Raw genomic sequence first — 72,089 nt, forward strand, 5'->3', positions numbered from 1 at the left:
CTTTATGGCTAAGGTGAATGATCTTGTCCTAGGTATCAGATGTGCTGGTGGAACCCTTAAAGAAGATGAAATTATTGCTAAGGTGCTAAGATCTTTGTCTCCTACTTATAAACATAAGGTGGCTTCTATTGATGAGATTTAGAGTGTGACAACAGTGAAAAGAGATATGTTGGTTGGAAAGATTACTGCATTTGAGTTGAGCAAATTTGGTGAATCACATGGTAAGTTTGAGATGACATTTAGAGCATTTGTATCTGAAAAGTAGAAGTATGATCCTGAAGAATGCAGGATATCCAAATATGAAAGAGAAAGGAAAGAGATGGAAGAGCAAGAAAAAAAATTGGATGAGCTTGAATCATTGATTACCCAAAGATTTCCTAAAGGAGCTGATAAGTATGATGGAAAATTTCGTTTGAAATGTTTCTCTTGCAATAAGGTAGGACATTTTGCTTCTAGGTGCCTAGAGAGAATGGCTAAGTAGGATAGGCATGATAAATTTGATAAGCATGATAAAAATGATAGATATGAGAAGCATGAGAAGCCTTACAAATCTAACCGGAAGTGTAATAATCCAAAGAACTGTTATTATGTTACTGATGAATAATCAGAAGGAGATGCTGTTGTGTTTGTTGCCATTAAAGAAGATGGACCGATACTTGTTGATTTCACTAGCTACACTATTGAGGAGAAAGCTTTGGCTGCTAAAGTTGAAGAAAAAAATGAATGGGTGATTGACAGTGGTTGTTCACATCATATGACTGGTGATAAAAGCAAATTTGTGAGTATGGAAAGGTATGATGAAGGAATAGTGATATTTGGAGATGACAAAGCCTATGTGATCCATGGTAGAGGTTCTATTTCCTTTGATGGTAAGCATAATACTAATGATGTTTTGTATGTTGAAGGTTTGAAGCATAATATTTTGAGTGTTGGATAGATGGTTGACAAAGGTTTTGATTTATGGTAAATACAAGATCCTAAATTCCTTTGGTATAGAGATTAGATATGGAACTAAGATTGAAAGGTAACATTTTTCATTTGAATGCTGGTGAAAAAAATTGCTTGATTGCTCAAATTTAAGAAATTTGGTTGTGGCATAGGATAATGTGTCATGTTAACTTTGATTCAATGATTAAGATCAATTCTACACAAGCTGTTAGAGATTTGCCTAAGATTGTTAAGCCTGCTAATCCGGTTTGTAAGGAATGTCAATTGGGTAAACAAACAACAATTTCTTTCAAGAGAAAACAATATACATTTGATGAATTGCTAGATCTTATGCATACTGACCTATGTGGACCTAAAAATGGTAGAACTATGTAGGGAGATAGACATTTTATGTTGCTAATTGATGATTATTCCAAGATGACGTGGGTTGTCATTTTGAAGGAGAAATATGAAGCATTAGATAAATTCAAGATATTCAAAGTAAAGGTTGAGACTGAGTCAGAATTGAAGGTGAAATGTCTAAGATCTGACATAGGAGGTGAATTTTGTTCTGGTGAGTTTGATTCATTCTATGAGAAGCATGGGATTAGAAGACAATTATCTACTCCTATAACCCCTCAGTAGAATGGAGTTGTTGAAAGGAAGATCAAGACTATCTTGGATGTTGCAAGGACTATGCTTATTGAAGGGAATGTTTTGAAGATCTATTGGAGAGAAGCTATTAGCACTGTTGTTTACACATTCAACCAAGTTAATATTAAAGGTGATACCAGTAAGACTCCTTATGAGATATGGTTTGGTCATGTTCCTACTGTGAGATATTTTAGAATATTTAGTAGTTAATGTTATGTCAAGAGAGATGACTGTAGTGTCATAAAATTGTGACCCTAGAAATTTTTGACTAGATTAGGGTCCTCACGCATGCAAATTCAAATCCTCTAACTTGATCGGAGGCTGAAGATTGCCCAGCTTGCGGAAATAACTTCTTCCTTGGCCTCTACATTACCCCATCCGCACTCTTCCCTAGAGAAAAGGGTAGGATAGAGGTGTGGAACCACTATCCCCCCTTGGACAGGGGTGTGACACCCTTGTCCTCCTAGGACAGGGTAGTGGTGCCTCTGTCCCTACCCTATTTTGGGCCAGAACCCTTCCTAGGGTTGCATTGTTGGTTGTGCATCGACCCGTGATGAAATTCAAATCCACCAACATGTATTTAAGGGCCATTTGTCCTCTCATTTGCAAAAAAGGTGGAAATTTGATGAGTTTGATAGGTCTCAGTTGGAGATATTCAAGTTGCATAAGCGATCAAGCATTCTTTTCCAGCATTGAGCATTCTCAAGTCTCCCTTCAAGGCTAGGTGTTGCATTCAAGTCAAGGATTCAACCAAAGAAGAGGAGGTTGATTTCAAAATTCAATTCCACACAAGAATTTGTATCAACATTGCTATTACAACCTCCCTTGAGGTGATTTACAATTCAGTCTTTCATACATCCACTTGCAGGTACTTTCTTTCATTACTTGGTTAATTCCAAAATTAGGGTTTGACCTAAAGGTAAACCCCCAATCCCAACCCATTTTCCTCTCTTTTTTGTGTGTAGGTTGTAGGTGCGTAGCTATACTTTTGGATTTGGGCTTCATTTGCAAAGGCGGAAAAACCCTTTTTGTTTCACAAATTTTTCGGAGGACTGTGTACATTCCCACCATGCTCTGGACAACTTTTCCTCAAATTCGCAGGGTGACTTCGTCTCGACATTTTATTGCTAGATCTAGATGCACAACTTCATCCCATATTCCGATCTCAGGTTATAATCAGTTCTTTGTCACATTTGCACTACATAATTCAATCAATTTCCTTTCCAAATCAAACAAGAAAGAGGGGATCAACTTAGCATTCACAATTCATTCAGAATTCAATCTACCATCTTTGTGTGGAGAGGTTGAATCAATTGAATTATCCTCTCCTTTTTCTAATGTAACATGATGAAAAGTGCTTAAATGGTAATCAATAGCGAAACTCTCATCTCTCTTTGAGGGAAAGGGTAGTTTCCTTCTTGATCTATCATTCACCATTTTTCCACCATTACATTTTGGTGAGCCCAACATCTTGCATGCTTTCCTTTGAACAACATTGCATATTTTTCATTTACAAATTTCAACTTTCTCCAAACTTAGTGGTTAATTCATTAAAAACCCTAGTTTTTAAAATTAAAATTGAACTTGTGATTTGCAAAAAGTTGCTTGTGGTTATCTCAGATCTAAAAATTGTTTTGATTGTCAAATTGAATTTCCTCATTGTCTTGTTCAATTTACAAATAAAATTTTCAAAATTAAGAGGTTACTTGTTAAAACCCAAAAATCATCTTGAACTTGTGCAAAAATTGGATTTCCATTTAATTTTCAAATTTTTGATTGTTTTCAGATTTGTCTTCAATCCTACGATTCAAATTTTCAATTTCCCCCCTTTTTCCCAAAATTCAAATTTCAAAAGTGGTTAGGTCATCAAACCCTAAATTTTAAAATTAATTGGATTTTGTGTGAATTTAAAATTAATTTCATTTACATTCAGATTTCTAAACATTTTTCAAGGTGTCCCTATCCATTAGGTTTGACCATTTTCAAAATTGTAATTCAATTCCTCTTTTTTTCAAAACCCCAATAGGGTCCTATTTTCACATTTGCGCCTTCATTTCGCCCATCCACAAATCATAAAACATGCCAATTTTTTGGGGTTAGCTTTAAAATCATCATAATACCCATCCCTAAAAATTTTGAAAAAAGTTGGTCAAACCATGTGCGTTCCTGTCACGGTCCTCGGTTTTTTTCCCTAAAATTTGGGAGACTGTTATGACTATATTTAATAGCCTAAATCCAAAAGATTGGCTGATTTTATTAATTTTTGATCCCTATAGAATTGGAAATACCTTCAAAATTCAACATTTCACATTTCAAGAAAAATTTTAAAATTAAGAGGTTAATTATAGTCTACCCTAATTTTAAAAATTATGATTTTAAGATTAAGTGGTATTCCCTTAGCCCTAATTTTAAAATTCCAATTTCCTTTCATTTTTGGAAATTGTGTCATCCCCTTCCTCCAACAAACTTCAAATTGTGTAACCATTATTTCCTTCCATTTTGCATTACCCAATTTTGTAAGCTTTTTTTCACAATTCAAAATTCAAATTTCCCTCTAGTGCATGAGTTTTAGTACTATTAGTCCTACCTATCCTATCCTTGTTAGACGAAGCATTAGAATTAAGGCTTCCCAAAGTTTAATTACCGAGGAGATGGAGCTTAATTTGGGTGACTTCTTTAATAAGGATCATGTTAATTCTTCCCATCCTAATCATGTGCCTATTCACCCCATTGATGGATCCCATGATGAAGAAGAAGCTTTGACTAGTGTTTCTTCAGATCAACTTTCTACATTGGACAATCAGTTTGATAGCTTTCAACAATGGATGTCCCAAGAATACCCTAATAGTGAAGCTCTTCCATTAATTGAAGGTCTTAAATGCATGCTTCAAAGTGATAAGAATGAAATTGATATATTGTGTGGCATTGCACATATTGTTTATTTTAATGTCATGCCTATCAAGAGTTGTTCTGAAACCCTAGGTTACTCACAACCTTCAACACAAGTCAATTCTTCTATTCCTTTGACTAATCCTATGACTAGTATTTCTACTTTCACATCTAACATCATGGCCACTTCAACTCAAAATGTCATTCATATAACCGTGGGTCATGGGGGCAATGCCTCTTCTTCATTTAATCCTCCATTGTTACCTATGTCTTCCATGAATATTCCTATTATTCCTCAACCAATTAGTGTGACACAAGGAGGAATTCCTTCAACAATTTTGTTCCTCCTTTAAGTGTCCCTTTTCCTACCCAATCATCACCCATGTTTACTTATCATAATGTCCCACCACCTTATTCTCAGTCCATGCCTTCTTTCAATAATATAACACCACCTTCCCAATCACCTATGTCTAATATCAAATCTTCTACCGAAATGACAATGAACAATCTTGCTCAAATTGTGTCTTCCTTATAACAACAATTTGCTTCTATGAGTCAATCCAAGTTTAGTGTGCCCACCTTTGATGTTGCAAGCCCACTTTCTCTTGACATTGTTAAAGCCATGCCACCTAAACATGTGGAGATCCCTCGATTGGAACTCTATAATGAAAAAGGTGATCCTCTTACGCAAGTCAAAACATTTCAAACCTTGTGTATTGATTTTTCTTATTATCGATGATTGCTTGCAAAATTGTTTACAAGAACACTAAGAGATAAGTCTTTACAATGGTATTGCTCTTTGCCTTCTTATTCCATCACTTCTTTTCAACAACTAGCAAATGCTTTCATCCAACAATTTCAAAACAATATTGGTCCTAAAATCACTTTGACTGATTTAATGCATTGTAAACAAGGTGTTAAAGAAAAAGAGTTTGATTTCATTGGTAGATATAAACATTTGTTTGCTCAAATTTCTTTTCATATATTTGATAATGATATTCAAATAATTTTAATTTCTGATTTACAAAAAGATATCAAGGAAAAGCTTCTTTTGTCTGAGAGTACTTCCTTTTGGTAGTTGTGCGCAACACTCCACAATTATCAACTGGTTGTGAGTCAAATGGAGCAATCCACTCCTATGGCTCTGAGTGATAAGGGGGAGAGTGTACAAAAACCATTTATGAAGTTCAAACCAACAAAAAATTTCATCAAGTTCAATGATCCAATCAACAACAACCATGTGAATGCTACAACAGGTGTGCCTTCTATTTCTAAACTTTTCTGAAGAGAAAGACAATTTACTCCTTTGAATGAATCTTTACATAGTATTATGTCTCAATTGTTGCACAAAAATGTTATCAAACTTCCTCCTATAAAAAAATTGATCCTTCCAAACTTGTGTCCCCTTATTTTGATAACAATTCCTTTTGCCAATTTCATCGTCAACCTGGTCATGATATTGAGAAATGTTTTTTATTGAAAAATAAGGTTCAAGACTTGATTGATAATAATACTATATCTGTGGCGGGTGTGAATGATAAAGGGAATAAATTAGTTGTTCTTGTAGACACTTAAAAATAATTATTTTTAATTCCTCACATAATTAATTAATTAATTATGTTAATTCAAATTCTCCTCAATATTAATTAAATATAATTGATATTGTCACTATAGTATGTGACTGATTTATTTAATAAATTAATCGCTTTCTTTATTCTTCTAAAAATTGAATTCTCACAAATCTCCCTCTTAGCTAATTAATTTTAATTAATTAGTTAACCCACATGATTCCTACAAACCATCTTCTTAATTAATCATTAACCTAATAAAGTTTTCTAGAAACTTCCTAAACTCACTTAACCTCATTCTTCTAATTTTTAATTCCCTCCACTCATTCTCTCTCCTAGTCAAATCCTCCTACAAATCCTAATCCCACCTAACATTTCCTCTAATCCCCCTCCTAATGAGTTGCTAATGGCTAATCATCATGATTAGCCACGAAGTCAACTCCTTGTCCCTTCCATCCAACCACTAGATTTTAATGCTCTTTTCCTAGGTGAATGTGATCTTTTCAAAATCTCACAATCCTCTAGACATCTCCTCTCCCAAGGAATTTTTAATTCCTTCTTATTCCTCCAATCCCCATGATTATACCTTTTTGGAGAATTTTAAATTCTAAGGAATGTCACATCCCTTGCTCCTCTCAAGGCACATTGGGAGGTCTTCCCAATGCACTTTGCTCTTCTCAAGGTACCTTGGGAAGTCTTCCCAATGTACCTTGAGGAGTGTGGAGGCAATAAATTCCTTTAAGGCATATCTCTTGGTCTCCACACCCTCTCTTGGGCTTTGTGGGAGCTCACAAGCAATCCTAGCCCTTCATCTTGAATCCATCCTAGCCATCCATATTTTCTCTCCTCTTCCTATAAATTGAGGATGCCATCCCTTCATTTTTCATCTCCAAGTTCAGTAATCTTATGCTGCCCTTTTGAGCCTAGGAAAATCATTTTAGTATCCTTATCATGTTCAAATCATATCTCATCCACACTTGATCATCTCATTTCCATCCTCCTCCAAGATCCATCTCATTTGTACACAACATTGGAGAGCCATTCACATCAAGAAAGCAAGAGGAGCACATCAAGTGGAGCATCATCCAAGGGTGCCTTCACTTCATCAAGCTCCATCTGAAGGAGAAGGTATAAGGTTTGTGAGGTATATGCATTCTTATTCTTATTTTAAGCATTTCAAATTGTGTCTTTCAATTTCGTATGATTATATGTTTGATTTGTATGCTTATTAACTAATCCACCTCACAGGTCTTTTTCCCCTCTTCAGTTCTTCCTAATAAAAATCTTAAGACTTTCACTGATCCCTTGCCATCTCATACCTCTAACATTATTGAGATTGTGCCTAATTTTGTCTCTTCTAAAGAATTCACCTCTATGGCTCCAAACTTGGTTAATATGATAGAAACACAAGATTTTCCTAAGGATTCTTGTATTAAATTTGACCCTAGTGAGACCATTAGAGCACCCGATGGCCATTTATACATAGTTGCAAAGGTTAAGTATATTCCTTGTCGTGGTGCCTTGATTGATCCCTCTTGCATGGTGATGCAGAGATTTTTGGACTAGATCCAAATTACCTAGTTGTCTTTGTTTCTCTCACCAACCGTCTAACTCATCAAGCCCATCCAATGGTACTTGGTAAGGGTTATGTTAGTTAGACCTTCAAGGCCTAATCCACTTTGTCTTTCCTTTAAGGTATAGCCACTGATCTTTAACAATAAACACTTCCTATTGAGGATTCCACCTCAATACCTAGCCCCACTTCCAAGTGCTCCAACAACCTCTGCAAGGATCTTAACTCTCAAACTTGTTCCATGAGGTTAACATGAATTGACATAGTGTCTTCTAATGGTTGATGGTATGATGAAAGAATACGTATCAGGTAGAATATTGAGAGGGGGGGTGAATCAGTATATTGAAAAAATTATGCAAAGTTCCCAAACTCAAACTTAGTCAAACAAAGTAAACATATCTCAGTTAAGACCAATATTCATAAGAATGCTTGACATCAACCGGTTTAACTATTATGACAACTTTAACAGTAAACAATTTCAATCTTGTAAACATCAACAATGCTTAATCATAACTCAACATATTCATCTCTCAATGCTTCTACATAACATGCCTTATAAAAAATTAACCACATCAACAAATAAGATCACAACCACAAAAGCATTCACCACTTGACATAAATGTTTATACATGGAAAACCCAAATAGGTAAAAACCATGGTGAGATGAGACTCATAAGGATAGCTATTTGAACTCTTCTGAAGTTTTCCATGTTAGGAGCCAAGCCTATTAAATCTTTACAATAAGTCCTGTTAAGAACTAATTCTACTTAGGAATCACCCTGTTAAGGGATTTACAAATATGTCTTGATTAAAAGCACAATACGCTGTTAGGAGTAACCTCGATGGAGGATTTAAAAATCCAAGCTAATGGACCACCCTGTTAGAGGATTTAATGAGTAACCAAGCTTGTTAGAGGTTACCCGGTTAAGGGATTTTACTTCTATTGTAATTGTTAGAAAACAACAAGTTTTCTTGACCTGTCTGAGTAGCACTACATTTGCTTGATCAGATCCTTCTATGCTTCAATCTGCCTTCACTCAAAGTGCAGATCCATTCATTGGCAGGACAACTACACACTCAACAGGTTTTCCACCAATCTTGCCAACCACCTTTACAACAAATTCATCAACCTTAATTAGGAATCAATTACGTCGGTAACATAGCAAAAACCTAATTCTCATCATCGAGATTACAAACAAGCCAGTTCAATCTTGACCATTAGAAATCATGACAATCTCTTCACATTCTTCAAGAAAATTCCAACCGCTCCATGATCACCGCTCCATTGGACTTTGTAACTCATCACACACTGTGTATTAGATGCAATCCACTTTTTTCTCCTTCCCTAGACAATAACAAACATGCCAAAACAATTTGAACATAGCCTCATTCAATGATCACACATGTCTCCATCATTACCACTTATCAAATAATAAACCAACAAACTTGATCAGTTAGGGTTTAACGGCTGACAGGGTTTACTGGTTGCATTGCATAGAAAGGTTTAACCCTTTACACCTTTACACTGGTTAAACTCACAAAATTTACATTAAGGTTTACAACATCTTCCACAAAGCTCTTCTTACTGGTTACTAGCCAATATAAAAAATAACAATATCAATAATAACATGAATACCATTACCAGTTCAATTGACATCAATGATAACATATCATTAATGCAATCTGTATGAAAAATACCAACAATCTCCCCCTTTGGCATTGATGGTAATACAAATATCAACACCTCAGATTGGTGAATAGGAATCCTGGTTTACATTACCAAGTATTCACCTTGCTTTGTCTATCTTCAGCATGTTGTTGGTTCAACTAATCAGACATATAATTCTTCTCCTCAATCACATAATTCTTCTCCCCCTTTGACAACAATGCCAAAATGAAAGTAAAACATGTAATTCAGCTCTCACTATGACGTTGATGCTCCCCCTTTAGAATACATCCACTTCTTCATCAATCCATGTAAAATTATACAAATAATTCAGGGACCGACGCAATCAATATCATGCTCAGCTAACTTCATGAAGAAGGACAACCCCCAATTAAATTCTAAGATACTCAAAAGTGGTCTTAGGTAGAGGTTTGGTAAAAATATCTGCAAGCTGCTCCTTGGTAGAAACATGCTCCAAGATAACATCTTTACTTTGAACTTTTTCCCTCAAGAAGTGATATTTCAATTTAATGTGCTTAGTCCTTGTTTGCAAAACGAGATTTCTAGAAATGTTTATTGCACTTGTATTATCACACAAAATCTTTATTGGTTCTAATATTTTCATCTTCAAACCTTCCAAAATGTGCCTCATCCACATAGCTTGCCTGCAATTCATATAAGATTCTACATACTCATCTTCAGCAATAGATTGTGAAGTGCAACTGTGCTTTTTGCTACTTCGAGAGACTAGCCTTCCTCCTAGAAAGAATGCTCCACTGGTAGTACTCTTCCGGTCATCAATATTTCCTACCCAATTAGCATCTGTGTATGCTTTCAAGTCAAAATTTCCACCATATGGATACCATAACCCATAGTCAATAGTACCTTTCAGATATCTAAAAGTTATCTTGGTTGCCATCAAATGTGCCTCATTTGGATTCTTCTAAAATCTAGGAAGAATACCAACTACATGGGCAATATCTGGTCAACTGTTAACAACATAGTGTAATTTTCCAATCATTGACCTGTATTCCTTTTCATTTACAGACTTAGATGCATCTTCCTTGGACAATTTAAAAGCTATAACCATTGGGGTTCCAACTGGTTTACAGTCACTCATACCGAAATTCTTCAAAGCCTCTTTCACATACTTAGATTGAGTAAGGAAAATACCATTCTTCATCTGTTGTATTTGTAAGCCTATGAATTTTTTTATTTCCCCTACTAATGACATCTCAAATTCATTCTTCATTTCATTTGCAAAATAGTTACTCATGTCATCATTACCTCCAAATATAATGTCATCTACAAATACTTCACTGACCAGTATATCATCTCCTTCAGACTTGAGATAAATGTTGTTGTCATCACTAGTTCTAGTAAAGCCTATCTTCATCAGATGAGTATGAAGTCATTCATACCATGCTCTGCATGCCTGCTTTAATCCATACAAGGCTTTATGCAATTTGCATACCATGTCTTCCTTATCTGTCAATGCATAACCATCAGGCTTCTCTATATAAACCTCTTCTTCTAGTATTCCATTAAAGAATGCAGACTTAACATCCATCTGGTATACCTTGAACTTCTTATGAGCTACAAATGCAAGCAATGTTTTGACACCTTCTAGTCTTGCTACTGGTGCAAAAGTTTCTCCATAATCCTCTCCTTCTTGTGCATAACCTTTGCATACTAATCTTTCCTTATTGCAAATTACAACACCACCTCCATTTAACTTATTTCTGAACACGCATTTAGTACCTATAACATTCTTGTTTGTCGGTCGGGATACCAAGGTCCAAGTGTTCTTCTTCACAATTTGATCCAACTCCTCCTGCATAGCTTTCACCCAATGATAATCACCAAATGCCTCCTTAGAACTTCTAGGTTGAAAGGTGGAGATCATGAAAGAGTTATCTTATTCTCCTTCTAGTTAGTACACCGACATCCTTATCCCCAATTATCTGTTTAGGATTGTGATTTAGTCTCACATACCTTGGATATTATGATCATTTTCTTTAGGTTCATCTTCTTCATTATCATCTTCCTTTGAATTTATTTATTCCAATTGAACAAGTACATCAGGATTTGCTTTACATAATTTTGATTTAATAGTTTTAGGTTTCAAAAGAAAAATGCAAGGATCTTCATCCTTCTTCTCAGAACTAGTTCCTTCTGAATTTTCAGGACATTCATCTACACAAACATCAACACTTTCAACAATTTTTTGTGTCCGGTTGTTGAAGCATTTATAAGCCTTACTCTTGGTGGAATAGCCAAGAAATATGCCCTCATCACTCTTAGCTTCAAACTTGCTTATGTAATCACTTCTTTTATTAAAACATTTACATCCAAATATCTTAAAATAGCTAACATCAGGTGATCTCCCATACCAATATTCATATGGGGTCTTTTCCTTACAACTTTTTACCAAAACTCAGTTCATTGTGTAAACAACTGTACTTACAGCTTCTTTCCAAAATGTTTTTGATACATCTCCTTGTATCAACATAGTTCTGGCCACTTCAATCACTGACCGGTTGTTTCTCTCTGCTATACCATTCTGTTGTGGTGTCCTTCGTGCAGAAAGCTACCGCTTGATACCATTATCATCACAATATTTAGTGAACTCTATAGAAGTGAACTCACCGCCTTGATTTGTTCTTAGACATTTTATCTTTTTTCCACTCTCTTTCTCAACTAAGGCTCTGAATGCTTTGAATTTACCAAAAGCTTCATTCTTATCCTTCAAGAATGTGACCCACATCATCCTTGAAAAATCATCAGTGAAGATCATGAAGTATCTGTCATCTTGAATGCTTCTTGTTCTTATTGGTCCACATAGATCTATATGAACCAAATCTAACAAGTGCTCTGTTGAGAAGGACTTGCTCTTAAAAGTTGAAGAAGTCATTTTTCCTAGTTGACATTCTTTACAAAGAGCATTAACTGATTTGTCTAGCTAAGGCATACCTTTTACTGTCTTAGACTTGCTTACTTCAACAATATTGTCGAAATTTATATGACAAAATCTTCTATGCCAAAGCCAGCTAACATCTATTTTTGCAATCAAACAGTTGCTAACTATAAGATTGAGATGAAATAGATTACCTCTAGTCTGTTTCCCGATTGCAATCAATTCACCTTTTTGTCAAAGATTTTTCTTTAGACCTTCAACCCAATAGAAATCATCAGCACTACTCTTCCCATTAAGAGAAATAACTCCCTTACCTTTAACCATACAGGGTGAGTCATTTCCAGATCTGACAACATCGCCATCAAATTATTTCAGGGAAATAAATTTGCTTCGATCACCGGTCATGTGATGTGAAAAACCACTATCAATGATCCAATCATCAGAGTTATCCATTCTGGATACTAGTGCCTTCCGATATCATATTTCTTCTTTAATAGCTACAAACACAATATCTTCACTAGCATCATCATTAGATTCTTCATGAGTAATACCACTATCAATAGCTACAAGACAATCTCTCTTGCCTTTACCCTTGTATTTCTTAAATTTGTCTTTCTTGTATTCATTTTCACCATTAGGGAAATTTGTTTCTATATGACCAATCTTGTTGCATGCAAAATATTTTAAAGGTAGCTTACCTCTATATTTACCAGTGCCTCTAGGCACTCGTTTTGCCAATAATGCTTCAAGTTTCACTAAGTTCTCCTCATCTTCAACATCTCTGTTGGATCTAGATTCATAGTTATGGCTGCTATCTCTACTTCTTCTCACAAATGGGTTAGAGACAGAAGCTCTAAATGCAGATTTTGATTTCTCTACACTACCATCATAGCCATTTAGTTCAAAAGTAGTAAGTTTGCCAATAATAGAGTCAAGAGCTACCTTTGTCTTGTCAATGGATTTTAGCTCCTGAATAGCTGCAACTTGGATATCATAGACCAGTAGCAGGGTTCTCAATACCTTACTGATTGCTATGGCATCTTCCACTTTCCCTCTTGCACTCTTTATCTCTCCAACTATCTCTTTAATCCTTTGACCACACTGCTGGATATTCTCACCTTTAGACATTCTCATATTGTCAAACTTTCCTCTTAAACTCTCCTCTTTGGCAATCTTAACATGTTCATCACCGCTATAAATCTCTTCTAATTTCTTCTATAGTTCATATGCAGTTTCAAGACCATGAACATCTACATATTCAACATCAGACAGGGAACTGATAATAGCTTCTAATGCCTGGTGATTTTCTTGTTTTTCTTTCTTCTGATAATCAGTCAGGGGTCCAGTAGGTGTAGTATACTTATTTTCTATATGATCCCAATACTGACTACCAAGACTCTTAATGTAAATATTCATTCTGTCACTCCATATTCTATAGTTATCTTTGTTGAACTTCAGACCTTCTTTCTTCATCATGATCTACAAGATATTTTCCTCAAGTTGTTAGGATTTTAGATTAAGAGGACCTGAGTCGCTCTTATACTAATTGATGGTATGATGAAAGAATAAGTATTTGGTAGAATATTGAGAGGGGGGGTGAATTAGTATATTGAAAAATTGATACAAAGTTCCCAAACTCAAACTCAGTCAAACAAAGTAAACATATCTCAGTTAAGATCAATATTCATAAGAATGCTTAACATCAACTGGTTTAACTATTATGACAACTTTAATAGTAAACAAATTCAATCTTGTAAACATAAAAAATGCTTAATCATAACTCAATATATCCATCTCTCAATGCTTCTACATAAAATGTCTTATATGAAATTAACCACATCACTAAATAAGATCACAACCACACAAGTATTCACCACTTGACACAAATATTTATACGTGGAAAACCCAAATAGGTAAAAATCACGGTGAGATGAGACTCACAAGGATAGCTATCTGAACTCTTTTGAAGTTCACCCTGTTAGGAGCCAAGCCTGTTAAAGCTTTACAATAAGTCCTGTTAAGAACTAATTCCAGATACAAATCACCCGGTTAAGGGATTTACAAATATGCCTTGATTAAAAGCATAATACCCTGTTAGGAGTAACCTCGCTAGAGGATTTAAGAATCCAAGCTAATGGACCACCTTGTTAGAGGATTTAATTAGTAACCAAGCTTGTTAGAGCTACCCGGTTAAGAGATTTTACTTCTACTATAATTGTTAGAAAACAACATGTTTTCTTGATCTATCTGAGTAGCACTACATTTGCTTGATCAGATACTTCTATGCTTCAATCTACCTTCACTCAAAGTGCAGAGCCATTCACTGGTTGGGGAACTACACACTCAACAGGTTTTCTACCAATCTTGCCAACCACCTTTACAAGAACTTCATCGACCTTAAATAAAAATCAATTAGGTCGGTAACATAGGAAAAACCAAATTCTCATCATCGAGATTACAAACAAGTTGGTACAATCTTGACCGTTAGAAATCATGACAATATCTTCACATTCTTCAAGAAAATTCCAAATGCTCCATGATCACCACTCCATTGGACTTTGTAACTCATCACATGTTGTGTATTAGATGCAATCCACTTTTCTCCTTCCCTAGACAATAACAAATGCACCAAAACAATTTGAACATATCCTCATTCAATGATCACACATGTCTCCATCATTACCGCTTATCAAATAATAAACCAACAAACTTGATTGGTTAGGGTTTAACAACTGATAGGTTTTATCGGTTACATTACATAGAAAGGTTTAACCCTTTACACCTTTACACCAGTTCAACTCACAAAATTTACATATAGGTTTACAACATCTTCTACAAATCTCTTCTTACCGGTTACTAGCCAATATCAAAAACAATATCAACAATAACATAAATACCATTACTGGTTCAATTGACATCAATGACAACATATTATTAATGCAATCTCTATGCAAAATAACAACAAACTCAAAATACCAACAATGGTTTGGCCACCTTTAAAACCTTCATCAAGCCTTTCCAAGGTCACCTTGGCTATATCGGCTCCAAATAGGCCTAATGCAATTAGCCCTCCTATTACAGTTTTCAGGGCCTAGTTTCAAATATTCCCATACAAGGCCACAAATAAATTATATTTATGAGTATCATTTTCAGAGTTATAGATAATACTACAAAATGGTATCTGAATTCTCCATGCACATGGGGTATCTCAAACTGTCCTATTTTGAAAGGTTTTAGGCTTACCTAGGTGACTCACAAACTTGGTCTTAGAAGGATTCGCCAGTTAAAGCATCTATGAAAAACAATCAAGGATTATTTAAGGGAATTCAAAGGGGTCTCCAACCATGTGTCAACTTTGGCTCTACCATTCTAGGTGTGCTCTAAAAGCACACATCTTCTATTGTCTTAGTCTCACCAACTCCTAGCTATGAGCCTAGGGTATCATTGTAAAATCACCACAAATTTCTGTAAAGATACAAAACTCACACTAAAATTATTTAAAAACCCTAACCTACCATTACACATGATTTCAACCGGTTCCATCAGTGGATGCTTAGGTTAGAGCGATTTCTTGCTTAAACCCTAGCTTAGAAGGGTTTTGCACCTAGTCATAGAGAATGGATTGAATCTCTGCAACCAGACACAATCAAAATTTCTAATATACCTTGTTGTAAATTAGACTTACCAAGATCTCATACCCTGCAATCAAATTCTTCTAACAAGTCCTTACTAGACCATACAACACAACAAAAACAAAGAAAACAGTAAAAAATGGTGTCAAACAAGATTTTTCCTTACAACTGAAACTTGCTTTGCATTCCAAGATCTTCCAACCTATACAATGATATTGTCTTTGGATTTTAACAAAATAATTTAGCTGGTTAGAACCAACTTCTTCACTGCTAACAACGTAAAGTGCAACTTTTTGCAATGTTGCAAAAGTTGCTTAGCATTTTTACATCTTCTTCATTCTTAGGATTCGTCCTTGCACTCAAGCACACTCCAAGGCTCAAAAATACCCTCTATGCATCCTAGGAGACCTAAAAAATTCATTACACCCTTATTACATGATGACTCTATTTTAGAGTAGTGCACCTGAGAACAACATCATCATTACATCTTTTTAGGATATCAACATCCTGAACACAACAAAAGCTTGGACAACTGAATCATAACTTCATGGAGTCCCAAATGGTTGGTCCACTTATTAAAACATGAAAGAAAACATAAAAGACTTGAACCAAACCAAAATTCTAAATGGAGTGATAGGTGCCCTGCACCATACTCCCCTGGGAAAAATAACTCAAGTCCCTTGAGTTAAGAGGACTGCAATTTCCACACCATGTTGAAGTATATCTGATTCTGACATCCACATAGCATCTAATTTAGGTAACCCTACCCACTTTACAAGATAATGTTTGTATACCCCTTTCCTTGTCTTCTTTACTACCTTGGTGTCCAAGATACTTTCCAACTTGACCGGTTGGCTTGGTGGAAAATCTCTCACCCAACCTTCCATACCTTGTGATGAGGTATACAATTGATGTGTTTGTGATTCTCACTTATATGGATAGAGATCACATACATTAAAGATAGGAGAAATACCCAAGGTGGGAGGGAGTTCAACTTCATATGCATTCTGACCATATTTATGCACCACCTTGAGAGGCCCAATATTCTTCATCAATAGCTTAGTAGGCTACCCTTTTGGAAGTCTCCCCTTCCTTAGGTATGCTAGGACCAAATCTCCAATCTTAAATTGCACATTCCTTCTTATTCTATTAGTATTCATATTATATTGCACAGACTTTTGTTGTAAGGTATGTCTTACCTTATCATGCGCTTCTTTGATTCCTTCTGCAAAATTCTCACCTTGTGCACTCTTAGGTGTCATAGAACTGAGATCCCTGAGTTCTAGTACACCCCTAGGATGAAAACCATACACTATTTCAAAGGGACTTTTACCTATACTTTGGTTAACTGATTCATTGTATGCATATTCTTCCTATCCGATTACCAAATCTCAAGTCTGCCCATGTTGTTTGGTGAGACATCTCAGTAGATTACTCAAAGATCTATTGACTACTTCTATCTGACCATCTAATTGAGGATGGTAGGTAGATGAAAAAGATAATTTTGTGCCCAACTTTCTCCAAAGTGTCCTCCAAAAGTGGCTTAAGAACTTTACATCCCTATCATTGACTATGCTGATTGGAAGGCTATGAATTCTAACTATCTCTTTGAAGAAGAGTCCTGCAATATAGGTGGCATCATTGGTGCTCTTGCAAGGTATAAAATGTGCCATTTTTTTGAACCTATCAACCACTACATACACACTATCAAATCCCCTTCGAGTACTTGGTAAGCCTAACACAAAATCCATTCTTAAACATTCCCAAGGTCTCTGAGGTATGACCAAAGGTTAGTACAGACCTGCATTACTTAATGAGCCTTTTTCTCTTTTGGAGATTGCACATTGTTCTACAAACCTTCTCACTTCTTACTACAACTTGTGCCAATGGTAAAACCTACTAACTTTCTCCATAGTTTTATCTATGCCAAAATGACCTCCTAGACCTCCTTGGTGCTTTTCTTGTATAATGTTTTGTCTCATAGAACATTGGGGAATGCAAAGAAGGTGTCCCTTGAACAAAAAAGCCTCTTGTATCATATACCCTGAATAAGAAACATGTGAGGTGTTAGAAAAATGAGAACAAACAACATATATCTCGGTAAACTCTTTATCATCCTTATAGAGGTCTTTTAACTCAGTCAATCCCACACTTTGAAATTGTATCTCCTACATAGTCATGACTCTCCTACTTAATGCATCAACTACCTTGTTTGTAGTTCCCTTTGTGTGCTTGATAGTGAAGGTGTAGGATTGTAAGTATTCAACCCACTTTAGATGTCTTTGATTTAATTTCTCTTTTCGATTAAGGAAACTAAGGGCATGATTGTCAGTGTAAACTACAAACTCTTTGGGTAGCAAGAAATGGCGTCACTTCTTCAATGCTTGCACCATGGAATACAACTCTGAATCATATGTGGAGTATCTTTTCTTGGCTTCATTTAATTTCTCTACAAAGAATGCTATAAGATGACCTTCTTGACTCAAAATGGCCCCTATTGCCCTTTGGTTAGCATCACACTCTACTATAAACAACTGACTGGAATAAGGCAATCTAAGGGTTGGCAACTCTTCTATCTTAGCTTTGAACAATTCAAACCCCTTATTGGCTTCCTCTGTCCACTTGAATTGACATTTAATCCCTCCTTTAATCGTCTTGAGTATAGGAGCACAAACATGGCTAAAGTTTCTCACAAACTTCCTATAAAAAGATTCCATTCCATGAAAAATTCTAACATCACTTATGCCCCTAGGTATAGGCCAATTAATTATTGTTTCTACTTTACTTGGATCCATCTTTAAACAACCTTGTGAAATGACAAAACCAAGGTAAACTAATTCTATTTTCAAGAACTCACATTTTTCAAGGTTGATTTTGAGTTGAGCCTCCTTCAACTTCTTCAAGACCATCTCCACATGCTTGAAGTGTTCTTCCTTGGACCCGTTGAAGACCAAAATGTCATCAAGATACACAATAAAAAATTTGCTAATAAACTCTACTAAGACTTCATTCCTGAGCCTTTGAAAGGTACTAGGTGCATTGGTGAGGCCAAAAGGCATCACCAACCACTCATATAGGCCTACATTGGTTCCAAATATTGTCTTCCATTCATCACCAGGTCTGATTCTTATCTGATGATAACCAAATTTCAAGTCCACCTTTGTGAAGTAGCATGCTCCACCTAAGTTGTCCAATAGGTCCTCTATCCTTGGCATGGGAAACCAGTATCTTATAATGATCTTATTAATTTCTCTTGAGTCAATGCACATCCTCCATTTTCCTCCTTTTTTAGGCATTAGAACATTGGGAACAACACAAGGAATCAAACTCTTTTTAATAAGCCCTTTATCTAAGAGTTCTTGCACTTGTTTGGCGATCTCTTCATTTTGGCTAGGTGTCATTTTATAAGCAGTTTTGTTAGGAAGATTTGCTCCTGGTATCAAGTCTATTTGATGATTTGCATCCCTCATTGGAGGAAAATAATTAGGCATATCATTTCCTATAACTTCTGCATATTGCTTTAATAAAACTTGCACTTCTTGAGGCACTTCACTCATTGGATCTGCCTTAGCTTCATCATTAGGCTTTAGCACTATAGCTTGACCCTGATTACCTTCTTGTTTTAACACCTTAAGGAACTCTTTTCCATTCAGAAACATAACACTTGACCCTACTTATTTTTCCTCCTTTGGATTAGGTAATGGATCCATTTGATACTTCTTACCATTCTTGGTGATGAGGTAACTATTCGTTTCTCCATCATGACAAGCTTTCACATTATATTTCCATGGATGGCCCAAGAGTAGATGACAGGAATCCATAGGGAATATTTCACATATAAGTTTATCTTTGTATTCACCAATTTCAAAGTCCACCCATGCTTGTTCATCAACTAAGACATGTTGACCCCGGTTGAGCCATGATACCTTATAGGGAGTGAGATGAGGCAATCTTTTCAGTTTGAGCTTATCCACCATTTCAATTGAGACAATATTCTCTATGGAACTTGAATCCACAATCACCTTACAAATTTTGCCACGTGACTTACAAGTGGTCCTAAATAGACTTTTCCTCTATGGTGGCTCTTGAGCTTGGGATATCTTTAATATTGTTCTTCTCATCATCAAATTTTCTCCATCTATCACTGGCCCTGCCATACTGATTGGAGAGGTCACACTTTGAGTATCCTCCTCTTGCACTAATTGAGTCCTTCTTTCACCCATGTATGAGCCTCTAATACATCCACGAATAGTTTTTGGTCTTGAGGCATTTCTAATTTTGTCTGGTGCTCCTCATCTTCTACATCTTCATCTGTCTCATCTCCCCATTCTGTCTTAACCTTCCCCTTCTCCTTCTTAGCATCTCGGGTCCCTTTAGTTCCTTTCTGATCCTTCAATCCTTCTAGCATCTCTGTCACCATCTGTCGGATGGATTCTTGAGTCATTTCCTTTGGAATATTTGAACTTGTTTCTGATTCGTCAATGTCTAACATACACCAATGTTTCAAAAAGGGTGGTTGTGATACCACTCTGATGCAGAGATTCTTGGAGTAGATCCAAATTACCTAGTTGTCTTTGTTGCTCTCACCAACCCTCTAACTCCTCAAGCCCATCCAATGGTACTTGGTAAGGGTTATGCTAGTTAAAACTTCAAGGCCTAATCTACTTTGGCTTGCCTCCAAGGAATAGCCACTGATCTTTAACAATCAACACTTCCTATTGAGGATTCCACCTCAATCCCTAACACCCCTTCCAAGTGCTCCAACAACCTCTGCAATGATCTTAACTCTTAGACTTGTTCCATGAGGGTAACATGAATTGATATAGTGTCTTTGGTGTCTTCTAGTGGTTAGGCCACCTTTAAACACTTCATCAAGCCTTTCCAAGGTCACCTTGGCTATACCAGTTCCAAACGGGCCTAATGCAATTAGCCCTCCTATTACAGATTTTCAGGGCCTAGTTTCAAAACTTCCCACACAAGGCCACAAATAAATTCCATTTATGAGTACCCTTTTCAGAGTTATAGACAATACTTCAGAATGGCATTTGGGTTCTCTGTACACATGGGGTATCTCAAACTGTCCTATTTTCAAGGGTTTTAGGCCTACCTGGGTGACTCACAAACATGGTGTTAGAAGGCTTCACCAGTCAAAACATCTACAAAATAAATCAAGGATTATTTAAGGGAATTCAAAGGGGTCTCCAACCATGTATCAACTTTGTCTCTACCAATCCAGGTGTGCTCTGAAAAACACATATCTTTTGTTGTCCTAGTCTCACCAACTCCTAGCTGTGAGCCTAGGGTATCATTGTAAAATCGCCACAAAGGTCTGCAAAGCTACAAAAATCACAATAAATTTATTTTCAGACCCTAACCTACCATTCCACATGATTTCAATTGGTTCCATTAGTGGATGCTCAGGTTAAAGCCATTTCTTGCTTAAACCCTAGCTTACAGGGTTTTGCACCTAGTCACAGAGAATGGATTGAATCTTTGCAACTCGACATAGTAAAACTTGCTAATATACCTTGTTAGAAATTAGACTCACCAAGATCTCATGCCCTGCAATCAGATTCTTTTGGCAAGTCCGTACTAGACCGTACAACACATCAAAAACAAAGAAAACTGTAAAAAATGGTGTCAAACAAGATTTTTCCTTACAATCGAAACTTTCTTTGCATTCCAAGATCTTCCAACCTATACAATGACATTGTATTTGGCTTTTAACAACATGATTCAGCTGGTTAGAACCAACTTTTTTACCGCTAACAACATAAAGTGCAACTTTTTGCAATGTTGCAAAAGTTGCTTAGCATTTTTACATCTTTTTCATTCTTAGGATGCAACCTTGCACTCAAGTGCACTCCAAGGCTCAAAAAGGCCCTATACAAATCCTAGGAGACTTAAAACAATTCATTACACCTTTATTATATGATAACTCTATTTTAGAGTGGTGCACATGTGAACAACATCAACATTACATCTTTTTAGGATATCAACATCCTCAACACAACAAAAGCTTAGACAAATCGATCGTGACTTCATGGAGTCCCAAATGGTTGGTCCACTTATTACAACATGAAAGACAACATAGAAGACTTAAAACAAACCAAAATTCTGAATGGAGTGATAGGTGCCCTGCACCACATGGTTAATGTCATAACTGAAGAGTATCTTTTCACTTTACGATTGCATAAACCAATCTATGATGCTTCTAATGTGGTTGCAAAATTATTTGATGGCTTCTCTTGTCCTACCATTGGTTCTATCACGCTTCTTTTTGAGGTTCATACTAAAACCTTGGATGTTGATTTTGTTATCATACCTTCTTTTGAGAAATTACATGTGAAGTTGGGCTATCCTTGGCTATCTTCCATGAAGGATATTTCTTCTCTAATCCACAAGTGTCTTAAATTTCCTCACAATAGAGAAATCATAACCATGAACCATAGCTTATTTTTTCCATCTGAAAGAAGCCCTGGTGTTCCTATTGATCTCTTTTGGCCTAAACAATTTAAATCTCTTCCATCAAGGAGTGATGCTCTTTTTCAATCTTATCAAAAAATGGAAGAACGATATAATCTTATCCTTAAGTCAGCCTAGATTGTCAACACTCGACATTCCTATTATTCTTCAAGATAAGGTTCTTCCTCTCTCGGATAGAACTAATATCCCTCCTAAGGAAGATTGTCCACCTACCCCTATGGATGTGACTTTACCTTCTCTTAAGGAGAACAACAATATTCTTCCTAAGGTTAGACCTATACCTCCTCTTCATGATGGACCTAGTCTTTTTCCTACACCTAATATTCCTCCTTTCTATGGTGCAGTTCCACCTCCTTCCTCTTATCAAGAAAAGAGGCCTTCTTCTCCTATTGCTCAACCAAAAAGACCTCAACCTAAACCTTCCACTATCAAGGAGAGAAACATTCTTACTTTCTCAAATGTTCCTCCTCCTTCTCAGCCTTCTACTAAGACTCGACGGCATATTTATGTGAGAGAGCGACAATGAAAATGCCATGTTCGAGCTCATGAAGCTATCCCTAAAAATACTCAACCTCCTCAAACTCCAATAGTTGACATGATTCCCTTTTCTCCTAAGCAAGATGTTCAACCAACATCTCCAAATCATAAGTTACATAAAACATGTGATGGTTTTACTCATATTCGTGTTCTTGCTCCTCTTTCTCTAAACTTTGATGAAGAAATGGGTGAAAATGTTATTCATAATGGTAATACAACTCCTAATGCTTCTGATAGTGAGTATGAGCATGTTGACATGGACAAACATTTATTGGATGAGTTTTCACAAACCCTAATCCCAGCTCCTAGAATTGAACAAAGTGACTTACAACATGAGCATAGTCCTTGTTTGGATCTTGTGATAGCTAGCTCCATCTACTATGCTCGATGTTGCTCCTCTGGCATGTTGCTCGCCTTCCCGAAATAGTGATCAGAAAGATCGGGAGGTGGATGTTGTGCTAGATTAGCGATACTAGCATTGTAGATCGCTCTCTCTCCTTTCTTTCTCTTTGTGACCATTCTTCTATGTCTATCCTTGTTCTTCTGTTGTTCCCATAATGTCTACTTGGGGACGATGCAAAGCATTGAGATCTTTTCTTGGTCTCTTTGATGTTGACTAAAAAGACATCCTCTCTTCCCTTTCTTCTAAGGTAGTGTCCTTCTTTGGGGAATGAAGATTATTAAATGCATATACATACATGATATACATGAGTTAGCATACAACATACTGACCCCGAGGAAAGTGACACTACCTCATGTTTTGTTTTCATCATCCTTGGGTTTATACCTCGATTGGGGGCTAAATCCTTGCGATAATGTGCTCCCTCTCTTCTCTCTCTCTTGGGTGTACCCTACCTTAAATAAATCACTCTTGATAAGGCACGTGTGATCTCTTTGACGTTGGAGCATACACTCCGCTCATACTTTCCTTCTTGTGAAACTTAGAATTACATAGTGAACTTTTTTTTTTCTTTGTAATCTTTATTATCCTTGCTTTCAAGACTCATAGTGAAGGGAAGTTTTTGATTTGCAGTCATGGTTCTCCCCTTCTCTATATTTCCTTTTACTTTGTCAATCGAAGTCATAAGATCATAAGTCCCCTGGGGGCTTGGCACATCTTGCCTCCTTGACGTGGTACAAGTCTTTCAAATCTTGTTTCCTTGTAATTTACCAATAGTATTGGCGTACACTTATACTCCCACTAAAGTGTGGGATAAATGTAGTGTCATAAAATTGTGACCCTAGCAATTTTCAAATTCATTAGGGTCCTCATGCATGTGAATTCGAATCCTCTAGCCTGATAGGAGACCGGAGATTGCTTAGCTTGCGAAAAGAGCTTATTCCTTGGCCTCTACATCACCCCAACCATACTTTTCCCTGGAGAAAGGGGTAGGATAGGGGCATGGTGCCACTATCCCCCCTTGGACAAGGGCGTGGCACCCTTGTCCTCCCAAGGCAGGGGCATGACGCCCATATCCCTGCCCTACTTTGGGGTAGGACCCTTCCTAGGGTTGCATTGTTGGTTGTGCATTGGGCAGGAAAATCCCTCGATGTCGGCCCATGACGAAATTCAAATCCACCAACATGTATTTAAGGGGTATTTGTCTTCTCATTTGCAAAAAAGGTGTAAATTCAATGAGTTGGACAGGTCGAAGTTGGAGAGATTCAAGTTGCATAAGCGATCAAGCATTCTTTTCTAGCATTGAGCATTCTCAAGACTCCCTTCAAGGCTAGGTGTTGAATTCAAGTCAAGGATTCAACCATTGAAGAGGATATTGATTTGAAAATTCAATTCCACACAAGAATTTCTATCAACATTGCTACTACAACCTCCCTTGAGGTGATTTACAATTCAGTCTTTCATTTACATCTACTTGCAGGTACTTTCTTTCATTACTTGGTTAATTCCAAAACTAGTATTTGACCTAAAGGCAAACCCCTAATCCCAACCCATTTTCCTCTCTTTTTTGTGTGTAGGTTGTAGGTGTGTAGCTATACTTTCAGATTCAGGCTTCATTTGCAGAGGAGGAAAAACCCTTTTATCGTTTCATGGATTTTTTGGAGGACCGTGTACATTCCCACCACGGTCTGAACAACTTTTCCTCAAATTCGCAAGGCGACTTCATCTCGACATTTTACTGCCAAATCCAGGTGCACATCTTCATCCCATATTCCAATCTCAAGTTATAATTAATTCTTTGTCACATTTTCACTACATAATTCAATCAATTTCCTTTCCAAATCAAACAAGAAAGAGGGGATCAACATAGCATTCCCAATTCATTCAGAATTCAATCTACCATCTTTGTGTGGAGAGATTGAATCTAGTGAATTATCCTCTCCTCTTTCTAATGTAATATGGTGAAAAGTTCTTGAGTGGTAATCAATAGTGAAACTCTCATCTCTCTTTGAGGGAAAGGGTAGTTTCTTTCTTGATCTATCATTCACCATTTTCCCACCATTACAATGACAACATAGGAAAGTTTGATGCAAGAAGTGATGAAGGAATTTTCTTGGGATATTCAACAAAGAGTAAAGCCTACTGGTGCTACAATAAGAGACTAAGAAAGATAATGGAAAGTGAAAATGTGAAGGTGGATGAGAACCTTGGAAAATAAATCAAAGCTTGCGGATATGATGATGGTCAACGCATTGTTCTAATTCCTATTCAGACTGAAGAATTGAAGCAGATTGATTTGATAGAAATAGTTAATCCAGATGTTGCTACTGCCAATGGAGAAGTGCAGGAACCTAAAAATTAGAATAATCAGAAGACTTTGATGTATGTAAGATTGAATCATTCAGAAAATCAGATTATTGGTGATAAAAATAAAGGTGTGATGACTAGAAGAAAGCTAGTTGTTGAAGAGGTATGTTTGATTTCTAAATTTATACCTAAAGATGTTGTTGAGGCTTGCAAAGATGAAAATTGGATGAGAGATATGGAAGAAGAATTAGATCTGATTGAAAAGAATAATGCATGGGAGCTTGTGCCTAGACCTAAAGATAAGTATGTGATTGGTACTAAATGGTTATTCAGAAATAAACTGAATGAAGCTAGTGAAATTGTTAGAAATAAAGAAAGATTTGTATGCAAAGGATATTCACAGAAAGAAGGGATTGATTATGAGGAGACTTTTTCTCTGGTAGCTAAACTTGAAGCTGTTAGACTGTTGCTTACATATGCTGCCTATAAAGATTTCAAAGTATATCAAATGGATGTCAAGTCAACTTTTCTGAATGGTGATCTTGAGGAGGAAGTCTACATTGAGAAACCTGATGGATTTTCATTATAAGCTAATGGAGACATGGTATGTAAATTGAAGAAAGATATTTATGGATTGAAACAAGTCCCTAGAGCCTGGTATGCTAGATTGGATAAGTACTTGTTTAAATTAGGATCTAATAAAGGGACTGCTAATAGTAATCTATATTTTAAGATTGAGAATGATAACATTTTGGTTATTGAAGTATTTGTTGATGATATTATCTTTAGAGGAGATGATGACTTTAGAATGAAGTTTGTCGGTGATATGCAAAAAGAATTTGAGATTTCTATGATAGGAGAAATGAATTTTTTCTTAGGTTTGCAGATTTCACAGACTGAAAAAGGTATTTTTATATCTCAAACTAAATATGTGAAGGAATTGCTGTAGAAGTTTGGGTTTGATGACTCCAAACTGGTTGGAACTCCTATGGTGACTGACTGCAAATTGTCTAACAATGATGAATCTCCGGTAGCTAATTAGAGCTTGTATAGATCTATGGTTGGTGGATTGCTATATCTTACTCAAACTAGGCCGAGCATTATGTATACTATGTGTATGGTTGCTAGATATCACGCTGATTCGAAAGAGTCTCATGTCACTATTGTAAAGAGAATATTTAGATACTTGAAGGGAACTATGGATTATGGTTTGTGGTATCCGAAGAATGATGATTTCATGTTATGTGCTTACACCGATGCTATTTGGGCTGGTGATGTTGATGACTGGAAGAGTACCTCCCGTAGGGCTTTCTGTTTAGGTAAGAAATTGGTTTCATGGGCTAGTAAAAAACAAGATTCAGTGTCCTTATCTACTGTTGAAGTTGAGTACATTGCTACTGTTGGTAGCTACACTCAGGTAGTTTGGATGAAGAAATTTTTGAAGGATATCAAAGTTATATATGATGAGCCTACTGCCATATATTGTGATAATTCCATTGATATTAATATGTCAAAGAATCTGGTGCAAAATTCAAAAACTAAGCATGTGTCAATAAAATATCATTACTTGAGAGAAAATGTCAGTGAAGGCGAAGTGAAGTTGGAATATGTATCGACAAAGGAACAAATTATTGATATTTTCACTAAGTCTTTTCCTGCATATACAATTGTCTATTTGAGAGGCAAGTTAGGGGTATCCACCCCTCCTATTGAGAACTAGATTCATTGAGTTGCATCAATTCGGTGGACTTCATAGTCTTATTTCTTTATCTGGATTGACAAGTTAGTATCGCTCCTCTGGTGGAGTAGTCTAGTTATGTGTTTTACGGGAGAGATTCATGTTTTATATTCTAAGAAGGAGAGTTTGGTTTTTTGTCTTGAGATCTTTGGCATTGTTGTCAAAGGGGGAGAGAAGCATGTGAAAAACTATTTTATCTGCTTGATCTTAGGGGGAGTTTGTTGGAGTTACTTTCTTTCTTTGCATTGATTTTTTTTTACATTCATATGTTGCCATCAATGCCAAAGGGGGAGATTGTTTAACATTGTTACTGCTAGGATATGTTGTTGTCATTGATGTCAACATATTCCTACTCTCGTGATTGCAGATTGGCTTATTGGAATTATGGTTTGGTGTATGGAGTATCTATAGTATCAATATATTCTTTTGTATTGTTTTTGGTGATTTGGGAAGCTTAATTGATAAAATCATATGGTCCAATTTTGCAGTTTGTTTTTCTAATAAGTGCTTTGTAGAGTTTAATATTTCCTCTGGTATATTCCGATGTGATCAGATCTTGATCTGAGTCTTTGGGAGATTGTTTGGGATGGTATTGTGTATCTTCATCTTAGATGGTTCATGATTTGGTGTTCCGCAAGTTATCTTTCTTCATGACAGTTGCTATTGTTTGAGTGTTCTTGAGTTTCAGACATTGACAGATGAAGATTTAATAAAGTGGTGTTGGCGCAACTATTTCTACTAGTTCTAGAGTGCTTGCTGGTGTTTCCTAATTGTGTCCTATTTGTTTTGATGATCTGCATTGATCATTGTCCAAGTTCTTGGTGATTTTTTTGAACCAGTGATATTCTTCGTGTTATGCGGGTTTCTTGGTTGTGTAGCATGTTGTGGTTGATCTTGGCATGATTTCCGGTGGTGTTGCATGTTTGGAGATTTGAATTAGGTCCATTTTATGTCATGTATATCATTATATTTGTATAGTGGTCAATCTTTGTATCATGTGATGTGATTTTGTAATTGTGAATTGAGAGTTTAGCCAACCTTATTGCCAAGGTTGATGAATTGTATAAATAGGTGGTATTGTCATGTAATTTAGGTATCAAGGTTGTATCTGCATTATCAGAGAGTGGTGTATGTGCGAACACATGATTCATCCATTGGCATTGTGATTGAGCATATATTAGTGTTGCAGAGAAGACGATTGATCGTAACCAGAATTATTATTAGGCATTTGGAGATGCTATTATTGCAATTCATTCCTTTTGGATTGTAGTTCGAATATTATTGTAAGTCTGTGAGACTTCCCTAAGGGTTGTAGCCTTCTCGGTCATTATATTTTGAGAAGTGAGGTCTAAGCAGTATGCATGAATGCATGTGCCTTCCCCATTCTAATACACATACTACTGCAAAGTATCATCTTATTGTGGGTAGGTTCCCACCCTGGTTTTTCCCTTAACCAAATTTTCCATGTCAAAATCTTGGTGTTGTCTATTGTGCTATCAATTTTCTTATCTTTGTTAGTGTTGTAGTTTATCAGATTTGTATTTGTGGTTAAGTTTGTTGATCCAGTGAAAATTGGTTCACCCCCCTACCCCCCGCTCCCTCACAGTTTTCCTTCATTGTTGTTGCCAACAGCTATAAGAAACTTATATTGCATGGAAAATATTCACTTGGATGCATGCCACTTTTCTTTCTTTTGTGGCTATAAACTCTTTTAATTATTATAGACTATGTTTTCCCTTGATTCAATATAGTATGTTACTTCTATAATGGAAAGCTTGACTATAATATCTTTTGAGGATTGAACAAGGTTAATGGTAAATAATTATAATATTTGACATGATATCATGCCTTTTTCTTATTGGAATGCATGATTTTCATAATCTTTTTTCAATTGGTATCCTTCTCCCTAACTTAAATCTCCTTGTCATTTTTTATGCATGAAAAATTATATATTTACAAGTATGAAGAATATCACTAATTCAAGGTAGATGAATGCATATAAGCAACATTATCTATCTTGCAAACTAGTTAGTTGTTTGTATACCTAGAGATAATCCTATTCACATTAATTAAGTCTCCACTTAGGGACTTTTAGAATTTTTTGATCTCACCTCATATGATTGATTAATGTGTATCACTTAGTGAGACACCTATTGAATATACATTAACCACTTTCCCACACACTTGTCAAATATGTTCACAAATGTCTTATCTTTTGAGTAATCAATTGTTGTTTACTTATTTGCTTCATTTGCAAATTCCAAGTGTCCATATAATTGGCAACCTCTACTACTACCCAACCAAGTGCTACTAATTTGTGCATAGGCTCATGGCTCATTCAAATAACCAACATGTATGACCTACATCAACAAATTGTTATTAATTGCAAGATTATATGGCACAGGCAAGCGACATTATTATTGGCACTAATCAACATTTTCATTGTAGGAATTTGTTCCTTGGACAACGCTTCATCTTTTCCTGACAAAGAATTGTAGAGGGTATTTTATCGCTTAATTGTAGCAATCTCATGTAGCATTTTTTCTATCCTCTATATTGAACAAAATGTGTCATTATTGCATAACTTGTGCCACCCACAATGCCCTAAATACGTGGTCTTTGCTAAGTTAAAATCAAATTTTGTTCCAAAATTTGTAGAATCTGAGATAGAAGGAATCTAGTGTGAAGGAGTACACTGAATAATTTTACAAGTTGAACATCAGGTCTGGACATGTGGATGATGAAATTGAAAAAATTGCAAGATATTTGAATGGATTACGAATGTCTATACAAGATGATCTCAGTATGATCAAATTAGAGAGTGTTGAAGAGGCTTACTAGTATGCAATAAAGGCTACAAAGAAATTGAATAAAAGGCATGAGCAGAGACAGAGAGGTAGAGGTGGAAGGTTTACCGGAGGAATATTTCAAGGAGGAAGGGGATACACAAGAGGAAAAGAAACCAATATAGATCAGAACAAGGACAAGGAAGTGAGAAAGGAAGGTAATTATTACCAGAAGGATGATAGAAATTTCTACTGGAGGAGAGAACCAGATGGTTACTGGAATGAGAACTTTGTAAGACAAGAAAAAAGGACATTCAAAGGAACCTATTTTAAATTTGGAGGAGAAGGACACCATGCATTTGACTGTAACAAGTCAGAGGCTACCAGAAGAGCGATGGTTGTGGAAGAAAAACCCACCGGATTAGATAATAAACCGAAAGATGGAGAGTTGTTGATAATGAGGAGATCTTTGTGTCATACAAAAGGAGATAAAGAACCCTTGCAGAGGAAGAACTTGTTCAAGACTAGATGCAAGGTATTCGATAAGTGTTGTAAATTTTTTATTGATAGTGGTAGTTAAGATAATCTTGTTTCAGAAGAGATGGTGAATAAGTTGAAATTAGAGAGATTAAAACACCATAAGCCTTACCAGATAGCATGGATTCAGGATGAACATAAGTTGTTAGTAAGTGAACAGTGTTTAGTAAAATTGAAAATTGGGAATTATCATGATGAAGTTTTGTGTTATATTATGCCTATGAACATTTATCATCTTTTGTTGGGAAGACCTTGGCAGTTTGATAGGCATACAATACATGATGGGATGAAGAGTACATACACTATTATGGCCAATGGGATGAAGAAAAACTTGTTGCCTTTGGAGGAACCTTTGAAGAATGAAGTCTGTACAAATACCAGAATCTGTCTAGTAGATGGAAGGAAGTTTATGGATAGACTGAGATATGAGAATGTGTGTTTTTCCTTAATTCCTAAGAAGACTGAGAGACTGGAATTGGAAGAAGAACGTCTGACAGAGATAAGAGATTTGCTGACGGAGTATGGGGACATCATTTCAGATAATGTACTTGATGGATTTCCACCTATTAGGAGTATTAGTCATTGCATGGACGTAGTTCCTAGAGCTAGTTTGCCTAACAAAGTTGCACACTGGTTAACACCGACAAAGAATGAAGAACTGAATAGATAAGTGAAGGATCTATTGAAGAAAGGTTTGATCAAGGAAAGTCTGATCCCTTGTGCAGTACCAACAATATTAGCACATAAGAAGAATGGAGAATGGAGGATGTGTACCGATTCAAGAGCAATAAAAAAGATCATAGTGAAATACTAGTTTCCCTTGCCTAGGATGGATGACATAATGGACTGTTTGACTAGAAAAAAGTACTTTACAAAGATAGATTTGAAGAGTGGATATCATCAGATTAGGATCCATGAAGGTGATGAATGGAAGACAACATTTAAGACAAATGAAGGATTATATGAATGGTTGGTGATGCCTTTTAGATTAACTAATACACCGAGTACTTTCATGAGGTTGATGAATGAGGTTTTGAAGAAATTCTTGGGTAAGTTTGTTATTGTGTATTTGGATGATATTCTGATTTTTAGTAAGACAAAAGAGGAGAATTTGCTGCAGTTAAGACAAGTTTTGCAGAGGTTGAGAGAACAAAAGTTATTGATCAATATCAAGAAGTGCACTTTCATGAAGTATGAATTAGTCTATTTAGGATTTGTGATATCTAAGGATGGTTTGAAGATGGATCCTGAGAAATTGAAAGCCATTGTTGAGTTGCCTACACCAGAAAGCATTGGAGAGGTAAGATCATTTCATGGATTGGCTAGTTTTTACTCTAAGTTTATCAAAAATTTTAGTTCAGTTTGTAACCCTATGACTAAGACCATGAGGGGAGATCAGAAGGAATTCAAGTGGACCACCAGAGAAAACAAAAGTTGTGAGCCGTTGAAATAGAAAGTGATTGAGCATTCTGTGTTGGCTTTACCATATTTCAATAAGGTATTTCAAGTGGATTATGATGCAAGTGGAACAACAATAGGAGCAGTTTTGAGTCAAGAAGGGAGAGCAATAGCATGTTTTAGTGAGAAATTAAATGATGCCCGAAAGAGATATTTAGTATATGATCAGGAATTTTATGCCATAATTGAAGCCTTGAAGAAATAGAGACATTACTTGTTGCCTAAGGAGTTTGTGTTGTATACAAATCATCAAGCTTTGCAATATTTGAACAATCAAAGTAAGTTAAATAAGAGACATATGAGATGGGTAGAATTCTTGCAGAGTTACTACTTTGTGTTGAAACATAGAAGTGGGAAGTCTAACAAAGTTGCTGATGCATTGAGTAGGAGAAGGAATTTGCTAACAAAGATGAGAGTGACAATATTAGGATTTGAATATTTGAAGACCTTGTATGACAAGGACCCAGATTTTGCAGAACCTTGGAAAACATATAGAGAACCGATTATGGTTGGTAGAAGAAAATGGTTGGATTACTTCATTCACGATGGGATGTTATTCAAGGGAGTTCAATTATGCATACCTAAAAGTTCCATGAGAGAGAACCTGATAAAAGAGAAGCATAGTGGAGGTTTAACTGGACATCTTGGCATTGATAAAATAGTTGCATTGGTGAGTGGGTAGTACTTTTGGCCCCAGATTCATAAGGATGTTAAGAGATATGTGTAGAGTTGTAGAGTTTGTCAAGTTGCAAAAGGTAGTAGTCAGAATGTGGGATTGTATAAACCTTTGACAGCACCGGTAAGACCTTGGGAGGATATAAGTATGTATTTTGTACTTGGCTTACGTAAGAGACTGAGAGGGAATTATTCTATATTTTTGGTAGTGGATAGATTTTCAAAAATGGCTCATTTCATACTTTGTAAGAAGACATTAGATGCATTGCATGTAGCAGATCTATTTTTCAAGGAAGTGGTAAGATTGCTTGGATTACCTAAGAGCATAGTTTCAGACAGAGACACTAATTTTGTTGGCTATTTTTGGAGAAAACTTTGGAAGAAGATGGAGACAAATTTGAAGTTTAGTTTTACTTTTCATCCATAGACTGGTGGATAGATAGAAGTAGTTAACTGAGTTTGGGAAACTTGCTGAGATGTTTGGTGAGAGATAAAACCAAAAGTTGGGATTTGATCTTTCCACAAGAAGAGTTTGACTATAACAATTCAGTGAATAGAAGTACTGGAAAAACACCTCTTGAGATTGTTACCAGAGTGCATCCTAAAGGAATAATAGAATTGAGAGACATTAGTAGTGAAGACCGGAAGAGTTCAAAAGAAGAATTTGTGGATCACATGGCAACATTACATATTCAAGTTAGACAACATTTGGAAGACATGAATAGAATATACAAGGAGAAGGAAGATGAGAAGAGGAGACATAAGGAATTTGAAGTTGGCATTGAAGTGATGGTCTATTTGAGAAAAAGAGAGATTCCCGGTTGAAACTTATAATAAGTTTCAGATGAAGAAGTTTGGACCCTGTAAGGTCTTGAGAAAGTTCAGTTCTAGAAATGCATATGAAGTGGAGCTACCAGATAGTCTAATTATTTCACCTATATTCAACATTACAGATCTTCATGAGTACCATGAACTAGAATTCAGTGAGGATAATATTGTAGACTTGGAAAAACAATAGCCCTAGAAGGAACCATATCAGATTGAAGAGATTTTGGACAGCAGGATTGGGCGTGGTACGTGAAGCAGTCAGTACAAAGAATATCTTGTGAAGTGGAAGATTCATCTTGGATTTCTCAGGCAGAGGTAGACTGCCTTGGTTTCCCTTTGACCCCAACAAAGTGAGAGGCTCACTTTTTTTTCATTAACCTCAGATGTTTGATGCAAAAGCATCCTCGGTTCACAACAATCTTGCATCAACCAAAAATATTTTGTTTTTTGTTTTGTTTTCTATTTGCTACCGATTTCCTTGACAGTTTCTTATTACCTATCGTTCCCTTATTACTGGTTGCCTGAGACATATTCTGATGATCTTCTAGAACCCACTCTGAATCTTGCAGAGCCTTGGGTGTTGATCTCGATGTTTCTTGGCGTGTGGCTGACCTTTTGCATTTCATCCTTTGGATTTTTTGGAGGAATCTCTTGGTGGAGGCCGACCTTATTTATTTTGCACGTTAGGTCCTGTTCTTCGGGTTTTGATCCTTTTTGGCTGATAGGATCCCTTGGATCGATATATATATTTGTAATCATGCTTTATAATGAAAGACAAATTCAAAAATCAAGAGTATCAGATAGATAGATTGTGCCTAGAGGATAGCTCTCTCATTTTAAGGTCCTGGTGCGACCTATTCTAGCAAGCTTGTGTATCGGTATGTTGTAACTCGGTTGTTACCGGTTGGATGTAATTAAATTTCATGCAATAAAAACTATTGATTATGCATTGCCTCCATTATATTTGTGTGTTTCCATTGTGTTTACTCTTGCTGAATGGTTTGGACTGATCTCCTCGAGGTCTCTCCTCACCGGTGACTGCTTCAGGATGAAAAATGCTTAAGTTATAATATTTCTATGTTGCAAAGTGTGGGCCAAAGGAAAAGTTTTAACTAGAAGCCTAGGTGGTGGACTTCATTTTGGGTGCCCATATACTTGAAGGAAATGAAATGAAATAAATCTCCAAATGTGAATGGAATGAAATAACATGTGATTTGGGCAAATTTGGGGAGCATTTGCATTTGAATTTGACTAGGTAAAAGTTATAAATAAGTTACTTGGGCTCTCATTTTTATCATCCATGAAAATTTGTATAACGAAGTGCTGCCGAAATGGTGCCAGATTTGTGCTTCGAAGTTGTGAGCTTCCTAGCCTATTGCAGTTTTGTGCTTGAGATATAGCACCTAGCTGCGGAGAGACTATTTCTCACTTAGAGGAATAGATAGAGCTTATTGGGAATGGATATTTCAGTTGGTTTTCTTTTTTCTTGTGTGAGTTGTGTGTTTTCCTGGTTGCTAGTTGGCATCATGGCTGAAGCATATTTTCGCTCCTAGTTTCCTGTGCGGGCTTTTGTTGATTTTGGGTATTGGCTCTAAAGATTTCTATGCTCCCAATGATGAGATTTGTAAGTTTATAGCCCCTAGTATTGAGTTTCCAAATTTTAATTGCAAATTGAACTTTTTAGCTTAGATGTTTTTGTTAGGGAGTGCATTGGGATGTGTGTTGAGTGTTTGGGGTTATATTCCTGCTATTTTCCTTTTGGTTCTTAGTCATTCTATGCTTATTATCAGTTTGTGTGTGTTGTTGGGTGATTTGAGTGGGGTTTGAAGGATTTAGGAGCATTTTGGTGTTGCTAGATTATGCATTTCCAGCATCCTGTCATAGATATCAGATTTTTGAAAGTTGGTCATTGGGTGTGTTTTTGAGAGTGTGAGTAGATTGGGTGGTTAGATGATGATTGGAGGTGTTGTTGTAGTTGTCAGCTCATAATCAACTCTTAGTTATCAAATTTCATATTTATTGTAATGTTGGTTAGTAGTACTAACAACAACATGTTGGCTTTCTATTGTCCCACTACATAAGTGGAAGAGGTTGGCTTAGCCTCCTATCTTAGATTAGTAATATTTCTTATATTCAGAAATATTTGTAATGAATTTGTAAAACTAGTTAGTAGTACTAACAACTATCTTTCATATTTCTTATTTGGTTCCCACTACATAAGTGGAAGAGGTTGGCTTGGTCGCCTATCTTGAGTTTGTAATACTGTTCTCCCACTCAACAAGCGACAGAGTTGATATTAATATCCATTCCTAGTCCTCCTGCTGCACAAGTGATTGCGTGATTGCATTCTTTAGTTCTTTGGCTTGTCCTTGACTATTTTACTGCCAGGTGATTGTATTGTTTTCAATATCCTGTTGTATAAGCGGAAGGGGCTGGCATGTCGCCCGAAGATTGTAATCATTTTCAGTTATTGGCATCTAACGATCCCCTTGACACTGTATGCTCTCAACCTCCCAAATTGGGCTCTCAGTGATCAGAAAGTGGAGGGTTACTTTCAACAACATTTGGTTTTTATTTCCTAACCATAACAAGTGTTGTGTTGAATGTATTTGTGGAAAAAAATTGGTAAAAAATGTAGGGGGATATTACACAAATGGAAAGGGTGAAGTTCGTAATTCTACAAATAGACCAACATAACCATTGGCAAAGTATTAGTGAACAAAAGATGTGACTACTCCATTGGTATCTTATAAAAGCATGCGACCACACATTTGTTCAAATAAATTATATCACATGCTCTATTTTTTGGGCTTTCCCTTCAACATTTGGATGGTAATATGGAGAGCATACACACATAAATAGAAAAATAAAGACTTTGGTAGCATTTCTGAACCCATTAATGATCCTTGATAAATTGATAATACTATTATTTGGATGAGAATATTTGTTCACACTTTTCAAACCTTGTCAAGATCTACGTGTAAGTTATAAGAAACTCATAATGCACGGAAAATATTCACTTAGATGCACACAACTTTTCTTTCTTGTGTGGCAATAAACTCTTTTAATTCTTATAGACTGTGTTTTACCTTGATTCAAGAGAGTCTATTACTTCTATAATGGAAAGCTTGACTATAATATCTTTTGAGGATTGAACAAGGTTAATGGTAAAGAATTATAAGATTTGACATGATATCATGCCTTTTTCTTATTGAAATGCATGATTTTCATAATCTTTTTTCCATTGGTATCCTTCTCCCTTACTTAAATCTCCTTATCATTTTTTATGCATGAAAAATTATATATTTACAAGTCTGAAGAATATCACTAATTCAAGGTAGATGAATGCATATAGGCAACATTATCTATCTTGCAAGCTAGTAGTTCAATATTTATTGTTAGTATAAATAGTGACTTTTTCAAACTAGTTAGTTTTTTGCATACCTAGAGATAATCCTATTCACATTACTTAAATCTCCACTTAAGGACTTTTAGAATTTTGTGATCTCATTTCATATGATTGATTAATGTGTATCACTTAGTGAGACACCTATTGAATATACATTAACCACTTTCTCACACACTTATCAAATATGCTCACAAATGTCTTATCTTTTAAGTAATCAATTGTTGTTTACTTATCTGCTTCATTTGCAAATTCCAAGTGTCCATTTAATTGGCAAACTCTACTTACTACCCAACCAAGTCCTACTAATCTGTGCATAGGCTCATGGCTCATTCAAATAACCAACAGGTACGACCTACAGCAACAAATTGTTATTAATTGCAAGATTCTATGGCATAGACAGGCGGCATTATTATCGGCACTAATCAACATTTTCCTTGCAGGAATTCGATCCTTGGGGAGCGCTTCATCTTTGCCTGACAGAGAATTCCGGAGGGCATTTTATCCCTTACTTGTAGCAATCTCACGCAGCATTTTGCTGTCCTCTACATTGAAGGAAATGCGCCATTATTGCGCAATTTTTGTGCCACCCACAACGCCCTAAATACATGGTCTTTGCTCTTGAAGCAGTCAATGTTCTTGCTCCTCCAAAAGAGGAACCTAATATCTCAAGCTGTAGAGACGTGTGGATAGAGGAATGTGTACGAGAAAGGTGTTTTTATTGGATTCTACCTGATCAATTGCACTCCTTAATGCCTTCCATTTTCCCTTCCATGTAGGCTATGATCCGGTCTCCTATCTCTCATTGGGGGGTCAAAACGCTACATATGCCCCTCACTTTCTTGATTGTATTGGTAGGTCAAATATCATTTTAGGTGCACATTATTGTAACTCTTAACTTTTTTCTTCTAACATTTAGCATTTAATGCTCACCACTACCAATTGGCATTAATTGTCCAAGTCATTTAAGGTTCTTGTAAGGGGGTTAGTTTTCGTTTTTGCCATAACTTGTAAAGGGGGTGGTATTTTTTCAAGTGGCAATGGTCATTGGAAAATATTTTGTTTGTTGATTTTAACAAGTGGTTGGAAGCTTAGTTTTGATTTCATATTAGACAATGTTTTTAGAATTTAGTGCAAATGAATTTAAAAATAGATCATTTTATAAGAATTTCGTTGTTTAATAACTTTTGATCGGTAGTTCAAAATTGAGTGTCATTTTCTTTAAAAGTTAATATTTTGGCATTCCCTATGCACTGGGCTTGTCCAAATTGTAAAACACACCAAGTTGTAAAGTGTCAAAAATTGGGGATGTTACCAAATATTGCATCAAGAGAGTAGGAGGGGGGGCGAAGGGACGGGGTGTCTTCAATTGTGTCATTGTGCACTTTTGTGAATTGTGTCTTTGAACAATTTCTTTCACATTTCCCTTTCAACATTTATTATTCATCATGTTTTGCAACCAAATCTAATAAGCATGGAGTTTAGCAAAACCATTAAAGCCTTTAAAACACTTCAACTACAGTGAATGAAAGTTGGTCATTTCTCTTATGTTAAAGAATCAAGGGTTATATAGGGAAACTATGGGTACCAAAATAGAACCAAATGCAGCAAAAGATAAGAAAAAGTGGTTTAATAAATGTGATCAAGCCTTTAGATTACTATGTCTAAATCTATCTCTAGAACTTCTATTCCATGTAGAGGCCTTGAAAACACTCAACAAAGTTTGGCTAGCCCTTGAACAACTCTTTGAGAAGGATGATGAATTAAGGAGTCACGAGCTAGAAAATGTACTCTTAAGTTTAAGTCAAAGACTTTGACACTTTGGAGGACTATATCACAAAATTCAAATCACTATGCTTGCAACTCAAACAATGTGGCATAGAAAAGAAAGAAGATCAACTCATCATTTCTATTCTTTTAGTAATAAATTCTAAATATAATTTTTTTTATCCACCTTTTATTCCACTAAGAGAGCTCTTCGATCCACATGGAAAATTATTTCATTGTATAATTTTATTGCATACTTAATTAGGGAGCAAGAGAAGTTAATATAAATGAGCACCTTGAAGACCACTAAAACTCAAGCCTTCATAGTAGGAAAAGGTAAACGCTTAATGCTTCAAACAAAGGGGAGAAACAAAAATATCAATGGATAAGGAAAGTAGGGAAGACAATAATTCTACCAATCAAATTGACACTTTTTCAAATCTACAGAAAACCAAGACAAAAACAAGTGAAGTGTATTTTTTACAAGATATCAAGACATAATGAGAACAAATGCATGTAGAAAAGGATTCATCACCTAATGCATTTTCTTGAGAAACATGGGATTTCTAAATCCAATATAAAGTCTTCATCAAGCTCAAAATCTTCTAAGATAATGGATAAATCTAAGAGTCATGGACTCATAGAATTCACTATGGATTGTTCATCTCCACCATCAATTGTTGCATCAAAATTTAGAGACACTTCATCAAGAGCATCCAAAGGCTCTTTCTATAATGAAAAAACATGGAGCATTTGAGCATCCTCTCATGATGGGGCTACAAAGTCTCTCTTTTCTCTCTCTTATGGAGGGAAAATTTCTTACATATTTAATATCATCTCTCTTTTACAGGGTAGTTTTTCATACATAGTTTCTCTACCTTTTCTCCACTCTATGAGATACTTTAATTGTATATGAGTACCTAATATGGCTAGTATCTAAGAACCACCATGATCATCATTGTATACATTACTCCCTAAGTTGCACTTAAGGGGGGTGTTGGTGTAAATATTGACTTTATCAAATTAGCTAGCTATTAATAGCATACCTAAAGATAGTTATGTTCACATTACTTAAGTCTCAACTTAGGAATTTTAGCCTTTTGTCTCACCTTATGTGGTTGAGACATGTGTATTCACTTAGTGAGACACCTATTACATATTCATTAGCCAATTTCTATCACACTTGTCAAGTGTTCTTCCAAGTGTCCCATATTGGGAGGGATAGTTAGTATTTGTTTACCACTTCTCCATCTCATCTAGATTGCCTATATATGTAAGCCTACATTATACATTTTATGCACACTACTATTCAATCAATTGAACCATTTATTTTTCACTTATTTTCATACTCTCTTGTTTCTAACTATTGTAGAGCATACAATTACTTGACTCTTGTAGCTCAACAAAGTGCCATCACTTGACCAATTGATCTCAACTCTATAATTTATAACTTAGATGAATGTGGTAGTTTTTGTCTATTTCTCTCAAGTATTTGAAGCTAATCCAAAGAAAATTTTCCTATTTCTACAAGTGCAACTCATAATGTCTATAAATACGAGTTGATGGTGACATGACTTGTGATGATTCATACCAGTCTCCCTCATGTTTACATGTTATTAGAAGTAAATAAGATTGATATTCTAGAAATGCAACATTTTAAGATGTACTATACATTGTTGATTTGATTTGAGCTTGTCATTACTATGCATACTTAGGTATCTATTGATTAAGGTTGTTCTAGTGTATTATTAGGACTACTTAGGATTAATTAGATTTTATATGTCCACACATGCTACATGTTTATAAAAGACCTTTATATATATATATATATATATATATATATATATATATATAAATTCTTCATATTTATTTAGATGTTTTAGGAAATGTGTATGATGTATTAGTTCCTACTTTTATATTTTCTTACATGGTTTTACATTGAATACTTACTCCTCATAAGACTTGTTAAATCACCTAAACAAAGTACATTTGAGCATTCTTTTTCATATATAATATATATCCATGTTAATTATGTAAAAATTATTACATTATGCTTTATCATAATTTTTTTGACTCTATACATATGGAGGTTTTTAGATATCATAGAGAAAGGCTTTTGGTGTTCAAGTTAATATCAAGTTCTTATATGTGAGTTTTGTGAATACTCGACTTAGTTACCTTTGTGCTGAAGGAATTGATCTACTTTAGTTTGTTATTCCACCACCACTTTGCAATTATTATAATACACCTCTTTGAATAATTGTAGTGTTAGTTTCTACTCTATCTAATTACATTATTCACTTTCATAAATCATGATGAATCATAAGAGAACTAAAATATAATATATGTGGAAAGAATCATGTTTCTCTTGTTTACAAGTTAAACATGTGTATTACTCATTTCTGAAAATTCACATTAAGAAGTACATAAATACATATTTCTATCATTTTCTTACATGATATATTTAACATTCATATACCTAATATAAGGTTTTTTTTGGCTTTATTCATGGCTACCATAGGGTGTGGTTAATCAAGACCTATGTCATAATTGTATTTTCCTCTTTAACTATCATTTTTAAAGGTTTTACCAAAACATTGTTCTAAATTTAGAAAAAAATTGAAAAGGGGAAGTGGCATCCTCTCTTATTAATTGGTCCACAATTGTGCACTCTATAGAGACAAATATTACCTTTGTACCTATGTTACCTTCTTCTTGCATCAATATTGTTTAGCTTCACTAGAAGAGGAACTACAAATTTGCAAGCAACACACTCCCCTACATAAGGGATGTTCATTAAGGCATTAAGAATAAGATCTACAAAGCCTACATTAAATCAACTTGGATTAAAAAAACCAACAAAACTATTGTAAACAAAAAGTGCATCTTATTTAATGCATTATATGAATATAAAAGATGGATGCAATCATCCTCCCATGTATATTGCTTTCTTTTGGATTGAGATATCTTTTTCATTAATTGCAAGCATTCTTTCATCAAAATAGTATGATGATAGAGCACTTTATCCTCAGAAATCGTATTTGTAGACTTTGTAAAAATGAATCAAAATTAAAAGATAGTTTGTGTTTAGATTTGTAGTGCATTATGAGATTTTTTGACAATTTTTACTACCTCTTCAGAGAAAATCACATCTCTCTAAAATATCACGTTCATCAAAAGATAAAAAATGTGTAACTTTAATAATCTTTAAACAAATGACCCAACACCAAATCTATATTCATAAAAGTGATCAACATATTTTATCTTAGTATTTACTTTAAAATTCTTTCTCCAAAATAGAGCACTTTATACTTAGAAAGAAAATTTTGAGACTTTGTAACAATTAATCAAAACATATTTAGATTTCTAGTGCATTGTGAGATTTAGGATAGGTTTCACTACCTCTTCAAAGAAAATCACAACTCTCTAAGAGATCTCATTCATTCATTAAAAGATTAAAAATATAAAACTTAATCCTTGAAAAGATGACCCAACACCAAACTTATATTCATAATAGTCATCAACATATTTTATCTTAGTATTCACTTTAAAACTCTGTCTTCAAAATAAAGCACTTTATCTTTAGAAAACATATGTGTAGTCTTCGTAACAATTAATCAAATCAAGAAAATTAGTGTGAATTTGGATTTCTAGTGCATTATGATATTTGTGAAAGCTTTACCTACTATTCCAAAAAGAATCACTACTCTCTAAGAAATCTCATAAAAAACGTGCAACTTTAATCTTTAAAAAGATGACCCAACACCAAATCTACATTCTTAAAAGTCATCAATATGTTTTATCTGAGTATTCACTTTAAATTTTTATTTTTTTCAAGTTAGAACACTTTATCCTTAAAAACATATTTATAGAATTTGTAACAATTAATCAAAATAAAAAAATTAATTTGTATATAGATTTCTAACACATAATAAAATTTGTGACAATTTATGACAAATTTTTATAATCCTTCTTAAAATGATGACCCAACACCAAATCTATATTCATAAAAGATATCAGCATATATCTTAGTATTCAAATTTACATCAGTACAAGCTGTGATTGCTGTGGATATACAGCAATTCAATCTCTGCCCATATCACTCAAATTCAGTTCAAAAACTTGAACTTTGCAGGAAACTCTGTGACTTGGGCATCAATGAAGAAACTTGGATCTGCTGGATGCAGCCAACCCTTTTCAACACAAGTCCCCATTCTTCCTTTTACGGCTTCCAAAGTTCCACTGCAATCCTCATTTTCTGGTTTGCATTCCTCCAATTCCCCACCCTCTAAGAGGGGTGATAACAGAGGAATTGGAATTCTCCTGACGAACAAATCTGGAGGTGGGGGAATCACTTTCAAAGGCGGAGGTGCACGCTTTTTCAATCGATTTCTTTTCCCTTCATGTTTATCTGCGTCTGGTAGAGTTCTCGAATCCATGGTCACTGATCACTCGACAGGAACAAAGAATTTATCTTATCCTTTGGCTGTTTGAATTTGAGCTTGTGCATACAACAGATTGGATACAAATACCCACATTCGGCAAACCAAAGAGTTTAGCAAATCTGTTTATAACTCTGACCAATGCCGCGGGTAGCATTAGAAGATCAGATTCGATGTTTTGATAGGTTAGCAAATCTGTTTATAACTCTGACCAATGCCGCGGGTAGCATTAGAAGATTAGATTCGATGTTTTGATAGGTTAGCAAATCTGTTTATAACTCTGACCAATGCCGCGGGTAGCATTAGAAGATCAGATTCGATGTTTTGATAGGATCAGATTCGATGTTTTGACAGAATCGGATTTGTTGTTTTAGTACCGTGCCGGCTTGATTTATGAGTCTCTTTACTTTGCTGTGGACTTGTAATATGAAGTCTTGGGTCAAGCCAAACAAGTTAGGGCTACAGATAGAGCCCGTTGGTTTTGTTGTCACCGACTTCTGCGTAAAAGTTCACTTCTCCACATGAGAACCGCCCCAAAAACGATGGCAATGACATTATGTAAAGTTCACGTGCTTGGAATTTTGTATCTCGACCGACTTGAACTTTTCGATTTTAATGCAGCCGTCCGCTCACAAGGATCTGGTCTTTGAGGATAAGTATTAATGGTAACGTTGAAATTCAACGTACCCCATGTGCGTATGCAGCCTCTGTATGGGTCCCACTCTGTTTTGAAGACTCCCAATGTATCTGGTATAATCAGTTTGTTTTTGTTTTTTTATGCTTGATCTGTAATGAAGGCTAAATAAAATTGTGCTTAATTTAAATTACAGATTTATCTCAATCGCAAACAGAATTGCGTGGTAATGTTTTTTAACAATTGAAATTACAAAAGCTAAGTTCACTTTAATCTTTTGCAAAACTTAATAACGATAATTAATAACTTAAAGAAGAAATCAAAATTGAAACAAATAAAATAAATTAGAAGACAAAAGAGAAGAAGGATCAAACGCAGATTGATAACGGAGTTCATCCAATTAGGACTACGTCTCCGGGTCCGCTTCTTAATGTTGGACCGCTTTATTAAGATTGCCAAGCACTTGAAAATGCCTTCTTACAATTCTCAAGCTTCAAACCCTGCATAAGAATTTCTCACAATCTCTCTCCTTTACAATTTTTGGTGTAATAATCAACACCTTGTATTTCTTCTCCAAGAATTCTCCACTTTCAAAAGTATGAAAATTCTCCCAAGTTATCACCACTTCAATGAATTTTCCATCCTACACTACCCCCTTTTATACAAGAAAATTGCTCAAATTGGTATAAAACCAATTGATTTTGCAAAATCACCTTATCTCTCCATTTTTACATATAAAATCTTGGAAAACCTCCTCTTAACAAATACAATAAATCTCGTTTAACATTAACCTCCCAATTTGTTTTAAAACAATATGTTATTTAGCCCTTTATGGAGGTTATCTGTGCTTTTACATTTGAGAATTTATTTTTATACTAAATAAGGTTTTTTAATCTCCTTATTAATAGGTGAAGGAGATTTTAAAATCTTTTGAAATCTTTCAAAAGCCATTTAAATAGCCTCTAATATTCTCCTAATAAAATGGGCATATAAAACTTTATGTTTAGGAGAATTAAATCTTATTTAAAGATTTATGTAAACGGAGGGATTTTCCTTTTATCATAAAGAATAGTAAGGCAAGAGGATTTTAAGGCATGGTTTAAGGGATTAAATCCCACCAAATCCTCCTTAATTTATTTATTTTAAACCATATATTTTTTTCTTTTAATATTTATGGTTTAATCCATATTTATGTCAACTCACTACTCTTGCCATGTCGTATGCCACATGTCCTGCCAAGTGTCACATTTTGGTGATGCCACATCATCATTTTGACCAAAACTTTGACTGGTCATAACTTCTACATACGAACTCCTCTTGAGCCCATTCAAGTTGTGTTAGAACCGTGTCAATGAGCCCTACACAATGATGGCATTTTCGTGAGATTTTGAGATTGTGAATTTTTTAGGTTTTTTTAGATCCACCTGGATCATTCCTCCCCATTGAGAAGCTTTTGGACCTCCAAAAGGTCTATTTTATGTACAATTTGAGCTAGGGAAATGTCGTTCCACTTGCCCAATATCATCTGTCCTTCCTGCTGAAAACTTGAACATCTGACCCATCACAAACACAAAGAAATATGAGATAGCTTTGCTAATACAATCAACTACATGTTCATTGATATTCATTGTCACATTCATCATCCATATAGACATAACTAGGAGAATAAAAAGTACCAATACTGAATACACTAATGTGAAGGAAATAGTATCAACATTCTGAATCTCCTGAACAAGAGCATTATTAGAAGATGAAACATTCAAACCCTCGGTTGCCACCTCTAGCTGAAGGCATGACTCTTCTTGCAACTGATCCTTATACTGTGTTGTTTGTGACACCATGTCATGTTTCAAATTTTCATGCTTGGTATCACTAGCTGTTACAAACATAAGGGTTAAAGCATTGCTTGCATTTACAATCATTTTCAAATGTTTTTTTTTTTTCAAGAGACTTGTCACGTTTCATGTGATGATCTTTTACACTGAATTCAAGTCCATCTTTAAACAAATGATACCTATTATGTTCCCTGTAGAAAATGGCTTTTCTGTCATACAAATAAGGACTACCTAGAACCATCCCACAGATGTCAAGCGGAATTACATCTAACTCTACCTCATCTACAAACTTGGATGTGATTGCAAATTGGAGTTTACATTGTTTTGATACATGTAACCGAGCATTATCATGCACCCAACCCAATGGATATGGTTTAGGATGAGGTGTTGTTTTTAATCCCAATTTCTTAACAACTTGTTCAGAGATTAAGTTCACTTGTGATCCACTATCTATGAGTGTATCAATTTTAGTTTGTTTTGTAATAACCCTTATGTGAATCAATTCATTCCTTTTACTTTCAACAGAGACCTCATTACACTTTATAGAGGAAGTATGGGAGCTAGAATTAACAACAGGAACAATACCTTTTATACCCACAACTGTTATCTTGGATTCATCACCAGATTCTGAACCAAGGTCTTGCACGATAGCTATGGCCTTTTGCTTACCCTTTTGATTCTTGAACCACTTGGGTTTTTTATCAGGATGCAATTTCCAACATTTTGTATCTTCATGCCCTTCCCTTTCACAATGTGAGCAATAAGGTTTCTCCTCCTCTTTCTTCACGGAAGTTGTCTGCTACATTTTATCCTTCCCTTTCTTGATCCCTTTGTGTTTACTGGATTCCATGAAAAGAGTATCATGGCTATTCCTTGAGCCTGTTTCAAGATGAATGGCTTGCACACTAACTTCATCAAGGTTAGATGGATTAAACATAAGTATTGTATGTCTCAAATTCTCAAGCAATCCACCTATATACTTTAACAAAGTTTCTTGCGTGTATAAAGGAATGCCCAAAATTAAAGCCCTTTTCCTAAACTCCAGTGTATATTCCTGCACACTTTGTCCTTTCTCTTGCCTTAATGATTGCCAATTCATTACTGCTTTTTGCATGTGACCTAATGGATAAAATTGTTTCTTAAGTGTAGCTATAAACTTAAACCAAGAAGAAATTATTTTACCATATTGGCTAAGATCTTCCTGAGTTCTTTTCTCCCACCAGATTAAGGTTGTGCCTCCCAAGCGAAGAGTGGCTAACTGGATCTTTGAAGCATCATCAGTAAACTTCTGAATCCTGCAATAAACTTCAACTTGTTTTATCTAATTATCAAGTTTCTCTGCATCCACTTCTCCATTATAGGTTGGCAATTCGAATTTAACATCAAGATTTAACAAAGGTGAATTACACTCGGACTATACAGGTTGTTTTTTCCTGGGGGAAAAAATAGAAGAAGAAGATGAAGAAGATGAAGAAGAAGAAAATGAAGAAGAAGAAGATGAAGAAGAAGAAGATGAAGAAGATGGGGATGGAGGTTCGAGAGGGTCACTACCACCTCCTACTCCTTTGTCTTTGACATCTCTCAAAGGGGATCCACCTTCCTTCTTCTTCTTTTTGTCTTTTCTTTCCTTTTTCTTCTACCTATCCTTGTACAACTCTTCCACCATCATCTTCATGTCTAGGAATGCTTTACGAAATTGTTCTTCATTCTCAAAGTGTTCAGGATTAACACGTTTTCCTTCTTTTTATTGTGCCATGGTTGATCTTTGAGTAACTTGCCTCGATCCGATCTCTGGATTAAATTCTTCAAGTGCACCTTCTCCTTGCTTTAATTTCAACCTGGTTAACATCTACCACTTGCAATTTTTTTCTGTTAAACTACTCTGATACCACTTGATCTGTAATTAAGGCTAAATAAAATTATGCTTAATTTAAATTACATATTTATCCCAATCACAAAAAGAATTGCGTGGTTATGTTTTTTAACCGTTGAAATTACAAAAGCTAAGTTCACTTTAATCCTTTGCAAAACTTAATAATGATAATTAATAACTTAAAGAAGAAATCAAAATTGACACAAATAAAAGAGAATTAGAAGACAAAAGAGAAGAAGGATCAAACGCAGATTGATAACGGAGTTCGTCCAATTAGGACTACGTCTCTGGGTCCGCCTCTCAATGTTGGACCAATTTATTAAGATTGCCAAGCACTTGAAAATGCCTTCTTACAATTCTCAAGCTTCAAACCTTGCATAAGAATTTCTCACAATCTCTCTCCTTTACAATTTTTGGTGTAATAATCAACACCTTGTATTTTTTCTCCAAGAATTCTCCACTTTCAAAAGCACGAAAATTCTCCCAAGTTATCACCACTTCAATGAATTTTCCATTCTACACTACCCCCTTTTATACAAGAAAATTGCTCAAATTGGTATAAAACCAATTGATTTCGCAAAATCACCTTATCTCTCCATTTTTACATATAAAATCTTGAAAAATCTCCTCTTAACAAATACAATAAATCTCGTTTAACATTAACCTCCCAATTTGTTTTAAAACAATATGTTATTTAGCCCTTTATGGAGGTTATCTGTGCTTTTACATTTGAGAATTTATTTTATACTAAATAAGGTTTTTTAATCCCCTTATTAATAGGTGAAGGAGATTTTAAAATCTTTCGAAAGCCATTTAAATAGCCTCTAATATTCTCCTAATAAAATGGGCATATAAAACTTTATGTTTAGGAGAATTAAATCTTATTTAAAGATTTATGTAAATGGAGGGATTTTCCTTTTATCATAAAGAATAGTAAGGCAAGAGGATTTTAAGGCATGGGTTAAGGGATTAAATCCCACCAAATCCTCCTTAATTTATTTATTTTAAACCATATATTTTTTTCTTTTAATAATTATGGTTTAATCCATATTTGTGCCAACTCACTACTCTTGCCATGTCATATGCCACGTGTCCTGCCAAGTGTCATATTCTGGTGATGCCACGTCATCATTTTGACCAAAACTTTGACTGGTCATAACTTCTACATACAAACTCCTCTTGAGCCCGTTCAAGTTGTGTTAGAACCGTGTCGATGAGCCCTACACAATGATGGCATTTTTGTGAGATTTTGAGACTGGGAATTTTTTAGGTTTTTCTAGATCCACCTGGATCACTTCTTCGCTCTTTCTTTTCTCATGGCTTGACTTATATCGAGTTATATCCTTTTCCTCTATGTGAGATTCTATTTCTTGGATACATTTAGTTTCTTTGAAATGTATATGTTTGTTTGACATATTGGTAAGTGGGGAAGGATTATTCAATTCTTAGAATGCACTAAACATTTATTATAAAGTATTTATAATGTATAAAGGATAATGTTGTCTTGGTGCATTCTAGGTTTTGGACGGTTGTTTTTTAGGAAGTGTCTATGTGCTTGCTATTGTATTTTTCTTATGGCTTTGCTAGTTTTTGCATGTGTGTGGCCTTCTCGCAGTACTTTGCAAGTTTATGCATGTTTAAGCCTTGTTGCATTTCTTTGCAAGTTTATGCATATGTGAGCCTTGCTACATTTTTGTGCAAGTATTTGTATGTGTGTGGGCCTTGTGGACCTTTATTCATGTCTTTGTTAGTTATTGCATGTGGGTAAATAAGTTTTGTGTGTGTGTGAACTTGTTTTTGTTGGTTTTTTTTTCCCTTTGTTGTGGATTTTGTGAAGTTGGAAGATTGGGAGATTCACATTTGTTTTTCTCTTGAAAGTTGTTTCCTTTGTATTATCATGGTTTTCTTGTGTAGACTTAATAAAATTTTAGAACATAGCTATTGGATTTGTTTTTAAGGAAGCTTTTCTCCTAACTTTCTGGAAGGGACCTAGTGAGTCCATTACTTTTCTTTAAAATATGTTTGAACAAATGTAGTTACGACATTCAGCCATACAAATGCTATCACAATTTTCATGCAAGATATGCATGGAGCTTGATAATATCCTTTGCTCTAATGAGCTTCTTTAAAATGTAGTTCATTGTCTTATTTTGATCATTAATCTAGATGTTATTGTAAATGGTACGCTCTACCTATTAGAATATTCTTTAGCATACAAATTCGTGATTTTGAAAGTTGACTTATCTTTCCTTGAGAATTGGGAACATTAGACATGAAAACTAGAGGGAGATGTATGAAGGTTATATTTGAGGCACAAAAGGTTTTTTCATTGTATTTTTTCATGTATGGTTGATCAAATGATTGATAAAATCCACCACTCTAATGGATGTATATTGTGAAGCTCATGAATCTTATTTTGGTCACTAATCAAGGGGTTATTGCAAATGATATTCTCTACCTAATAGAAGATGCTTTTATATACAAATTTATAGGTTTCAAAGACAAGTTATATTTTCTTGAGAATTGGGGATATTAGACATGGAAAATAGAGGGAGATATATAATTTATCCTAGAGGCAAAAGGTTTTTCCTTTGCGGTTTTGTCGCACATAGCTAATCAAAATGTCTTTCCAAGGAAAGTTATCTTCATGGTCAAGCTGCTTTGTTTATTAAAACTTAGCATGAAGAGTTGATCTAGTTGAGGAAATTTTGTCTAAGATTTCAATTTGGGTTCACCTTCTTCATGCTAAGTATCTCGACCAACTTGAACTTAGCATGAAGAGTTGATCTAGTTGAGGAAATTTTTCTAAGATTTCAATGACATTATGTAAAGTTTACATAATTGCTATATTCACTTTGTTTTTGTTTTTTATGCTTCGCTCTTTCTTTTCTCATGGCTTGACTTATATCGACTTATATCCTTTTCCTCTATGTGAGATTCTATTTCTTGGATACATTTGGTTTTGGAGACTCTGCATGAGTTCCTTTGAGGAAATTTTGGCTAAGATTCCATCTATCTTATTTTGATCATTAATCTAGATGTTATTGTAAATGGCATGATCTACCTTTTAGAACATGATTTAGCATATAAATTTATGATTTCGAAAGTCGACTTATCTTTCCTTGAGAATTGGGCACATTAGATATGACAACTAGAGGGAGATATATGGAGGTTATATTTGAGGTGCAAAAGGTTTTTACATTCTAGTTTTTCATGTATGGTTGATCAAAGGATTGATAAAATCCCCCACTCTAATGGATGTCTATTGTGAAGCTCATCTTATTTTGGTCTTTAATCAAGGGGTTATTGCAAATGATATGATCTACCTAATAGAGAATGATTTTATATACAAATGCATAGGTCTCAAACCCAAGTTATATTTCCTTAAGAATTGGGCATATTAGACATGGCAAATAGAGGGACATATATAATTTATACTAGAGTCAAAAGGTTTTTTCTTTGTGGTTTTGTCACACATGGCTAATCAAAATGTCTTTCGAAGGAGACCCAAGTTATCTTCATAGTAAAGTTCCTCTATTTATTAAAACTTAGCATGAAGAGTTGATCTAGTTGAGGAAATTTTGTCTAAGATTTCAGTTTGGGTTCACCTTCTTTATCTTTTAATAGAATTATAGAGCCTTGATATTTTGCATTCTATTGTAGTTATTCTTGAAAAATCTATGGGCCTATCTCATCACATGTGGAAGATAAAGGTAATTGTGTTTCCTTATATTTGTGTGGAAATTGATCTTAATAATCCATTTTCTAATTTTATAGACATTAGCCTAGGAAGCATGCATTAGATTCGTCATTTAGATTATGGTGCAACTCTTATTTCTTGTTATTGTTTAAATTATCTTTCTTATGGGTATCTTGAGAGAAATTTTCCAAAGAAATTCTCATATATCCTTCATTCTTTTCCTTAGGTGTCTAATGTTAAAAGTAATGAAGAGGAGAAAGATATGGGTTCTTTAGAAGGGCCTAAGTCAAGTAGTTCTATTCCATAAGTTCTTGTAATAAATGGAATAATGTTATTCATTAGAGAAAATATTTAGCAAAGGGGTATTGTAATAATAAAATCATTTTCTTAGATTCTTCAGAGAAAAGAATTGGAAATGAAAAAAAGAAGATAAACATTCAAGGTAGTCTTGACCTTGAAAAGCGAGAAAGATCTAAATCAAGTATGGATGAAGACAAGAGTGAGAAGAAGGAATATGATGCATCGAAGAAGACAAATTAATAGAACAACCAATGCAAATAAATCCAGAACTAGAAGAAGAATTTTGGAAGAGCTACTCCTAATCAGGTTGCTCCAACCAAGTTCAATCAACCATTTAATGGTAATTGCTATTCTTGTTGTAAGTTTGGCCATAAGGTTGCTGAATGTAGAAGCAAGATGGGTATAGATTCATTTAGAGCCCCAAGATGTAATGCTATGAATTATCAACCATTCCATGGATAGTGCTAAGGCTAATAATGATGGAAGTAGGATGAGGAACAATTACATGATGAACAACAATAGTATGACCTCACATTCCTTCAATAGGTATTGTTAGACATGCAAAATGTTCATAGAGCTACTTAGTGCACATTTAATATGAGGAGAAATGGTACCACCTAATACAATTGCAATAAATAAGGACATATTGCTAAGTTCTATAGATGGAAGAGTATGAGTTTTCCTGCTCCACAATAGAAGATTGATTTAGATTAGGAAAAGAAGAAGATGAAGGAGATGTGGAAGAAATCAGATGAAGTAAAGGATTTTAGCTTCTACCCACTGTAGAAGTGTCCTCCAAAAAATGAAAAAGAAAGCATAGAGTTAGAGGAGTTGTTCACAACATATATTCTATCCCCCTTAAGTTTTGAGGCATCTTTTTGAAGCTAACAAGTTTTAGGTATGATTGAGGTACAATGATGAAGATAAGAAGATAGGTTCCTGAATAAAACAAAATAAAAGGAAGATTCAAGTGATGTTGCAGATGATATAAGGGTAAAAACACAATGTTGTGTCACCCTTTTATAAAGGAAGTGGCAAAAAAAAACTAAAAATGTTTAACTTCGACCGCATAAAAGTGACATTTCTAAATTGAATTTCAAAATAATCTAAACTGATCAAATGTAGAAATATTAATGAAATTTATGTCTGTTATTTTATAATTTTTGTTTTTTTTAAATTGACATTTTTTTTTTATATTTTGAAAGACAGATTTTTTATTGCTGAAAAATGCTGAAAATCAGGGGTTCTGGTCAATGTCGCCAAAAAAAATGAAAGAAAACCTTTTTTTTTCTGATTTTCATTTTCCAAATAGAGGACATATATATATGTAGTGCTAAAAAAAAATTAAATTTTGATGTATATTTTTTTTGTAATAATATTTTAAAGTCTAACATAGCTGAATTTAGTAGTTTTCATTTGGCATCACCTTTTGTTTACTTAATTTATCGTAATAAAAAAAAAATATACCCTTTTGGAGAAGATTCTCTCATCTAGTGAAAAATATATTTTTTAATTTGTTTTTAAATATCATTTAATATATTTTTTAAATTTCAAATAAGCCTCTTTTTTTATCTTTAAAACCTACTTGCAATGTTTAAAAAATAAAAATATTAAAATTAATCAAAATATAAAAAACATTATATGTCTAGATTCTTGATTTCGAGCTCTACAAAAGGATATTTTTTATTTTTGAAAAAAAAAATTCTGCGTGACGAAAAACAAAGCATAAGTGATTTTTTTTAGAAATGCATGACGAAAAACAAAGCATAAGTGATTTTTTTTAGAAATGCAGACAAAATGGTCATTTTGCTACCACATCACTAACACTTTGGATAGTTTGGCCAAACTATGTTTATATTAACAAAGTTTAGCTGAACTCATTTCGGCTGAGCTATTGGCGTCATTTAGGTGTTGCGCTTGTATCAACAGGTGCCACGCAACTTGGAAATCATTCGCCCAAATTTTACTACCTCTTCAGAAAAATCACAACTCTCTTAAAAAAAATCTCATTCATTAAAAGATAAAAAACTTATAACTTTAATCCTTAAAAAGAGCATATTTTATCTTAGTATTCAAATTTACATCAGTACAAGCTGTGATTGCTGTGGATATATAGCAATTCAATCTCTGCGCAACTCGCTCAAATTCCGTTCAGAAACGAGAACTTTGCAGGAAACTCTGTGACTTGGGCATCAATGAAGAAACTTGGATCTGCTGGATGCAGTCAACCCTTTTCAACACAAGTCCCCATTCTTCCTTTTACTGCTTCCAAAGTTCCACTGTCATCCTCGTTTTCTGGTTTGCATTCCTCCACTTCCCCACCTTCTAAGAGGGGTGATAACAGAGGGATTGGAATTCTCCTGACGAACAAATCTGGAGGTGGGGGCATCACTTTCAAAGTTGGAGGCGCACGATTTTTCAATCGTTTTCTTTCCCCTTCATGCTTATCTGCGTCTGGTAGAGTTCTCGAATCCATGGTCACTGATCACTCGACAGGAACAAAGAATTTATCTTATCCTTTGGCTGTTTGAGTTTGAGCTTGTTCATACAACAGATTGGATACAAATACCCACATTCGGCAAACAAAAGAGGTTAGCAAATTTGTTTATAACTCTGACCAATGCCGCGGGTAGTATGAGCAGATCAGATTCGATGTTTGATAGGATCAGATTCAATGTTTTGATAGGATCAGATTCGATGTTTTACAGAATCGGATTTGTTGTTTTAGTACCGTGCCGGCTTGATTTATGAGTCTCTTTACTTTGCTGTGGACTTGTAATATGAAGTCTTGGGTCAAGCCAAACAAGTTAGGGCTACAGATAGAGCCCGTTGGTTTTGTGGTCACCGACTTCTGCGTAAAAGTTCACTTCTCGACATGAGAACCGCCCCAAAAACGATCTGATTCAATGTAGAAAAGGATTGGCAATGACATTATGTAAAGTTCACGTGCTTGGAATTTTGTATCTCGACCGACCTAAACTTTTCGATTTTAATGCAGCCGTCCGCTCACAAGGATCTGGTCTTTGAGGATAAGTATTAATGGTAACGTTGAAATTCAACGTACCCCGTGTGCGTATGCAGCCTCTGTGTGGGTCCCATTCTGTTTTGAAGACTCCAAATGTATCTGGTATAATCAGTTTGTTATTGTTTTTTATGTTTCGCTCTTTCTTTTCTCATGGCTTGACTTATATCGAGTTATATTGTTTTCCTCTATGTGAGATTCTATTTCTTGGATACATTTGGTTTCTTTGAAATGTATATGTTTTTTCGACATATTGGTAAGTGGGGAAGGGTTATTCAATTTTTAGAATGCACTAAACATTTATTATAAAGTATTTATAATGTATAAAGGATAATGATGTCTTCGTGCATTTTAAGTTTTAGACGGCTGTTTTTTAGGAAGTGTCTATGTGCTTGCTATTATGTTTTCCTTAAGACTTTGCTAGTTTTTGCATGTGTGTGACCTTCTCGTAGTACTTTGCAAGTTTATGCATGTTTGAGCCTTGCTACATTTCTCTGCAAGTTTATGCATATGTGAGCCTTGCTACATTTTTGTGCAAGTATTTGTATGTGTGTGGGCCTTGTGGATCTTTATTCATGTCTTTGTTAGTTCTTGCATGTGGGTAAAGATGTTTTGTGTGTGTGTGAACTTCTTTTTTTTGGTTTTTTTCCCTTTGTTGTGGATTTTGTGAAGTTGGAAGATTGGGAGATTCACATTTGTTTTTCTCTTGAAAGTTGTTTGCTTTGTATTATCAGGGTTTTCTTGTGTAGACTTAATAAAATTTTAGAACATAGCTATTGGATTTGGCTTTAAGGAAGCTTTTCTCCTAAGTTTCCTATGGTAGGATCTGGAAGGGACCTAGTGAGTCCATTACTTTTCTTTAAAAGATGTTTGAACAAATGTAGTTACAACATTCAACAATACAAATGCTATCACAATTTTCATGCAAGATATGCATGGAGCTTGATAATATCCTTTTCTCTAATGAGTGTCTTTAAAATGTAGTTCATTGTCTTATTTTGATCATTAATCTAGATGTTATTGTAAATGGTATGCTCTACCTATTAGAACATTCTTTAGCATACAAATTTGTGATTTTGAAAGTCGACTTATCTTTCCTTGAGAATTGGGAACATTAGACATGACAACTAAAGGGAGATGTATGAAGGTTATATTTGAGGCGCAAAAGGTTTTTTCATTGTAGTTTTTCACGTATGGTTGATCAAAGGATTGATAAAATCCCCTACACTAATGGATGTATATTGTGAAGCTCATGAATCTCATTTTGCTCATTAATCAAGGGGTTATTGCAAATGATATGCTCTACCTAATAGAACATGCTTTTATATGCAGATTCATAGGTTTCAAAGACAAGTTATATTTTCTTGAGAATTGGGCATATTAATAATTAGACATGGCAAATAGAGGGAGATATATAATTTATACTAGAGGCAAAAGGTTTTTTCTTTGCGGTTTTGTCGCACATAGCTAATCAAAATGTCTTTCCAAGGAAAGTTAAATCTTCATGGTCAAGTTGCTTTGTTTATTAAAACTTAGCATGAAGAGTTGATCTAGTTGAGGAAATTTTGTCTAAGATTTCAATTTGGGTTCACCTTCTTCATGCTAGGTATCTCGACCAACTTGAACTTAGAATGAAGAGTTGATCTAGTTGAGGAAATTTTATCTAAGATTTCAATGACATTATGTAAAGTTTACATAGTTGGAATTTAGTACTTGACTGACCTGAACTTTATGATTTTAATGCATCCGTCTTCTCATGAGGATATGGTCTTTAAGGATAAGTATTAATGACAATGTTGAAATTCAACGTCTTGCGTGTGCGTATGGAGACTCTGCATGGGTTCCTTTGAGGAAATTTTGTCTAAGATTCCATCTATCTTATTTTGATAATTAATCTAGGTGTTATTGTAAATGGCATGCTCTACCTATTAGAACATGCTTTAGCATATAAATTTATGATTTTCAAAGTCGACTTATATTTCCTTGAGAATTGGGCACATTAGACATGACAACTAGAGGGAGATATATGGAGGTTATATTTGAGGTGCAAAAGGTTTTTACATTGTTGTTTTTCGTGTATGGTCGATTACAGGATTGATAAAATCCCCCACTCTAATGGATGTCTATTGTGAAGCTCATCTTATTTTGGTCTTTAATCAAGGGGTTATTGCAAATGATATGCTCTACCTAATAGAACATGATTTTATATTCAAATGCATAGGTCTAAAAGCCAAGTTATATTTCCTTAAAAATTGGGCATATTAGACATGGCAAATAGAGGGAGATATATAATTTATACTAGAGGCAAAAGGTTTTTTCTTTTTGGTTTTGTCACACATGGCTAATCAAAATATCTTTCCAAGGAGACCCAAGTTATCTTCATAGTAAAGTTCCTCTATTTATTAAAACTTAGCATGAAGAGTTGATCTAGTTGAGGAAATTTCGTCTAAGATTTCAGTTTGGGTTCACCTTCTTTATCTTTCATTAGAATTCTAGAGCCTTGATATTTTGCATTCTATTGTAGTTATTCTTGAAAAACCTATGGGCCTATCTCATCACATGTGGAAGATAAAGGGAATTATGTTTTCTTATATTTGTGTGGAAATTGATCTTAATAATCCATTTTCTAATTTTATAGACATTAGCCTAGGAAGCATGCATTAGATTCAACATTTAGATTATGGTGCGACTCTTATTTCTTGTTATTATTTAAATTATCTTTCTTATGGGTATCTTGAGAGAAATTTTCCAAAGAAATTCTCATATATCCTTCATTCTTTTCCTTAGGTGTCTAATGTTAAAAGTAATGAAAAGGAGAAAGATATGGGTTCTTTAAAAGGGCCTAAGTCAAGTAGTTCCATTCCATAAGTTCTTGTAATAAATGGAAGAATGCTATTCATTAGAGAAAATATTTAGCAAAGGGCTATTGTAATAATAAAATTATTTTCTTAGATTCTTCAGAGAAAAGAATTGGAAAATGAAAAAGAGAAGATAAACATTCAAGGTAATCTTGACCTTGAAAAGGGAGAAAGATATAAATAAAGTATGGATGAAGACAAGAGTGAGAAGAAGGAAGATGATGCATCGAAGAAGACAAATGAATAGAACAACCAATGCAGACAAATCTAGAACTAGAAGAAGAATTTTGAAAGAGCTACTCCTAATGAGGTTGCTCCAACCAAGTTCAATCAACCATTTAATGGTAATTTCTATTGTTGTTGTAAGTTTGGCCATAAGGTTGTTGAATGTAGAAGCAAGATGGGTATGGATTCATTTAGAGCTCCAAGATGTAATGCTATGAATTATCAACCATTCCATGGATAGTGCTAAGGCTAATAATGATGGAAGTAGGATGAGGAACAATAATAGTATGACCTCACATTCCTTCAATAGGTATTGTTACACATGCAAAATGTTCATCGAGTTGTTGAGTGCATATTTAATATGAGGAGAAATGGTAAAACCTAATACAATTGCAATAAATAACAACATATTGCTAAGTTCTATAGATGGAGGAGTATGAGTTTTCCTGCTCCACAATAGAAGCTTGATCTAGATTAGGAAAAGAAAAAGATGAAGGAGATGTGGAAGAAATCAGATGAAGTAAAGGATTTGAACTTCTACCCAGTGTAGAAGTGTCCTCCAAAAAATGAAAATAAAACATAGAGTTAGGAGGAGTTGTTCACAACATATATTCTATCCCCCCTAAGTTTTGAGGCATCTTTTTGAAGCTAACAAGTTTCAGGTATGATTGAGGTACAATGATGAAGATAAGAAGATAGGTTCTTGAATAAAACAAAATAAAAGGAAGATTCAAGTGATGTTTCAGATGATAGAAGGGTAAAAGAACAATGTTGTGTCACCCTTTTATAAAGGAAGTGGCAAAAAAAACTAAAACTGTTTAACTTCGACCACATAAAAGTGACATTTCTAAATTGAATTTTAAAATGATCTAAACTGATCAAACGTAGAAATATTAATGAAATTTATGTCTATTATTTAATAATTTTTGTTTTTTTAAATTGACATTTATTTTTTATTTTTTCAATGACAGATTTTTTATTGCCGAAAAATGCTGAAAATCAGGGGTTCTAGTCAATCTCACCCAAAAAGATGAAAGAAAACTTATTTTTTTCTGATTTTCATTTTCCAAATAGAGGACATATATATGCAGTGCTAAAAGAAAATTTAAATTTTGATGTATATTTTTTTTGTAATAATATTACAAAGTCCAACATAACTGAATTTAGTAGTTTTAATTTGGCATCACCTTTTTGTTTACTAAATTTATCATAATAAAAAAAATATACCCTTTTGGAGAAGACTCTCTCATCTAGTGAAAAATATAATTTTTAATTTGTTTTTTAATATCATTTAATATATATTTTTAATTTCAAATAAGCCTCTTTTTTATCTTTAAAACCTACTTGCAATGTTTAAAAAATAAAAATATTAAAATTAATCAAAATATAAAAAACATTATATGTCTAGATTCTTGATTTCGAGCTCTACAGAAGGGTATTTTTTATTTTTGAGAAAAAAAGATTCTGCCTGACGAAAAAACAAAGCATAAGTGAAATTTTTTAGAAATGTAGACAAAATGGTCATTTTGCTGCCACATCACTGAAACTTAGGATAGTTTGGCTGAACTCATTTCGGTTGAACTATTGGCGTCATTTAGGTGTTGTGTTTGCACCAACAGGTGCCACACAACATGGAAATCATTCGACGTAACTTAGTTCAACCGAACTTAGTTAAGCCAAACTAAGTTTGGATGGGTTGCACCTAGTTATCCCAAAGGGTCACATGCTTGTGCTTTTGCCTAGAAGGTTGTAGAACAAAAATTCATATTCTAGATTTATGTGTTGGCACATCTATCCATGGGGAGAAATTCAAGGTATATGCTTTGTCTCCTAGATTGATATGATTGTTAGAATTCATGAAATGTGAATCCCACAAGCCCAACTATCTTCTACAAGAATACCTGTCACACATAAAGAGAGAATTGAACAACAAAGAATAATTGAAGACAATTAACAATATTTGAATGTATTACTTTTAAATTGTTTATTGCTTTTTCTTTAGTTACAATGAAGGATATAACATCCTTATAAAAAAATCTAAGTCTAAAGATAGAAACCCTAAATGGTAGAGTCTACAAGATACACTGAGAGTTTGAAACACAATGCAGGAATAAGTCATGTCTGCATAAATAGCATAATAGACTAATTAATGCATGAAACTTAAAATATAAACATAGTTTGTTTTTCCTAGTTTGCATTATGCATGGAGATAAATATTAATTAATTAATTAACTAAATAATAAATTATTTATTGATTTAATGCAATTAAATGAATAATTAGTATAAAAATTATTTACTCCAACACCCCTTTGAATGCACAATTGGGGAGAGACAAAAAAGATGTAAGAAAAAAACATGCAAAGATGAATGCAAGATGGGTCCCAACATAAAGCTTGATGAGGTACCCATGAACAAACATGGAAGTTTGTCAGAAATGGAGCAAAGTAGAAAAATCAGTGGGAAAAAAGATCTTCTCCAAAAGAGAAACAAAAAACAAGTATGAAGAAATATTGAAGCATGAAGAAGATGCAAACACTATCGTAGAATGACTGCTATGATGTTGAAAAAAGAACCTCCATAAATAGAAATGCAAGAGTGTCAATATGGTAAGTGTTCCATCTCACGAAATGCATGGGTAAATGGCCGCACTACATCTCCTAGTACATAGGAACAACTACTGAATACATAGATAACTCCAATGTGAAACCAAGGAAGCATTAGCACCAACAATAGAAACCCCCCAATAATCCTGACAAGGGAGAGATATGACAAGTACACTAAATCTGAATTCTATTTTCCATGATGCCAAAACAAATAGAAATCCAAGACAAGAGAGATGGAGCTTGGATCATAAGAGGACAAAATAGGGCTAGAAAAAACATTATTGACTTTGGAAGGTTTAGAGATAGTGGACTAGTAATATATCTATAAAAATAGACCTGATATTTGATAGAGATCTGAATCATTTTTTCGATGATATCTCGTTTGTGAAAAATGGAGTCAGGATGAACAAGATATGCCCCTGGGAGTGCAAACCACAACTTTTGACTTCAACTAGAAAAAAGATTGTGAAATAAAAAATTAAAAAAAACCTCCATATCTGGATAGGTCTCGAAAAGAGATTTCCAACGATATATGGTTTGTGCGATTTCATCTCCGTATGCTCAAGTTATGAGCCAAAAACTAACTCCCTCTTTTAGGGCACAAAGATGGTCCAAAGGGCCATGTATGTTGATTGTACTGTTGACATCAACATGATGTCATGATGACATTAGCACTGATGCAAGGTACTTTTTCTATAGAAGGTTAACCTTTTTTTTTAAAAAAAATTAAAAAACCAGTAATCAAATTTTTTTTTACTAGCCATTTTAAAAAAAAAAAAAAAATTTCTGACGTAGGTGTAGTTATGGTCATACTAATTTTCATGCCTCGATAAGTATGCCAATCAAAAATCATCCCAAATGCCCCTATCACCAAAAATAGGAAAATTATATATCAAAATTCATGGAATTGCCCTTCTAAATCCAACCATCAGGTTCTTTTGGGCCCAAAAAGATCTGAATTTTTAGGTACCCTCTGGAACAAATAAAAACCCTTGAATTTTGAACTGTTGCAAAATGGACTCTGTATGTAATGCCCTGCCAAGAACCCCCAAGGAAAACCCACAACAAGGGTGAAACAATTTTTTTTTAAAGTATAAACGTAATAGGTGCATAACACACAACAAGCACGATAACACAAGCAAAAGACTTACACTAGAATTCCTTAAGGGTTACTAACGAAGAATTAAAACCAAAAGTTAAATTCCACAATTAAGGTTAATTCCATAGTCCATCATTACCTCAATGATCAAAAGAAGCCATAAGCAATACAGATTACACCATTGAAAGATTGAAAGGATACAATATAATTTCTCTTCAATAAGCATGTACACAATTATAAAGAAAGTTGATAAATAACATCCCAATCTTAAAATTACATTGCTCTTCCAATACATGGCTTATCAATATACATATAAAGATACAACTTAACCATTTACAAGGTTACATAAGATCATGATACAATGACCACATAGGTCTCCAAATAACAATAATCTCCAACATGGGATAGAGCATGAGCCACGGTCCACAGAAACACCTATGAAGCCAATCGTCGCATGATGGTACAAACAAGAACATCCAATGGGAAGTGGTACTACCACCCGACCATGTAATTCCCAAAATGGAATCATCCCACCGTACTAGGAGATAGCTGAGGACCCTCAAGGAAGCAAAATCATGACATGGTCAACAAAACAATACGACTCCATGACAGCACAATATGACTCCGCAATAATCCAAGTGACTCAACATCACAAATACATAAGTGAAACAACATCATAAATCATAAGTGAACCTAAAGAGAGAGTGTCATCACATAGTTTATGATGGTTACCATGGTCGGCCCCCATCCTAGGTTACCCTGGTAACCTTTCCTGAACCTTCCACTCCAACTAAGTCTCATGCGGACCCTACCAACCTTTCGTGAAGACAAGGTGATCGGTTTTCCATTCTAGGCCTTCTCACTACATTATGAGCCCTGTACAAGCACTCACCTATGCGCGAGGTACAATATCTTATTTAATGTTATGAACTATCCACCTAATCAATTAATTAGATTATCACTTTATTATCTGACTTTCAATGGGTTATCCTGCCAACAACTTTGGTCGCGGCCCCCCCCACTCAAAAGTCACTCTCTCAAAGGACACTTAAACAAACATGGTCACTCCATGAGGACCCTATGGCAAAGCAAATAGCTATAACACCACTATCCAAAAACAAGTGGTCAAAACAAGGACGTACTGACTCTTGGTTAACCATAAGGCAAGAAACTACATGGTTAAGACAATGAAGTCATCATATGTCACTTGGTCAAAGGTACTAAATACGCCAACACAGGACGACTAAACCACAAACTAGAAATAACACAATATAACTCTTGCAAGGAAAGTTAATTTCACTAAGTCTGCACTCAGACAATCTTTGAGAAAATCAGCATCATAAGAATTTGTTGCAACATCATTGATTGAAAATTAAATAAAACACTCTTTTATGATATTCACATCTATTCAATCTCCAAACCAATATTCCATCAAGAATGAAATTCACATCAAATATTCAACTGAATAAAACATGAATTCCTAACAGGCATTTAATTCATTTCCAGAATATATCCAAATCAACCAATTTGAATTACTAATTCATGCATTGATTTCCATAGATAAATTTATTAAACTACATAATAAAAATCATTTGGAAACTACCATTCATATTTAACATAAAAAACCACTTTACTAATATTTCATTTTAAATAAAATTTATGACACATGAAAAGGGGGTGTACTATGAAGGTATAAGTGTTACGCGGGGGCCAAGGCTAACCCACAGTAGTGTTGTTGCCGACCGGTAGTAGCCCTACCAACCGGTAGTGTTGCTACCGACTGGTAGCAGCCGCTACCGATCGGTAGGACTGCTACGAACCGGTAGCAGTCCTACTGACTGGTAGTGCTGCTACTGTCGGTATCAGCCGCTATCGATCGGTAGCACTGCTACCAACCGGTAGCAGTCCTACCGTGTAGTAGTGTTGTTTCCAACTGGTAGCAGTCCTACTGACCAATAGAGTTGTTACCGCATAGCAGTACTGCCGACCGGTAGTACTCCTACCTGCGGGTAGCATATACTACCGACCTGCGTGGTGGGACTAGCCCACCATGGGGTAAGGGAAGGTCCACATACAAATAAATAAATTCTTCAAAAGCATTTAAAATCAACATGCCACAAAACAGTTTAAACATGAAAACGATTCATTCCCTGATCTTTTCATGGGCACACACACACACATAGTGCCAAGATCTAAATTCAAAGGGATATTTACCAGTAAGGTAAATGGTGAAATAAAATCACACAAGAACCCAATAGATAACGATTTAAGCAACAACAAAAGAGGTAATTCCAGAAGTTGATTTTCAAGAACAAAAACATACAACAAGTAGAGAAATGAACCATTTCTTTTCTATAAGAAATCATATGATATAAGCTTCACAAAATCAACAATAACAGGCATTTCTTCTTCCATTCCAATCATTCCACAAGAATTTACAAGGAGATTTGCATCTTTTCAACACACAGGAAGCAACTGGAGATTTCAAAATTAAATTTAAAACAAGAAGAGATCATCCAACCTTGAAGAAAACTAGCAAGCAAAATGATGGAGAATCCCAATCCTTGCAAACCAAATCAGATTCCAGCTCTTCCTTCAGAATTGTTTTTCCAAATTTCTCTCCAAAATTTTGCCTCCTCTTCCCATGAATTTCCAGGAATATATGGGGAAAATAATTTCAACCTAAACTTTCTAGGTTGAAAGTTTCCTCCACCAATCAGATTAATTTATTTTAAAAAGTAAAAACAATCAGATTTACCTTTATCCAAAAACAATTCTTTTCCAATAAATAAAATACAAAATTCAAATGGAAAGGTAAAAAGAAAATCTTTTTATTTTATTTTCTATTTTCCATGATAATTTCCTTCAACATAAGCATTTAACATTTAAATGGCCAGGCAATTATTTATTTCCTTCCACAAAATATATTAATGCAACTTTACACAATGAAATAAGCCATTTAACCATTTAATCTAGCAAATCATTAATTTAATTAAATCAATAATCTCAGAACATAATAACTAACTAATTATGCCAACATAAGATAGCATCATCCATTCAATTAAATAACCATTTAAATAAACGGAAACACGTAAAACGAAGGATGATCAAATGACGACTCACAAATGACCAAACCAAAGCACTATGACCCGCATACCAGCCAGACGGGAAAGACACCGACTGAAAACACTCACACAAATGTATTTGCGGGTCAAGTTAGGGTCCAACAACTATCTCTTCCACTCTCATCGGACATATAAGGCACACTCAAACTTGTGAAACTAGTTGGATTCGATACCCCGTACCTACTCGGTACTTGTACCTGCAATGTCTTGCACCAAAGAACCACACATGCATATAGACAAATATATATATACCGTCATGACACACACACCGATGAAGGAGAATCGTGACGTTCCCTGTCTCACCAGAGTGAGTGAAGGAAAATCATCTCCTCGCATCCCATACACATGCAAACACGCAACACATAAATAACGCATCGCACATATAAGGCAATAGTGTCTGTCCATGATAATGATCCATAAAATAACATTAATTATAAGTACAAAGATACTGCATAACATCATACACCACAAATCCAGATAAAGCATGAAATAACATCGCATAAAATCTAAATCAATATACAATAATTTTCCACTGAAGTCAATCAAAAACATACAAAAAGAGTCTGATCAAGGAGGGGTACTACATTGTATATCGTATTTCAGTGAAGCAAAAGGTGATCCTGACTTCTTTAGCCTTTTGGATGTAATTGTGTGATCCAAAGTAACCTAAGGTGAACAATTTGTTGTGCATGAAAATAATATCCAAAAAAACGAGCAAGAATCTTTAGATTTGGAGCTTTGATACCATATCTAGTATTCGTGAAATGCGAATCCCACAAGCCCAATTATCATTTGCAAGAATACCTATCACACATAAAGACAGAATTGAACAACAAAGAATAATTGAAGACAATTAACAATAATTAAATGTATTGCTTTAAAATTGCTTATTGCTTTTTCTTTAGTTACAATGAAGGATATGGCATCCTTATAAAGAAATCTAACTCTAAAGATAGAAACCTTAAATAGTGGAGTCTACAAGATAGACTGAGAGTTTGAAACACAATACATGGATAAGTCATGTATGCAGAAATAGCATAATAGACAAATTAATGCATGAACCTCTCAAAAATCTAAACATAGTTTGCATTATGCATGGAGATAAATATTAATTAATTATTTGTAATTAATTAATTAACTAAATAATAAATTATTTAGTGAATTAATGCAATTAAATGAATAATTAATATATAAATTATTTACTCCAACAATGATCACTCCTCTTAGGAGAAGTAAGTTGTTTGTTGGTCACTATTGAAAGGGAAGAATGTAGAAATTTGAAAAGAGAAGTGCAGATGAATAAATAGAGAGGATGAGATTAAAAGTGAAGAAAGAGTAGATTGTTGTTAAGTCCTTTGACATTATTTGTCCTTGATGTCAAAGGGGGTAGAAAGTTTTGTGTGAGTGTAATGACAAAGTAGGAGATTGTTGGAAGTTTGTAATTGATGTCTTAGTGTTGTCATTGATGTCAACCCTCAATGTACTATTGCTATTAATGTCACATGGTATAGATTGATTACAAATATGAAGATGGTTATTGTTCAAGTTGTTGTGATTAATTACTAGATATTGTGAGCTCTGATATGTTGATGTTGTTTGGTTGCATTGTTGATGTTGCTAATGATGAAAGTACATACTAATGTTATTGAGTCTATAGTTGATGAAATGTATGTTGCTAACGCATGGGGCTTTCACTTAGTGAACTTGGGTTATATCACCTGCGTTCATGGCATACTAAAGAATCCCCCTATTTTCAAAAAATATTTCCCTAAACTCTCTTTTTTTCACCCCTCTGAATACACAACCTGAATTAAAAGCCCCCTATTTGCAAAAAATATTGCACTTTTTCATAGCCCGAATTAAAAACCCCCCTATTTTCATCAATGGGCAATATATTTCACCCTCATTTTTGGGATATTAAACCCCCCATTATGATTGAATGTGATATGATGTTGCCTATTTAGTGAAGCCCCTATGTGCTAACGACTCTTTCTTGGAAATGATACTATGGTTGTTGAGTTGTTGATTGTTATGATATGTAGATAGTGAAGGCTAATATCTAAGGTATTTCTATAGTAGATTCAAATGAGTGTGTAGATAGTTAATTTTATTGTTGCATATTGTGTTGATATTAATAAAGATTGCAAATGAGACTTGAGCAGATGTGTCATGCTTAATGTCCACCCTTTTTGGTATTGATATCCAACTTTCTATGGTGTCATGATTGATAGTATTAAACAATGATTAGTTGAGTCAAATGTCAGTGGTGTAGTTGTTAAAGCCCTTAATGGGATTGCATAATAATGATGATTGTCATAATATGGGGATATTTTTGTCAAATGGATGATGGTTTTATATGGATAATGATTGTAGATGGTCTATGTTATGTGTAGCATCATAAATTGTACACCCTTAACTGGGTGGTACAATTCCACACTAAGGTTAGCACCCACCCTAGTGTGTTCGCATCTTGCATTTCAATTCCTCCTTAAGAATTAAATTAAATTTAAGTGCTTCTTTCATCTCTCTACGCATCATAAAATTGGGCCCTTTTACATTAAGTCTGCCCCTTTTTATTTTATTTTAGTAATAAATCATTTCATCAAATACCCTAATTATGTCCTATTTTGACCTTCAAGGCCTGATTTCACATATCTAAATGTCACAAATTCCCACACACTCTTGGAATTTTCTCTAGAATCACAATATCTTGCTTCCCCAAAAATTTGGCAAAAAGTTAGTCGGACCATGTGTTCGGACTAGGTAGCTAGCTAGTCCTGACTTTTTCTCCCCAAGTTTTGGGGAGCATGTTTTGGCGACATTTTAATATTCACATTCAAGGATTGCTGAAAAATATTATTTCTAGGTCGGCCTATGACTCAAAACAAAGTTAGGGTCTCCTACATATAACCTTTCTTTCCTCATTTGAAGGATGTACAATCTAGCAATTAAAGGATTCTCTAGTGAAGTGAAAGTGCAGGTTATATGAAGTCTACAATAGAAAATCAAGTATTTGTCAAGTCTACATCAAGCATTTTCAACATCCATTAGGAGCTTTGAAGGCATTGAAGAATAATAGAAGATCATCAACTGTTGATGGGCTTGTAGCTCTCCCTTAGGGTTTGGTATGGTTTCATGTTATTTTCATGTCTTTGCATAAGATTCATTTTCAGATTTACATCCATGCTTTAGATCTCTTAGTTAATTTGTGGTTTGAAGGCATTTTTATTTACATCTATAAGCATTGAGGGTTTTCTCTCCAAAGCGTAGGGTAGAACTCTAGATTCTTTATCACTTTCATTTAGGATCTTGCATACACATTTTTAGTACATTATTGGCTATTTGTGGAGGTGGAAATCACCAAAATAAGGGGTTTTACTAAGGCAAAACCCTATATTGCCACCTAGACACTCGTTTTCAAGTTGCAGGTGTAGGTACAAGAAGTAGATGGATGCATGATTTTTGGGACCAACAGGAGACACAAATACAGTCTCTGTGCTAGAATTTGATCTTAGATTATAGAGACTAGGGCATGGAACCTTGAGATAGGACCACGGTATGGCACTTTGGGCCCAAGGGTTTCACAACATTTTGTGGTAGATCTACATTTTAGGCCCCCAGGACCCCATATCCAGAGTTTCAACTTCCTGTCAAGACAAGGACCAAGGTGCCTAGCACCCTGGTCCTACCCAATCTGTATCAAATTTTAGCAGCGGGTGCACCTTTGAGTCCATTTTTTAGTCTTTCTTTCAGTATCTTGGTTTCAGTTTAGATAGAATATGCATTTTCAATTTATGTGTATCTATCTCCTATTTCATAACATAGTTGATTGTTGCATCATATTTTACATATCTACTCTTCATTACAACAAAGGAATAGAAACCCTAAGAGATATTCCTTGACACTCTCTTCCCTACAAGAAATAGTCAAGGTGACATATCTCCCTAGGCTCTTTCGTATTTGAATGTGTGTACATGAAAGCGGGATTAGGTCTTAGTTACTTGGTTCCATTTTTATGCTCCACATTTTGGTGAGCCTACCATGAATCCAACCTTCTTTAAATTTGTATTTCTTAGTTAGATCTAGTTATTTCATCTTTCCTTTCATTAAAAGAAGAGAAGGGATTTTCCATTCATAGCATTGTGTCTTTTAAGTTTTGTATGCATTCTCCATTTCAAAAATGTCGGATCTTTATTTGCAAGACTTTCATTCCTTTGATAATGCATTTTCTTATGATGATTATGATTTTAGTAAAGAAGAACTAGATGAGGTTGTTGATAAGTTTCTATACCCTAAACCTTCTAAACCTATATTTTGCCAAAATCTAATAAACCTTGTTACTATGCCATTTCATAGTGATGAGAAAAGTAAGTTGAATGGTTCTTCACATGAATACATTCCTATCAACTCTTCCTCCAAATCTAGGAACATGGTGGTTTATAACAATCCTCTTTATGAGGACTTATCTCCTTTTGAATCTAAAGACAAGCCATTTAATAGATATGATCATGCTATGTCTTTGCCAACTCCTTCAAACAAATAACACACATCTAAAAGAATAATTAACATGATAAATGTGAATGAACATAGAAAACTTCTCTTTATAGTTCAAGGTGGCTATAGTAATGATCCTTTTTGCACTCCTAGTAAACCCATTATCATTGTACAAGGAGGATATCCCACTAAGAGTCCTTATGAGTATGCTAAACAAATAACTAGAGAGAGTTATCATTCAGTTGCTCATACCTATAACACAAGAAACAACAGGAAACCTAATCCTCTCCTGATTATTCCAACCTCACTTCCTAATCATCAACCCATTCCTCTTAAAGAACCTCGTATCTCACAAGATCTTATTCAAACCTCCTCAACATATCATGGAATGTTACAAGATTCCTTAAAAAAAATTAATTTACCACCAACAGTGTGTTGGAATCCAAGCAAACTGATAGGCGGCTCCGGGGGGGGGGGGGGTTGGGGGGGGTGAATTAGTGTTCTACTGGAATATAAAATTTTAGCCTTATCAAAGCATTCATTCATCAATCGATAAACATAAATACATATAACTGAAACACATAATGCAATCACATAAATGAACACCATAACATAGAAAATTTATACGTGGAAAACCTCAATGAGGAAAAACCACGATGGGATTTGTGACCCACAATATCAATTCATTAGCCATATGAAGAGATATTACACATAATAGGGGCCTGCACATGCAGAAAGACACACTTCCTAGAGCACACTGGTCATCACCAAGAGTCTCATTGACTACAATCACTTTCCGATACAAAAATTCAAAATTGAATTTATATAATGCATCTTCTATGCATGATTGAGTTTCGATTAAGGCTCTGACTGTTCTAGTTCTTAAACCCTAAACCCTTGCTAGAATAACATACACCTTATGCGTACCTTAGAAATCATTTACAGATCACTACAAAATATTTCTTTTGCGTAGAAATGATCTCGCATACATAAACTTTGCATTTTAGATCTTATCTGCAATGCTATATGAAAATGACCTAATAGACTGACTTATATACCCTTACAAACATTTATGCCATATGTCGGCTTACATACAAAATGTTAATACATGTCGCCTCATTATGAATTATAAAATGATTTCCCAGATACTACCCTTGCCAAATCTCCAAGTGATGTCAGCTTCCCATACTGGTACCTAGTTTGTTGGTTACCTTTGAAATCCTTGATGCCGATGAAGTGTCTGTCGGATGTTGATATGAATCAAAATATGTTGCCATCAATGACAGCATAAGAAACCAGATGAGTGTCAATTTCCAACAATCTCCCCCTTTGGCATTGATGGCAACACTCATGTGAAAAATGGTTTCAATCTACCTTGTTGATCCTTGAATGTGATTCTACTCCCCCTGAGCTATATATACCATCTGAAATCTAATCCATACATATTTCTCCTTTCTATTTTTTACATACATCACTCCCCCTTTGGGATCGATGCCAAAAGCCAGTACAAAGAATGAATAAATCAATGAAATTTTATACAGGGGAATGTCACTCAAAATACTTACTAGATTTGAATGAGCTTGGAGATTTATGGGTAAGCATTCTTCAAGAACTCCAAATATGTGTCCTAACTAGATTTGAATGTACCTAAAAATGACACAAGTCCATTTAGAACATACGCATGAGATTATTTTTCTTTGAGTTCTACCGGTGTGGGCTTTCCGATCATATCTATAGACTCCTTCTTATGTACATACAATGTGTCCAACTGGGGACTCACTAACCCTCTGAGCTCTTTAGCTCTCCGTATGATTTTATCCATCTCTTTCAAGAGCTGAAATCTAGACTTCTAATAGCAAAAAATTAACCATCTATAGATGTGGTTAAAGAATTGTATTTTGAATATCTTTAATGCTTTTGTCTATACCTATTGTAAGTAAGATTGAATTGCAGCATACCCAGTAAATATTTGTACATTGCCTCAAAGCATCATCTATCATTTTCAAACTATCAATCATCTGTACTTTATCTAATTCAATCAACTGATCAAAAGTGGCCCTTTTGGCTTGAGCATACTGGTCCAGAGTGTGTCAGTTAGAGATCTGCTACAACGATTGAAATTCCTTTGGAATATGCTCTATCAACATTTTGAGCTTTATGGATGGGCTTGCTCCCTTATCAATTTGGCATTTTGGGACCAACTGGTGCAAAATTGGAATGGAATGATCAATTGTTTTCTTTTCCTCAATCCCTTCCTTGATCATTTTTTGAGCAACAATCATCATGAGTTCAGTTGAACTCATCTATGTTATGCTCTCCTGCTCAACATTTGTAGTGGTAATTGCCAACAATGAAGTTCTAGCTGTTAGTTCTCTGTCGGATTCCTCTGCTCTTTTCTCTGATGAATGTACAAAAACACTTATTTTAGTTTGATCTTCCTTTTCCTTCTCTCCTTCCTAATTTTTCTCTTTATCCTTCTCCTCCGGTTTATTTTCTTCAATATTATCTTCTTTTGCATTGGCACCTTTGCCACTTGATGTAGCATCTTATACTTCCACTACCTTATTTTCTATATCCACAACCTGTTCATTTGGATCCAGAGGACTATTGTCCTCAACATCTATAACCTATTCATTATGTACACTAGCTTTTTCTGCCAGGGCTATCTCACATTAATGGTTCCTACTTTTGCCAATGAATAAAATTGGCAAAGGTGGAGATTTTTTTTTTGGGGGGGTTTGAACAAACTAGGGGTGTTCCAGCGATCCCCCCCTCGGGTTCTATCGATCGGACCATTGGATACACATTTGATCGAACCCCAGGTGGGTTTGTGGGTTCGATCGAACCCCCTTTTAAATTGTTTTTTTTAAAACTTGTATAAAAACCAAAAATGACAATTAAACTGTCATTTTCAAATTCGTATTTTTCTGTGTCCAGAGGGGGTTAGAGCGAACCCAACGTTAGTACCACATTACCATGCCTTGTCTGCAGCAGCCAACGTGTCTCACCTTTCAGCTTTCGACCTACATTATTTTAGGTGCACAGAATAACCTTTTTTTTTGTTTAATAGTGTTTTTTAAAAAAAAAAAAAAGTGAAAAATCCACTAAACTTATATATTAATAATAAA

Source organism: Cryptomeria japonica, chromosome 8 (assembly GCF_030272615.1).
Source record: "Cryptomeria japonica chromosome 8, Sugi_1.0, whole genome shotgun sequence".
Lineage (NCBI taxonomy): Eukaryota > Viridiplantae > Streptophyta > Pinopsida > Cupressales > Cupressaceae > Cryptomeria > Cryptomeria japonica.